The sequence below is a fragment of the Medicago sativa genome, chromosome 1, assembly GCF_051527215.1.
Source record: "Medicago sativa cultivar Bolivia chromosome 1, Bolivia_mono, whole genome shotgun sequence".
NCBI lineage: Eukaryota > Viridiplantae > Streptophyta > Magnoliopsida > Fabales > Fabaceae > Medicago > Medicago sativa.
The window spans coordinates 58,809,137-58,880,751 of NC_140749.1; the positions used below are offsets into that span (position 1 = coordinate 58,809,137).

At 34.4% G+C, this 71,615-nt stretch overlaps 7 protein-coding genes and 2 non-coding genes across 12 annotated transcripts in view; 6 read left to right on the top strand and 3 right to left on the bottom strand.

The window, feature by feature from the left end:
• Positions 1–1,790: 1,790 nt before the first annotated feature.
• Positions 1,791–3,903, top strand: LOC146955824 (protein PSK SIMULATOR 1-like). Its single transcript, XM_085724049.1, has 2 exons — positions 1,791–1,936; positions 2,059–3,903. Exon 2 carries the CDS (start codon positions 2,102–2,104, stop codon positions 3,710–3,712), a length of 1,611 nt encoding a protein of 536 aa, XP_085580175.1. The 5' UTR covers positions 1,791–1,936; positions 2,059–2,101; the 3' UTR covers positions 3,713–3,903.
• A 488-nt stretch (positions 3,904–4,391) lies between these two features.
• On the top strand, positions 4,392–11,657 carry KDTA (KDO transferase A). 3 transcript variants are annotated; one of them, XM_085724074.1, is made up of 13 exons: positions 4,392–4,785; positions 5,873–5,915; positions 6,473–6,595; positions 6,889–7,008; positions 7,089–7,167; positions 7,406–7,522; positions 7,839–7,936; positions 8,283–8,373; positions 8,730–8,849; positions 8,928–8,998; positions 9,085–9,263; positions 9,525–9,558; positions 9,660–9,974. In XM_085724074.1, exons 1-13 carry the CDS (start codon positions 4,499–4,501, stop codon positions 9,828–9,830), a joined length of 1,533 nt encoding a protein of 510 aa, XP_085580200.1. In that variant the 5' UTR covers positions 4,392–4,498; the 3' UTR covers positions 9,831–9,974. The 3 variants fall into 3 exon arrangements, with proteins under 3 accessions (XP_085580200.1, XP_085580186.1, XP_085580191.1); XM_085724060.1 differs by having other exon boundaries at positions 9,085–11,657; XM_085724065.1 differs by having other exon boundaries at positions 7,406–7,482; positions 7,871–7,936; positions 9,085–11,657.
• Positions 10,597–11,229, bottom strand: LOC146955826 (auxin-induced protein X15-like). Its single transcript, XM_085724083.1, has one exon. It carries the CDS (start codon positions 11,227–11,229, stop codon positions 10,852–10,854), a length of 378 nt encoding a protein of 125 aa, XP_085580209.1. The 3' UTR covers positions 10,597–10,851.
• An 18,477-nt stretch (positions 11,658–30,134) lies between the features above and the next one.
• On the top strand, positions 30,135–30,241 carry LOC146955827 (small nucleolar RNA R71). The gene has a single exon (XR_015025227.1). It is a non-coding gene; the product is annotated as a small nucleolar RNA R71 (small nucleolar RNA).
• An 8,622-nt stretch (positions 30,242–38,863) lies between these two features.
• LOC146955828 (aspartate/glutamate/uridylate kinase family protein) lies at positions 38,864–47,463 on the bottom strand. Of its 2 annotated transcripts, none has more exons than XM_085724100.1 (7): positions 46,647–47,463; positions 45,286–45,430; positions 45,084–45,137; positions 44,901–44,992; positions 43,787–44,022; positions 43,487–43,657; positions 38,864–42,205 (listed from the first exon to the last, which is right to left on the bottom strand). In XM_085724100.1, exons 1-7 carry the CDS (start codon positions 47,387–47,389, stop codon positions 42,099–42,101), a joined length of 1,548 nt encoding a protein of 515 aa, XP_085580226.1. In that variant the 5' UTR covers positions 47,390–47,463; the 3' UTR covers positions 38,864–42,098. The 2 variants fall into 2 exon arrangements, with proteins under 2 accessions (XP_085580226.1, XP_085580233.1); XM_085724107.1 differs by lacking the exon at positions 38,864–42,205 and adding an exon at positions 42,752–43,142.
• On the top strand, positions 39,204–42,204 carry LOC146955829 (leucine-rich repeat receptor-like protein kinase PXC1). Its single transcript, XM_085724089.1, has 2 exons — positions 39,204–40,665; positions 41,269–42,204. Exons 1-2 carry the CDS (start codon positions 39,315–39,317, stop codon positions 41,949–41,951), a joined length of 2,034 nt encoding a protein of 677 aa, XP_085580215.1. The 5' UTR covers positions 39,204–39,314; the 3' UTR covers positions 41,952–42,204.
• A 15,718-nt stretch (positions 47,464–63,181) lies between the features above and the next one.
• LOC146955830 (pyruvate kinase 1, cytosolic-like) lies at positions 63,182–69,115 on the top strand. Its single transcript, XM_085724146.1, has 16 exons — positions 63,182–63,357; positions 63,490–63,586; positions 63,682–63,779; positions 64,607–64,762; positions 65,298–65,375; positions 65,636–65,767; positions 65,877–65,957; positions 66,052–66,123; positions 66,222–66,311; positions 66,678–66,822; positions 67,050–67,138; positions 67,316–67,411; positions 67,824–67,891; positions 68,076–68,175; positions 68,366–68,425; positions 68,728–69,115. The coding sequence occupies exons 1-16, from the start codon at positions 63,289–63,291 to the stop codon at positions 68,884–68,886; spliced, it is 1,590 nt and encodes a 529-aa protein (XP_085580272.1). The 5' UTR covers positions 63,182–63,288; the 3' UTR covers positions 68,887–69,115.
• Positions 69,116–70,208: 1,093 nt separating this feature from the next.
• On the top strand, positions 70,209–70,281 carry TRNAR-UCU (transfer RNA arginine (anticodon UCU)). Its single transcript has one exon. It is a non-coding gene; the product is annotated as a tRNA-Arg (tRNA).
• A 159-nt stretch (positions 70,282–70,440) lies between these two features.
• LOC146955832 (sequence-specific DNA binding transcription factor) overlaps positions 70,441–71,615 on the bottom strand; it is a 2,155-nt gene continuing 980 nt past the window's right edge. Inside the window, exon 1 of the mRNA XM_085724157.1 lies at positions 70,441–71,615. This exon is cut by the window's right edge and continues 980 nt beyond it. Within this exon, the coding sequence (XP_085580283.1) occupies positions 70,600–71,615 (1,016 nt within the window). The 3' untranslated portion in view covers positions 70,441–70,599.

Below are 71,615 nucleotides of genomic sequence, written 5' to 3' on the forward strand. Positions count from 1 at the left end.
GTAACAATTTTGGTGGGCTAGTTTGACGGCTAATTTTTTTTTGTAGCAATATAAAATCTAAATTAAACACAAGAAACCAAAATAAAATAAAAAATAAATACAAGGGACAATTTTTTTTTTTTTGACAAAATAAGGGACAAAAACATTGAATCTATTTGAAAAAAAAATGTTTTTGTCGCGTTTGAGTTTCAAAATTTATGTGAAGAAAGGTGATTACTGAATTTTATATGAATCATATCTTGCTATATGCCATGCCATTCATTTTGACAAGACTCTTCTAGCCACATAACATCGAATATTGTTGATATATCCAACCAATTGATTTAATAACATTTTACATACCAAAATGATCCATTTCATTCAACAATTGATGTATACACTATATTACATAGGTATATGCTCCCCAACTATGGCAGGTACAATGTAACGACGGAAAATGTGACAAAGAAGAAAACGTACGCGTACCAACTACTACACAGCAATGGCTGCGGCAAACCGCAATGGACTCATATTCTTTCTTTGTCTTTCACGAATATTGTTCACTATAATCCAAATACTCAAACGGCCTAACACAAACAAAATGTCACAAAGTGATGCCATTTTTAGTATCACACGCACACATTGTCACCTACTCTTGATCTTAACACACGATCTTGCGAACAATTTGACATCTAAACCACCATCTCACATCCAGTGTTCCAACAGATTTTAGTTGAACTCAATGTTCAACTTTTTGAAAATTGAGTCTAATTTAATCATAAAAAGTTTAATTATAAAATGGGGATACCTTTTTTTCTTTTCTTTTCATAGGTTATTCGAGATAATAATTTGAATTTTTGTAGTCAAATTTGAATTTTGAATTCTCCACATTATGAAAGTTTAGAGATATTCTCCGTGTCACATTATATATCCTCTTTTTTTTTTTTCTCAGATTGTTTGTACATTTTATAACATCTGTACAATATTTACAATTTTTTTCATTAACATACCTTATTTATTGTATTTCAATTATCTATAACTATAATTAATAAGATTGTTTTAATAAAATAGGCATATTTTATCATTAAAATCAACAATATTAATCATTTTTTAATAATAGTATAAAACTCAAATATGACATCTATTACGAACCGAACCGACGAGAGTATTACTCCATCCGTCTCACAGTAATTGTCCCTTTACCATTTTTTCTTTTTCTCAAAATAATTGTCACTTTAGAATATCAATGCAACATTTATTATTTTTTTTCCATTATTATACCCTTATTTATTGAATTTTATCCAACTTAACTACTCCACTAGCTAAAATTAATAAGGGTGTTTTAATAAATGAAATTGAGTTTACCATCAAAATCAACACAATTAATCATTTTCTTAATCGTGCACAAACCTTAAACGACTATTATTTGTCATCGTGAGTTTAACTCAGTTGGTATGGATATGCATAAAAATATGCAATTCAAACCCCGACCATCACCCAAAAATAAACGACTACACCCTCCGGTCACTAATATAAGCAAAAGTTTGATTTTTAGATTCATTCATTAAAATGGCGTATATAGTCTTTATTATAGAATACATACGTCATTTAATGAATGAATCTAAAAATTAAACTTTTGCTTATATTAGTGATCGAAGACTGTATTATTTAGAGACGGAAGTATTGAATATGCGAACAAAAATGAAAATGTTTTAATATAGACTCATTGGAACAACAATCCAATTACTAAACGCAATCCACCATTATCTGCCAACAGTAAAATCCACGTTTCGAAAAAAACATCGAGACCCACATTCTTAGTACCTTGGTTTGACCGATTTTGGACTATATTTCCCTCCACATCCACGTGTGTTTCAACTTTCACCTTTAAGAAAGTTGTTCTCTTTTCTGTACCAACAAGAGTTCATACCTCAACGCCTCTTCACCTCTCTTAAGGGTATGTTTCTAATCTCTCTTTCTCTCTTGTTTATATAACTACTTGTTCTGATACCATGTTGATGGCTTTTGTGTTTTTGAGTTTCTAATTTGTGTGTTTTTTTTTTTTTGTTATGTTTGTAGTAATCAAATTAACGTGTCTATTGGATTAGTTCTTCATATATCAATGAAGGGTGAAACAGTGAACGTAACATGGCTAGGTGGTATTTGGCCAGTTTCACGCAAGAGTGGTTCAGATGAAAATAATGAAATTGGAATCATGGCATTTGAGGTTGCAGGGTTGATGTCTAAGGTTGTTAATTTATGGCATTCTTTGAGTGACAATGAATTAATGAATCTAAGAGAATGGATAGTAAGTTCTGTTGGTGTGAAAATGCTTGTGTCTGATGATGAATATTTCTTGATGGAGCTTACAAGGAATGAGATTCTTAATAACTTTCAATCTTTATCACAATCTGTGGCAAGGTTAAGCAAGAGGTGTAAGGATCCATTATATCATAGTTATGAAAATTTTGTTCATAACCCTTTTGAAAATTATGTTCAATGGTCAGGTTGGGAATATAGATTGAAAAAGATGGAGAAAAAGGTGAGGAAAATGGAAAGATTTGTTTGTTCTTTGTCACTTTTGTCTCAAGAGCTTGAGGTGTTAGCTGAGTGTGAACAAACTTTAAGGCGAATGAAGTTGGCTCGCGATGTTGTTAATAAGGCGAAATTGATCGAGTTTCAGAAGAAAGTTATGTGTCAGAGGCAACAAGTGCAAAATGTAAGAGATTTGTCTCCTTGGAGTAGAAGTTATGACTATATTGTTAGGTTGTTGGCAAGATCATTGTTCACAATTCTTGAGAGAATCATACTTGTGTTTGGAAATAGTCATTTACCAATTGAAAATCTAAAAATTGATTCCTCAGGAACAATGAATGATGCTAATAATCGTCTGGCGCGCAACCATTCCTTCCCTGCTCTCCATGTCATGCATTCTTCGGTTCATCCTTCTCCCGAGACGAATCTAAATGAATTTTGTTCAGGGCCTATTGGAAGAAAGAACAAGAACAAGAAAAAGAAGAAAGAGCAACAAGTGCTACTTCATTCACAAGATTCATCATGTGAAAAGTTTCTTCCCTCAGAAGGTAAGCAATTGAAATATATTGGATCCTTCAAAGGTTGCATATCTGTTCAAAATGATTCTCATGTAGTACAGAGTTGTATACCAACTAATGGTAGTTCTATGAGGAAAAACATTGATGTCAACACGAAATCGCTCCTCAATAAACCGTCTCTCTTCCACAGAAGTAGAGTTTATTTTAAACTATCTCTGAAGGAAAAGTTAAAACCGGTTCCATCAACTCTTGGTGATGCAGCTTTAGCTATACATTATGCAAATATAATTGTATTGATAGAGAAGATAGTGTCATCACGTCGCACAAATACAATCGATGTTCGAACGAGAGACGATCTTTACAATAAGCTACCAACATCTATAAGAACAGCTCTGAGGGGTAAGCTTAAATGGTATGCGAAAAGTAAGCTCGAAACAGATTGGAATGTGGTACTCAAACAGATATTGGAGTGGTTAGCTCCACTTGCACACAACATGGTAAAGTGGTATTCTGAGAGGAATTTTGAGAAGGAATATACTAGTTTGAAAGCAAATGTTTTACTTGTACAAACTCTTTACTTTGCAAACCAAGCAAAAACTGAAGCTGCAATAGTTGAACTCCTTGTTGGTCTTCATTATGTATGCAGAATTGATGTAGAAACTCGTTTTAGAAGGAATTAGTTGTGTGATAAATGTTTGTATATTGAAGGAATGCAAAAGTAGAATAGTACAGAACAAATAGTTAAGTCATAGGACAATATTTTGTTTTGTACATTGGTATATGCATAAGCATTACAGATACAATTTTGTGTTGTACATTGTTTGATTGATATGCATACAAACTGGAAAGAATAGTGTGAAAATTATTACAATATCCTATACGTTAGTATTGTTCATTTTGCATCATTTTTTTATATTTTCAACATCTATAAACTTTCATCACCTAATTAAAACAAGGGTTTTGCTAATTAGTGTCCGGAACAATGGTTAAAGAATTTATAAATAGAAAAAAATTCTTAAAAATATAAGCTTAAATCTAGCAACGCTTAAGTAATAATTAGACCATTATTTATTTTTGAAAGAATTAGACCATATTATTTATTGAGTTTAATGATGGTGGGTTGATGGGGCAAAACAGTTTTGCACATGCAACCAACCAAAACATTTAAAATTGCCACATCAATTAATGATTTAAATTTATGTGGGTCAATCGTGACAATTCAGAATGTTTTGATTGATTGTGTGTGCAAAACTATTTTAGAGTGTCAATCCACCACATTAATCTCTTATTTATTATAAGTGATTTAATTGGATGAATGTGTAAAAAATATTAAATATCGGTGTAAGATAAAATCTAGCTAGTTACGGTTAAACGCAATTTCGTGCAACTTTCCGCCAAAATTGAAAAACCCATAAGAGCGTGGTGGTTTTCAGCCTCGCCGGTGGAGTTAACAGTTACCGACGACGATGAAGACCGGATTCACGGTGTACAAGCTCTACAGAGCCCTAACTTACGCCGCGTCTCCTTTAATCCGTCTTCACCTGCGGTGGCGCAGATTCCGCGGCCTAGAGCACCTTCAGCGGTGGCCGGAGCGGCTAGGTCATCCCTCTCAGCCTCGGAAGCCAGGTCCACTCGTATGGTTCCACGCCGTTTCATTAGGCGAAGGGATGATTGCGATTCCAGTGATCAAACAATGTATTCGGAAAATGCCGAACTTGAATGTCCTCATCACCATCACCACTCTCTCTGCATTGTAACTCACTCTTCTCATTTTCTTCATTTCTTTGCTTTTTTTTTTTTCATTTTGTATTTTATGTTTAACTTAACCATGTACAATGCATACTTTGGATGTTTCTACTCATGTTTGTTGTATAAGCAACTTAATTAAGTGTTTATAGCATAAATGCTTATCATATAAGTGCTTTAGTATAATTTATCTTTATAACCAAAGATTAAATAAAGTCAAATTGTTTATGTATAAGCTATAAGTTGTTTTCATAAGTACTGTTCCCATAAGCTCTTCCAAATAGTCTCAAAAGTACTTGCGTTAGTAGATAAGCTGAAATAAGTCAATCCAAACAGACCCTAGTCGTATATTTTTTTAATTTTTTTATATGTATACAGTTGAAACTTGAAAATATCATAATAGTTAGATTAGATAAATTATAGTGTGTGTTTATTATGTTATGTAATTTATAACCTTTACAATATCAATTTTCTTTTTGATTTAAGATTCACATTGTCAACTTTTCATATTAGATTTTGTGTATCTAGTCTTAAGTTTTTTTGAATTTATTGTCTTTGTCTTGGTGAATTGTGTTCTTTTCATTTCATGTTTTGTGATGTTTGGTCCATACATTGTAGTTAGTAGTTTTCGACATTTGAAGCATTACAATGTGCGATTATGAGGAAGTGTGGTTTATGCATGAAGATCAGACCACTCATATCTCGATCTATATTTTAAAGTCAATTTTTTTTCCCTTTCTGTAGATGAAATGGAAAACACCACCATAAACTCACACATGCACAAAGTGGAAGATCCCGGGTTCGAACTCGGGACACCACAGAACATATCCAGCCTTACAATGTTTGCATTGCTGGCTGAGCTAGGCCTTACGGATAAGTCAATTTGTTATAGTTAGAACTTAGAATACGAGCCGGATCTTCATCTGGCGATTGCGATCTCTTGAGTGCGCGATTATCATACTTTTTCTGAGTTCTAATGCAAGTAGTGATGCGGTGCTTCTTCTTTGGAGACGAACATCCTTTCATTTGATATTTTGATAAGAGAATCTGACATTAGTGAACTTATTCTGAGATTATATTTTGGTGTAATGCAGTGAAGTATTGAGCAAAAAGATTCCAAGTGAAGTCATTTTACAGGTACTTTGTCGGGGAATGCTTATAGGGATTATGTAATTTCTTCATCCATTTGCATCTTTTCTAAAATTTAAGTTTTGATGGGTTCATGCAGTTAAGGGATTGTTGACAATTGTTAGCTTTATTGAATCTGATCGTTCATATAAGTAATAGTTGCAACTTAAAGGGTGATAGCACTGATATGTTCTTGTTTCTTGTTTATTAACTTTTTACGAACAAAGATTAGAAATAATCAGGCACTTTTTTTCTGGAATTATTTTATTTCTGAAATACAATAAACGTGGTTTGTTTTTACAAGAAAATTATGTCAAGGAAGTTTGTATCTGATTTATATGGTCTTGGGGATGTATATCTGGGTTCAGGGAGAAAGACCAAACAGACTCTTGAAATAATATTCCTGGGTTGACTTTTGTGTTATGGGTTGATTAATTTGTACTAATTTATCCGTTTGAACAAAGTTCTCAAATCATTTAAAAAAAAAACCATTTGGTTTTAATTTTCCTATTTTCAAATCAGGCTCATCACGTTCTTTTTGTCTGCTGAAAATCTCAAATTTGCAGTTTTCACCGGTTGATACGCCTTCTTCCATCCGTTCTTTCCTTCATTACTGGAAACCAAGTGCTATTGTGCTAATGGAAAGCGAGCTCTGGCCAAATCTTATCATGGATGCTTCCAAAAATGGTGTAAGCTATTCTTTCCTTTTGTTTTGTTGACACATGTCTACATCTATAAAGTACTTACTTATGAGAGAGAAATAGTTGAATGTTTAATCCATGCATCTAGAATTCAACTGATAAGCAACTACATAAAATGATAGTTAAACAGTAGTCAAGAGCAACTTCCTTATTTAATAAAAAATATAAGACCAATTAGTTTTTTGTTCACACATCCCCTTCACTTGTGTATTTTTCATGTGCATCATGTCATATAGTTTCACCAATTCTTACATATTGCAACCCATTTTTACTCTTGTCAGATAACACTGGCACTGTTGAATGCTCGGATTTCTGAAAAGTCCTTTAAACTTTGGTCAGGGCCAGTGCTTCTTCCATTGATTTCGTTGATGCTATCCAAGTTTTCCTTGATTGTTCCATTGGTATGTTCTCCTAAATAATTTTACATTCACACCAATTCATGTTTTATTATTCTGCCCATTGAACATTTTGACTACTGCAGAGTACAGAGCAGGGTATCCGGTTTCAGCTACTGCAAGCCCCTCCTTATATCATAAACTTTTCTGGTGATCTAAAGTATGGTACGTCATAAATTTCTTTAGTCAAATCAATCAAATTGAATATATACGACATCATTGTGTTCTTTTCTCTCACAGTTGCATAAGAAAGCCAGTTGCATAATTCCACTCCATTTTGTTGCTAATATGATTAATATCATAGAACATACAACTTTTCTTTTTATGTTCCTGGATTGTTGATTTTCTTTCGAAGTGATAAAATGGTCTGAACTAATCTGGTCTTATCACTCCTTTCATTCAGTAATAGAAGACTTTGGAGTCAACGAATGTGGCAGAACGAATATAGATAACCTGAGACAACAGCTTTCTCACAAGCAGGTTTGGATGGCTTCTTCAATTCATAGGGGAGAAGAAGAAAGTTAGTTCAATCTTTGTTTATTCCTCTGGCATTATGATGTACATACTTGTTTGTTCCTTAGAGTCTGTTGAAATACCTGAACATTTTGATTAACATAAAAATGAGAGTGACATTCCTGATTTGGGAAAATTGACATGACATTCACAGTTTGGTTGTCCATGGATTCGCTTTGCCTTAGTTTTGTTATAATAGCCATTATATCAAGTTGTCTGTTTACTCTGAAGGCAGGAAATATGTCAATATGTTTCTTAGATATCATCTGCCATTTCCTTTGAAAAGTTCGTTTTGTTTTACTCTCATTTTTCTTTCTCTGCAGTAATATTAGGAGTTCACAATGTTCTTATGCAGCTGCAACCTAATATAATGACTATTATTGTCCCTCGGCATCCGCAGCAAGGGCGAGAGATTGCCAAAGTCAGTTTTTTATTCCATATCCTTTCCCTTCAAAACATGTCTGTTATAACTGCTTTTATGACTTGTTCTCTCAGCCAATAGAGATGTTTCCATATATGAATTCTCAATCACTCTAATTATAACTGCTTTTATGACTTAACTATAGTCTACTTATGAAATGATAGTTTCACGTGATTATTATATTTCTGAATCATTGCGTTTGGATACACTCGTATATTCTGTAAATCTTCTCTAGGTTCATTTTCATACAACTTAGAAGATGCGCATACAAAAATCACTTCTATTTTTATGACCTGTTCTTTTATCACCTCTGAAATTCATTATGCTTTTACATGGTGTAGTGCAGAAATTGGAGAGACAAGGACATGATATAGTTTTGAGATCACAACATGAGAGGCTTAAGCCAGAAACAAATATTTATGTGGTGGACACTTTGGGTAAAAATTCTTTTCTTTTCACTGACATGAAATTGAAATGGTCTCATATAAAAAATTAACATCTGCTGAGAACATAGGCCATGTGATTTCTAAAACGGAAGAGTTTGTACCTCATTATTTGCCATAATCACCATCTTCTGTTCTGTATCACTTATTAATCCTCTGTGGTAGCCGACAACATATTTTACTCAGTCTTCTTTAAGTAGGGCTTCGTGAAGTCTGCTGAGCATATTTCTATTAGAAAACTTGAACTTTCACGCTGAACTTCATGAAATATGGAAAATGGTAGATGCAGTTGTTTGTTTTTATTAGGGATGTCATGCATGACATATACTATCATCCAACTTGTTTAACAGGCGAATTAAGACAGTTGTACACATTAACACCAATAGCTGTTATTGGGGGTTCATTCCTCCCTGGTTTGTCTGGCCATAATATCTCAGAAGCTGCTGCTGCTGGTTGTGCTATTCTGACAGGTGCATCTTGTAACCTTCTTTGTAGTTCTTAAATCTCAACACAGTATTTTAGTGTCTGTAACTCATAATTGATTTCAGGTCGTCATGTTGGCCATTTCTCCCACATGGTACTAGAAATGCAACAATTGAATCCTCTGTCGGTTCTTCAGGTTGGAAAGACATCTCATTTGCTAATCGAAAATGTTCTACACCATGAAATACATGTTCTTAAACTGTTATCTTTTGTCTCTTGTAGGTTTCTGGAAAACTGGAGCTTGAAAAATCTCTCACTGAGCTCTTCACAAATACAACACTTCTTGAAGCTCGTCGTACAGCTGCAAAGGAAGCATTTTGTATGTTGTCCAGTGATATTGTTGCAAACATATGGAGTTTGCTAAATTTTCATATTTTTAGTAGATTGTTTGCTGAGATGAAGCCTCATAATATTACAGCTAAGACTATGAGAAATGAAGCTTCATAACTCAGAGCATTTAACCTGTGATATTCCAATCCCATTTCCATGGAATGGTGGATTGTTTCTCCGTAAAATTTCTAGAGAAGTTCAATTTTGGCATCATCAAATGTTCGTGTATTTGCTTAACGGGGCTGCTTTTAGTCTATTCACTTCTCCAAAGTTTTTTACTTTCTTACTCATTATTTATTTTGTAATTGCGTTTGCAAGCTTCAAAAGTGCAGATGCCACATGCCGCATTTTCACTTTCATTCAAGAGCATTGTGATAGGGTATTATGGGGTGCCCAAGTTCCTCATTGAGTGGTATGGGATGGTCAGTGGAGTATTTAGTGTCTCGTTTTTTTTCTTCCTTTAATAGCTAGCTTTTAAGGGATGGTTTTCCAAGGGCGTGGATACTTATCAATTGGTATCAGAACTGATTGTCGTTGGCTTGGAAAGCACTGCCTGTGGAAGGACTGACTGGAAAGACCGATTAAAACAACAGAGTGTAGCCGCCAGGAATCAGCTCTTAGGGACGGGGCTGTGGTAGGGACTTGGATATTATGAGGTGCCCGAGCCCCATATTGAGTCGTTTTGAGTGAAATGCTAAGTGAAGTGTTTAACTGACCTGATTCTTTCCCCCTTAAGGGGAGGTTCTCCAAGTGCTTGGGTACTTGCTACATTGTTATTAAGTATTTACTTTGGTGCCGACTGTGGTAAGTTTGTGCTTCAAAACATCAAGTTTATGAACTGAACAACGCTCATCTCAAACTTGGGGCATTTAAACGCAAATATACTAGGATTTCTCAATGAAGACATTATGAACTATGGTATGCGATGTTTTTCTATGCAGCTTTTAATTTTTTTGTTATCTCATACCAGATAATTGCTACTTCCATAATCTGTCATATCCTAATCTTTCAGAATTGAATGTGGTTACAACCAAGTTTTGATTGAAACAGAAAATCAAATTGAACTCTGGCGTATGTAGGATTACATCTACTACGCAAGAAATTTGTGCTTCAAATGAACCTTTTGGGGTATATTCAACTGTTGATTTATTAATGATATGGTCCCATAACAATTTATGACCCTTGCTTGCTTTTGAATGTTCAATTTTTTTTTTTAATTTTTCATCGTAAAGACTTCATTCTACTGCTTCAAACCATAACTTAGCTGTATTAATGCATCATTAGAGATCATGTCATATATCATATCTGTTAAAAATAGATACATGCATCATTACATATTCAGGTACGTGGAAATTACACACACTACACACGCTCACACCAATCTATCTACAGAAGAAACTCATATCTGTTAAAAATAGATACATGCATCATTACATATTCAGGTACGTGGAAATTACACACACTACACACGCTCACACAAATCTATCTACAGAAGAAAAGGGTGCAGGTAGCAGATATTGCATCTAGACAACTTGAAGCGATATCATTTGGAAATATAACATGGTTTGTTAACTACTCTTGGACAGCAGTGAGTGTAAGAGACCAAGAAAAGTGAAGGAGAAACATTTTTCTCTTCAGGCTACCACAATAACTGTTAGCTTAATTCTTGTAGTTGTTGCTTCTTTTGCTGTCAAAGGCTTCAAGTAGTGGTACAGCGTCTTTCAAAAACCTCAAATCTAGCTTTTTTGTAAGCACAGGGGAAGACGACCGCCGTGCAACTGTTCCTCCTCCAAGGGAAAGAAGAATATCTTCAAACAGGAACTCATCACAAGGTATAGACAGAGGACCACTCTTGTTGAAGCCATATCCTTCGTATGCCTGGTCTAGCAGTTCCTGAAGAACTGGATGGTTCAGGTAGTCAGCTCTTATCACAAACCTCCTGTTTGTCTCTCCTACTGTCACGGCCAAGTGACCTCGCGGTATGTCTGACGGCAGTTTCTTCCCGCTGCAGACATTCTTACGCCACATGCATGCCATACTTCTTTTCTCAGCTGCAGTGTTAATGTTGAGGATGAAGTTCTTGGTGTTGGATTATACTCCAACTTGATACACTCCACACTCATATATTATGCTCTATTGTTCCATCTGACAAGTTGTGAAACACCTTGTGTGCTTTGGAAAACGACTGAACCAAATCCTTATGTTTTGACAAAGGTTTGGTATGGTAGTTTGGTGTAGTCCTTTCTGTCCCATGATTACATGTTATTACTATTTTCATTATTTTCTTTATCCCTCTAATGTGGGCATTAATGAAACTAAAAGGATGTAGTTGCCCTTCATATTTGTCTAAGCAGGGGTGTCCTTGTTTTGCTAATGATATTTTCATAACTAAACTAAATTTGATCAACTTTTTAGGTTTAGTTACATTTTTTTGTTTGCCTCTAATCGAGTCAACTTGGTTCCAACGTTGATATTTTGTTCATTTATTTTAGAAATGATAACTGTTGATTTATTTATTTTTACTAAAAGAAATGTATATTATTTTTGTTAATTTTTTAAAGTGGGTTATTTTATTAGGTTTTAACGAGTATTTATCTTTTTCTATAAAAAAACAGTATTTATCTTAATCATAATAGTTTTTTTTTGGATATAATCTTAATCATGATATCTACATGACATCAAGTTCAAAGAATGATATGACTCTTATAAAAAAATAACAATAAATTTTGGTCTATTCGTAATATATAAAAAAAATATCAATTTGATGAAACTTTCATTTTGATTCAGGTAAAAATAATTCTGATCCATCCCCGTGAGCTTAGCTCAGTTGTTAGGGACATTGCATAATTTATGCAGGGGCCGGGGTTCGAACCCCGGACACCCCATTTCTCCACAATTAATTGTGTGAGCTCTAGCCACCAGCCTACTAGACCAAAAAAAAAAAAAAAATTCTGATCCATATCACCATGACTCTTATCACACAAAAATTATGATTCAATTCAACAAAACTTTAATTATTTTTGGAACAAATTTGTATACGTGAAAAAGTATGAAAACTTATACAAACCACTGAAATTGCAGGCAGCAAAATTGTATATTTTTAAAATTATAAATTTCAAAATGTATAATTAAAATATATTTTATTTTTTTCTTTCAGTACGTACGTACACAAACAGTCTAGATAATCTCAATCAGGAGTCTTATAGACAAACTTTCTGCACAGATCTAACAATTTTTACACAATTTTTATTAAAAGCTCTACCTTCTAATGTTTTTTAATCGGATATCCTTTACGCAAAACTGCAGAGATTAATTCTTCAATCTGCATTGATTCAAGAGATTTAACACTAACTTAAGACCTCTAGTTTTTCTTTGTATTTTAATTTAAATTTATGTTCAAAACTCTTCTTTTCCTAAGTTTGTTGTACTTACTACTTAGGTTTGCCTAACAAAAAGTTTGTACTTGGTGTCCCACAAGCTAACTTTTTCCATAAGCGAATTCAAATAGGACTTACAGGGTGTTTAGGTTTCATAAAAAAAAAAAGGGTGTTTAGCTAAATAATTTAGTCATGTGTTCCGTAAATAAGTGTTTATCACATAAAGTTCTGTCTATAGACTATTTCTACAATCAGAGAGATAATGAGAGTAAATTCTTTGTAAAACTTAACCTTGTCAAGCTAAACTATATATATTTTTGAAAGAAACCCTATATTTTTGTTGTTGCTCATCTATGTTTTTTTTGTTCTAAGGTTCAATTATTGCTTACAAATGATTAATTAATATTTTAAAAATCATACTCAATGTGATTATGTGAAACTACTCAAATAATCGAACCATAACAATATTTATAGTTCAACCGATTAAACCGTCTATTTTAATTTCTAAAACATCCTTACTAATGACAAATTTTTCACGTATATTAGCATAAAAATAAATAGTAATTCTCAAGCATGGACAGATGCATGTTGTAGGTTGTGGGGCTACATGGATACATGGTATTTTGGAAAGAAAAAAAACTTTGTATTATATATATATACTAGTATATTCTTTTGGTTCCTGTCATTTTAATTAAGAACTTTTACTCTAAATGGTACTCTATTACTTTTTCAATGCAACATTAACTGTAACTTATTTCGATTTTTTCTCTAAAATCATTATTGTATCCACCACTTTCAAATCATTATATTTTTTTGGTTATGTTGGACACTATTCCCTCCGGTCACTATTATAAGCAAAAACCTACTTTTTAGGTTCATTGAATGAGTAATGCACATGGTCATTAATATAGACCACATACATCATTTATTCAATGAACCTAAAAAATAGTTTTTTGCTTATAATAGTGACCGGAGGGAGTATTAAAGATTTAAAATGGAAACAATTGTTAGGTTTTATATAGAAAAAAGTTGCTTTTTAAATTTTCATTGTGTTGAATACATCATTTAAAAAAAAAAATCAATTTAGACTTCATAACTAGTATTTTTAGAGTACATGTGTAGCATTTCTCATCTTTTTTTTATATAACAAGGAAAAAAATAATCAACAAAAGCTAAGGAGCATTTTGAGGGAAAGAGAATCCACTTCTACAAGGAGAGAGAGTTACTATCCATGGTGCTTACAAGCCTCAAACCATGAACAAGACTCCAAAACTTGACCATAAGTGAAATAGAGTTATCCATGAAAAAGACCCTTTCAAAGTTCAAGTCATTATATTTCTTTATACATTCATGACAATAATTAATTGAAACAATTTTGTAAAATTGTTACACTTATTCATGAGTATTATTTTTATTTAATCTATGCCAAAGAACCACAAACGACCTTATTCTCAAGGCAATGTTTTTTTTTTTTTTTGGTCTAGCTCTAGGCAATGTTTAGAAAAACAAGGATTTGCCTAAAATCTGGTAAAAGTGATACGGAAATTGAATAGGTGAATTGTATTTCCAGCGAAATGTACGTACCTTTAGTAGTGTGCTTTAGTTCAGAAATTGTGTGCCTATTTTCTCAGTTTCTCTTGTCATGTGTGTTCACGTGTTAATGATAATACGATGATACCTCCTATAATAAGACCGACACTGCATCATGTTCCGTAAATAATCACTAATCATCAATTTGCTTTATCAACTTTGGAGGCACTTCCAAGTTCTAATTAGGGATTGAAAAGAAGATGAAAACAACAAAATTTATTAATAACCAGATCTCTGCACAAGACGAACGGAGACCGGTAATACAGAAACTACATATCAAAATGCGTCGTATATAGGCGGAAAGATTATTGCTCTTCTTCCAACAAAAAACACTCATGTCCAACTTAATGGACGAAAGTACCCTCGCGTGACTTAAGTCACGCTAGGTACTTTCAGCGTGAGTTAACTCACGCATGTTATAAGCCAGCGTGACTTAACTCACGCTTCTTTGGCCGGTGGCGTGACTTAATTCACGCTGCTTTGGCCGATGGTATGAGCACATAAAACACGTTTTTTGGACGGTGGTAAGTTATTCAAACTTGATTTTACACATTTTTTACACGTTTTTTGACTGCATTTAGTGTAGTTATAACATTTGTAACCATTTCCCATATAAATACCCTTCCAACCTTCACCATCATCTCACACTCTCTCCTCCTTTTCCTTCTACAACAACAATGTTTTTCCATCGTTGGTCTTTCATAGAAGGAGGTCTCTTTGAAAATTTCAGGGATTGTATGAACGGTCAATGGAGATGGCAACGCACTGCAGAGAAGTGTGGTTTGTCTGGGTGTCATGTTGGTTTGTTTGGGTGCAAGGTTGACCATCAAGGTCTCTTTCGCGTTAGACAAGAAACATACCTTACCCCAGGCCCCACCCCCCCCCCCCCAGTCCCCCCCCGCGAACTTGCACCACTGGAGGTTTAGCTTTACTCCAGTATAGCTTTGTCCCCATCACTTCCATCTTCTTTTGAAGCAGATGCAGTTTTACCCCAATCTCTCTTCCCTAGACAAGAAACATATTTTATTGTAAATGTATCGATATAATAATAAAATGAGATTTTATGTGTATCAATTTTGTTCTTTTATTTATTTTTGTTTATATTTGCATTTATTTTATGATTTTGACATAAAAAATATATTCGAAGACTAATTAAACCTACCGCTAATCCAAATAAAGTTGCGTATTGAATAAATTCGAATAAAGTGGCACAAATACACAAAATCAATTCAAAAAATACACAATTTTATTTATTTTTATTTTCATCTACATTACATTACATTCTCCATAAATATATGTGGTATCATCATGATGTTGAATTTAAGTTTAATTTTTGAAAGTTTACTGAAAATCTTGGCATTGAAGTGTCTTATACTTAGTGTAAAGATTTGCAGCGTCCTTAGAAAACTCAAAAGAATAGTTATAACACATGTTGCATTATACCTAATGAATTGTACAAATTTTCCCATCAAATTCTTTCATATAAGATGAGTAGTGACAAACAGGAATGCATTTCGAGAGGTTGTTTTGAACTTAATCTTATTACACTGCCAACTGACAAGTTTCAATTGACACAGGAGCATGATCAAGTACAAAACAACATCTTAGAGGTGCATTCCCTTATGTCCCACTAATCTTATACGAAGGAATCTGATGAAAAAATTGATACAACCATTAGGTAGAATACAACATATGTTTTATCCATTCTTTTGACTTTTCAAAGAGGCTTGTAAATCTTTACAGTCAGTATAAGACACTTCAATACCAACATCTTCAGCAAACTAACAAGAATTAAACTTAAATTCCAACAAAATAAAGACACTGCATAATAATGATGCTACCTAAACATAATTTTCTGGCAGAATCAAACTCATGAGAATATCTTCAGGCGATCTCAGCAACGTAGCTTCCATCTCAATCCTCTGGAACATGCGTTCCTGATAATATCTGGAGAACATGCTCCTCACACAGTCATCGTCTGTCAGCATTATCTTTTCGGTCTGCAAATAATCGGAACGTGCATACTGAAGGTCCTCCACCCTCCTTGTGTCTCCGGGTTTGAGTCCTTAATTGATTTCGTTCAGTTGATCCTTCAGATCCTTTAGCGTGACATCGACCCGGACCTTGAACAAATGAGGGTTTCCACTGTTGAAACGTACTTGAGCTTTGAACAAATTGTCCATTGTTTCAGATCTACACCATAAGAAATTAAACAATCAATGAAAAACTCATTTAAACATTTCATCAAACACTTGGAGTGCAAATTGTACATAAACCCTAAAATTCATAACTACAACATAAACATGCAAACATCTAAACAATTAAGCAATATAAGTCATTTACATGTATCATTTCTTGCCAAAAAAATAAATATTTAAACAAACCCTAAAACTAAAAAAATTCTAATTTAAGAGGAAAAATCTAACATATAAACGTAAAAGTTAATGGTGTTTGATTATGAAAACTTAATTGTTATTGGAGTGTTGTTGGATTTGAACTTGAAGAAGTTAGGGATTTGGTTGATTTGAGAGAGCTTTTGGAGATTTGAGATGAGACATGAGAAAATGAATTGTTGTCTGACCTTTAAAAGGACACGCAACGTAAGTTAACTCACGTTAGGTTCAAGGTGAGTTAACGCACACAACGTGAGTTAAATGACACTGTGTTTAACACATGCGTGACTTAACTCACGTTGGAGGCATTTTCGAAAGTGTAGTTGGGAGTCAGCAAAACATGACAGGAGAAGAGCATTTTTTTCAAGAAAAAGCATACCATATACAACATAAACGCCAATACTGATACAACTCCACCAAAGGCTAACATCAACACCAATAAAAACAAACCTCCAAACCCAAAGACAACACCAACACCTAGCTCAAGGAAAACACCGTGGTTATTTGTTGATAAAATTTAATCCACCACAAGCATGAGATGAGTAATGGATATCCGTGGATAAGATAAACAAATATTTTAATTATATACTAGTTATTTAATAGATACGGATGCAGATTTAATGAGACATGTGTAGTTAAGTAAATTACTTAAATTTTCTTAGAAGAATGTGATGAAGTGTGTTTTGGTTAGAAATGAAATGCATGGATATTGTTATATTTTGCCAAAAAAAAAGAAAAAAAAGAGGAAATGAATGTGGAAAAATTTTGTTGTTAAATTTTATGTAGTTAAAATAGATTTTTTACAGTTTAGAAGTCCTAGCTCAACTGACAAATGCCGAAATTGTAAGGTCGGACGTCGTGACCTTGGTTCGAATCACAGTTGTGTGTGAGTTTATTTTCAGTGGATTACCACTTCATCTAAGACAAAAAAAAAAGATTTTTTTTTACAAAAATCCTTTTTTTTTATAAATGTTATCCATAGATATCTCTATAAATATCTGTGAGTACTTCAAAATACGTTGAATATGAGTTTATTTTCAGTGGATTACCACTTCATCTAAGACAAAAAAAAAAGATTTTTTTTTACAAAAATCCTTTTTTTTTTATAAATGTTATCCATAGATATAAATATCTGTGAGTACTTCAAAATACGTTGAATATCTGTGTGGATATGAGGCAGACCCGAGTATCATATGAATGCAATGGGATAAACATGTATTTCTACTTCCAATTTATTTAATCATTAAGTGTTTGATAAATGAAGAATTACAGGTTTGAAATTAAAATTCAATGCATCATTTAACTATATGAGTTATATTTACATGACTATGAACAATGTGTGTGCGTGCGATTATCATGTTATAAATACAAAGTTTTCATCGTTATCTAATTAACTTTGACTAATATCCTTTAGAGAATTTATTGACATATAAAGTGGGTTCTCCCTTAAAAAAATATAAAGTGGGTTCTTCCCACCGAAATAAATTTACTATTTTTTAAGACAAATTAGACAATAGACAGTCATATTCGTAAGGTGAAACTGGGATAGTTCTGATGTAGTGACTTGTGAGGCTGGCGTGGTAACAAAATACATACATGGGTTAATAGAATAAGATTTACCCGTTTTTGCAATTTAGTTCGATGAACTAAGTCAAACCAGAAGACACGATTTCACGACAATTGTGATTGATGTTAGTTAGGTAGAATTTTATGTTTTTAACATGATACAAAACAAAAATACCAAATATTTGTCACCAACGAAAATACAAACGATAGTACTAAGAGAAAATAAATACGTACTGTACATTAGTGTACGTTGATATATGATGTGCTAAGGCTTAAAGAGCTCAAAAAAAAAAAACATTATATAGAAGGAGCCCCCTTAACCATATACGGATTGGGAATTTGGACCAATTACCATGTGAATATTAATCAACCTTCAATTTTTAGACAAGGTCTTTATTGATTCAAATTAGATATACGTACAAGAAAATGTGTAATTACTAATTAGTGGCATTCACACTACTTAGTCAAGAACTGTCTATTATCCTTCTTTGTCATATGAGAAATATTATAAATTTTCAATAACTAAAGCACTTTCCACATATGTGTCTTCTTTTTCTCGTCCTAATTGTTGTTTGGTTTTGTTGGATTTTCTATAAATTCTATTTATTATGGTCTTGCAAACAAATGGACCAAAGAATGGACATTATGCTAAACAAATTAAATATGTGAACTTGGGGTTGAAGAAGATTGATTTTTTTATATCTTCCAACTTCCTGTCATCATCAAGTTTTCAACATTAGTTCCCTAAAAAAAAGGTTTTCAAAATTAATTTATATACTACTTTTGCTTCTCAAAAAAAAGTTATATACTACTTTTGTCTCTAAATATAACTCTATTTTGAGAAAGAAAAATTTATAAGCTTTTTTTTTATTTACTAGATATGTTAACCTTTTATTTACAAAATAACCTCGACCGTTTAAAAACTCAAGACATCATTGATCAAGTGAAAAATACAACTGTCCGTCAACAAAAAAAAAGTGAAAAATACAACTCCTAGCAATTGAAGAAATTTTAAAAAGTTATAACAGATTATTGACAAATTTAATATACATAACTAAATTACTTAATTTTTTTTTTTAATTCTTGGGAATTGGTTGAAAGAACAATTGTATTTGGGGGATGGAGTATTAGCAAATAACATGTGCAGCATGCTAATACAAGTGACAACTTAGTGAACAATTGCTCTCGAACTTGATCTTGATATTGCTTACTCCTTCATTCACATTGAATAATTCACATGGACTTGCACATAATTTAATGGAAATTTATGTACACTAGAAGGTGCATAAACACAAAAATAAAGAAAAAGTAACTCCAAAAGAGAAGATCCACGACACCGCAAAAGTATGATCATTCGTCACACAATCATTTTGGACGACACTAGGGAGGAGGGAGTAATTCCCCACCATGGGATTCTGGAATCGTTCCTCTTTAGAGAAGAAACGCAGACAGGCGCTAGCATCTCTAGAGTTTATGAATCATGATGTTGTCTTCGATCAAGAGTCGTGTACAATTATTTGTCGTACCTACTGATCATAAGTTAATTACGCGACAGTGGTTATGATGTTGTCTTCAATCAAGAGTCATGTAAAGTTGTTAGTCAAAAGGATGGATCCGTTCTCTTTAGTTGTGTGAGGAAAAAAATTACAAAATTAAGCTTTCATATTTAAAAAACAAGTGGTAAAATGCCTCATTTCAATGAACGAAGAGATGGAAATTGAACAAACGATTAGGACATGCCAGCTTGAGATTAATCTCAAAGCAAAACAGGTTGAATCTTCTCAAAGGTCTACCTAATCTGAAATATCAATTAGAAACTTTTTGTGAGGCTTGTAAAAACTTTGTTTAATCAAAGAACATTGGTTCTACCTCAAGACCATTAGAACTTTAGCACATTGATTTATTTGATTCAGTTCTAATTGCTTATCTGACAATGGCTATGATGCATAGGTACGAGTACGGTACCCGGTACGGGTACGAGTACCGGTACGTAATACGGCAAATTTTAAAAAAAGAAGGTACAAGTGCGTTGATATAAAACATAAAAAAAAAAATATATTCAAATGAATTACTACACTTCTATTATCATGTTGCTTCATAGTTTTACTTTTTGTGCACCCCCTCTACTATTTTCATCAAAAGCAAGAGAGAGAATTAAAATACAATATAAAAGCGAAATAATTTTGGTTATTTTTCCACCCCCGTACGTTTTTGCTGCACCAACTACGATGAAACAACTAAGTAAAAATATGTACGGTTCAGTATGTAGGTTAGGAGTACCATATGCGTACCCGGTACCGGTACTTCTCCATGCTTGGAGTGCTTCAGAGGTCAATGGTAAATGGTAGGGACTAGCTATCGTTGATGACTATTGCAGACGGACATGGGTAAAATACCTTAGAAACAAGGAAGAGTCATATGGTGTATTCTCCATCTTTTGCAAACAATTGCAAGTTGAAAAAGATTTGAAAATTACAACAGTTAGAAGTAATCATGGTGGTGAATTTAAGAATGAATTTTTTGAAAACATTTTCAAAGAAAACAATATTTCTCTCGATTTCTCCTCGTACATAAATATACAACAAATCGAATTGTAGAAAGGAAAAATATATCTCTATAAGAGATGGTGATACAAAATTAGCAAGTGTACTAATCAATATCGTAGTAATAAATAATTCGTATCCTCAGGGACTGTTTTGATTTCCACTAAACAAGAACGTCTTCGTTAAGATGTGATTAAATAATGGGGTTGCCCTAGGCAGTTGGGTTTTAAGTGCAATTTGTGATTTAAAATGGAAGATTATAAAATTGGTTCTTAAAATACTTAAAGAGATGACTAGGTCAATCGATTCATCTATACATCACCCATTAAGTAACCTGTAATCTTGAATCTACGAATTTCACAAAGTCCACGACAAATTAACAATTTAACTTAGGTCAATCCCTTGATCCTAAGTCCTCTTATCTAATTATAATTCCCTAATCCCTTAGGTGAACCTATAATCATCAAAGGCTAATCGATTCGTTAATTCAATGATCACGATCTAACAACGCTCTATCCCTAGATTGTCCGTTAGAAAGAACAACATAAATATTTCCGAGATACACGCTAGTGTCAGTAGTCATATAATCTCTTAGATCAATTATATCTGGTCAGGATCATAAAAGCAATGAGAACAAAATATGCTGAATTAACTAGATTGAAATTCATAAACGTAAGAGTTTCAGGTTACATCAAATGAGCTATTACAGAATCATCTCTTGACCTAATCACAATAGATCTAGCTACTCATGGCTAAAGCACAAATAACTAATGATAAAGAAGAATTCATTACATTCAAGTGATGACTGACTAAGAGTTTTGATGGTCTCCCACCGTTGGCTCAATGCTTCAGACTCTGGTTCCAGCTTTCTCCGTAAAAATTCCGAACCCTGTACCCAGAAAACATTCTGGCTTTTATAGGAAAAAATTAGGTCACGCCTAAATCGTACTACGATGCAGAGGATCGTAGTACGATGCTTCATTAAATGCTCATTATCATCAGACGCTCCCCCAGATCGTAGTACGATGCCTGCAGATCGTACTACGATATTTCCAGTGGCCAAAGCTCTTCAAAACTACTCCAAATCGTAGTACGATGTTGGGTATCGTAGTACGATGCATTCAGTACTCATGCACTTGAATTTAACTTCTTTGTAGCTCATAACTCATGCGAAATCACCTGAACTCGACTAAAAATTACAAATAAATCAAAGCAACAGTGATATATGACCCAGTGTCATCACAACCCCAAACTTGCATCGTTACTTGTCCTCAAGGAACTTACTTTAAAAATGAACTTTAGCAGTAAAATAGCACCTACCTCATCAATGGTAAATCAAAAGTTCATCTTCTAGTCAGCATTAGTGAGCTAACTTGCTTGCCAAAACATTCACTCCACAACTTCACGCAACATCATTGAAATGGTTCACACAGTCGACATACTAAACACTATGTTGCCAAAACTTGAAAACCTTCTAAACATCAATCAAAGTCATGTTGCCATACACACATTTAAGGACTTTCAGGTTGTAACGGGGCTAAGGTTAAAGGTGGGACAATTTGGGAAGTAGGCTTAAACATGACGCTTTGGAGTTAGACACTTCCTACTTATTTTGACAGTGATCACCCCCAACTCAACACCATATGCACAAATTTAAGGGTTAGAGAACACCATATGATTCAAATCACTACATTTACAAGAAACGTCTCAATTTATTTTACAAAAGAAATTCTTTTTTTTTGAGTTGATTTTTTTTTGTATCAACTTGATTGACATATATTTTTTTTTCATTTTTTCATTTTTTTTTGTATATATATGAGAGACATTAAATTTGAGACATCACTGATCATAAACTCATGTTCTCTGTAACCCTCACCCCAAACTTAAATTGTTGCTATCCCATGAGCAACCCCAAACTTAGAATCAAAACCACATCACAATTTGCCTAACTCCAACATAACATTGGGATAAAATCCTATGGTCTCTAGGCTTAAAAACATGGTTTGTCACCGAAACAACGGGGTCTATCCTACTGGCTCAAAATTGGCTTAAAAATGGGAAAAATTACATTCAACAGGTAGGCTTGAAAGGCTCAAGGTACAAGCACTTTGCCTTAGTGTGTAAGCAACATTAACCAATCGACATAAAGAAAATCCGCAAGTCTCAGAAATAGCATCAGTATGGAACACTCATATTTGGTGAAAATTGAAAAATAAAAGTTTTGGCTGTGGAACTTACTGGTTGAGATTTATGGAAGTTGTTTCACATTGCCGTACACCTCAACCGAGACCTTCGTGCAAGCTCTTCCTCCTTGAACTTTTGATATACCATGGATGAACAAATGCTACTAAACTGGTAAAATTCAAAAACAAAGCAAATTCGTTAATAACAAACAAACGCAGATGCAATTACAAAAGAGGGCATACAGAATTAATACACTAGCAGCAGTCACAACACACAGTTTTTTTATTGTGCAAAAACAACGAAAACAAAAATGTAAAGCTAATAAACTACTGCTCTGCGAGTCTGGAGTCAACCCTCCTCCTCATCCATCTGGTCTTGCTGATCGTCTCCAGACAAGCCGGGAGGGTCGGTACTTAACATGTTTGCAATCTCCACATTCTCTCCGTACTCAAAGTCTTCTCTAATATCTTTCTCTAGATGAACTGCCCTGTTTCTAGTAGCCTCAAAATAACCCTCCATGCGATCTTTAGAGCCACCAAACCTCTTATAAGAACCCGTCGGTTTCCTCTTGTACTGAAGTGCCATCGCAGCAAATTGTTCCGAGAACCGGGGAGGCTCAATTAGCAGCTGAGATGATGCTTCCTCCTGCCAATTTGCTGATGTGTAGATATACTCAGCCAATGCAGGGTGCATAGGTGGGTACTCAGCCTCAGGTGCGCCCTGCACTTCTGGTTGCTCTCCTTGTTCATTCTGGATACTTCCGCCTTCTCGCATCTTCTTCTCGTACCCCTCCAATGTGGTGTCCGTAATAGGGTTCTGAGACTTAACAAACACATCCAATGGCTCAGTTTGGACTCCAGCTTTTTCACATAGAAGATTTATCAAACAGCTGTGACCCAATGTAGAGCTCTTCGTTCTCACCATTTCCTTAATACTGCGAGAAATTAGCCTTCCAACATTCATCTGCTCATGTTCTGAGAGGAGAACTAACAATATAAATACTCGATTCAATATCATTTGAGCAGCAGCAGAAGTACCTTCAATCGTAGAATTGATGAAAGATGCCCACGCTCTATAGGTTGGCAACAAGTGTGCTGTGTTAATCCTTTGAGGATTGCTGGTTGGGGTCTTCCTCCTCCACCCTTGTCCTTCTTTCATTATCCCAACCAGCAGTTCATCCTATTCTTCCTGGGTCTTGGGCCAATTTGCAGTGGCAATTCTCCGTACCACATCACAGCTCACCGGAACAGGCAACCCCAAGACGGCGTTGATGTTACCTGCGTCATACACTACCTTCTTCCCCCTCACAATTGCAAAATTTCTATTCTCCTCTTCCGCATAGGCATTTGCGAAGAATTCCAAAGCAATGGACTTATTGCTTGTCTTTGTCACCATGCCATTCAAGCCTTCCCAACCTTTTTCCCTCAGTGTTGCCTCAAAAGTGGGATGTCCGGTGAGATTGATAATGTCAAATGCTCGTTCTCCAACAAACTCCCTCTCCTTAATCTCTTGGTATCTTTCCTCTGCCTTTTCCGTTTTGAAACGTTGGTAAGTGGTTGATTGTGTTGGAGGTGTTTGAGTTGGGGGTTGATTTGGTGGTGGAGGGTTTGATGAGGATGCTTTGGATTGGTTTCAGGTGCGTTTTCGTGGTTGAATGTCAGTGTTTTCGGAAGTTCTAGCCATTGGTGTGGTGTTGGGAAAAGAATTTGACTTGTATGGAAGGTGTTTGATGAAATGGGTAAGAGAGGTCTTAAAATTTTGTGGGTTGTTGAGTGGTATGTTTGGTGAATATGATGGTTTGTTGGTGGATTAATGAGAAGAGATGAAGATTTGGTGAGGATGGCTCTAGGTTCAAAGATTTACGAATTTGGGGAAAAAATTGGGTAGAGCTTCGCTAGGTTGGGATGAAACTGAACTGAGATGATGCGGTTTCAGGTTATATAGCAGAGTGATATCTTAGTACGATGGCTTATATCGTACTACGATGGATTTTGTAACTGTCAGGAACACAAAAAAAACTCAAGATCGTAGTACGATGTCCCTGTATCGTACTGCGATATTTCTAGAGACGAGCAATTTTTTTGAGGTTAAAATATCGTAGTACGATATAAACCATCGCACTACGATTTTTGTTTGCTCGTTTGACTTTCTTGACTTAATCATCGTAGTACGATTTCTGGATATCGTACTACGATTTTTCCAGAAGGAACCACTTTTGTTAGCTTCTCTCATCGTAGTACGATGTGAAATATCGTAGTACGATGCTATGCTTTGAAATTTTTTTTTCCTTGGAGCCTTTGAAGACATTTGTAGTTGTTCCTTCTGTATCACTTTGAAAACCTTTTTTTTTTTTTATTGTATATCTACACAAAAATGAAAGATTACCTGAAACATAAATCAGTGGGTTGCCTCCCACTCAGCGCTCGTTTTCCGTCATTAGCTTGACTTCTGACGACCTTTTAAAGGTCGGTGAGTACCAGGCCCACTCTTTCCTTGGGCAAGTCACCTCCATGATAGGGCTTCAACCTTTGCCCGTTCACCTTAAAGCTTCTTTCCCCATCTGGTGTCATCACCTCCACAGCTCCATTTTGGGACACGTTCTTCACAACAAACGGTTCAGACCACTTGGACTTCAACTTTCCTGGAAACAACTTTAACCTAGAATTGAACAATAACACTGGTTGCCCAGCATAAAACTCCCTAGAAACAAGGTTGCGATCATGATATTTTTTTGTTCTTTCTTTATAATTTAGCGCATTCTCATACGCTTGCAACCTCATTTCTTCCAATTCATTTAGTTTAAGAAGTCTTTCCTTACCAGCCAATGTGTGATCAAAATTTAAAAATTTAATCGCCCAATAGGCCTTGTGTTCCAACTCAACTGGTAAATGACAGGACTTCCCATAAACTAACTGAAATGGGGAAAAACCAATGGAAGTTTTAAAAGCAGTTCTATAAGCCCACAGTGCATCATCAAGTTTCTTAGACCAATCTTTCCTAGATGATGCAACTGTTTTCTCTAGGATTTGTTTCAATTGTCTATTAGACACTTCTACCTGCCCACTAGTTTGAGGATGATAGGGAGTAGCAACTTTATGCTTCACACTATATTTCGCAAGAACACTTTCTAAGTATTTATTGCAAAAGTGCTTCCCCCCATCACTGATCAAAACTCTAGGGGTCCCAAACCTAGGAAAAATGTTTTTCTTTAGAAAATTAACGACCGTATGGGCATCATTAGCTATGCAGGCAACAACTTCTACCCACTTGGTCACATAATCCACACAAACAAGGATATAGAGATTAGAGTAGGAGGACGGGAATGGACCCATGAAATCGATGCCCCAACAGTCAAATGGTTCAATCTCAAGGATTCCCTTGAGGGGCATCTCATTCCTCCTAGAAATGTTACCTGTTCTCTGACACCTATCACATTGTTTGACAAACTCGTGGCAATCCTTAAATAAGGATGGCCACCAAAACCCGCTTTGCAATATCTTGGCTGCGGTCCTTTCACCGCTGTGGTGGCCTCCATAAGCTGAGCTATGGCAGTGCCACATGATACTGTTCACCTCATCACCTGCACACATCTACGCAACAAACCATCAGCGTTAGTTCTAAATAAGTATGGGTCATCCCACACATAAAAATTTGCCTCCTTGAAGAATTTCTTCTTCTGCTGATATGTAAAATCCTCGGGAATCAAGTTCCCTGCTTTGAAATTTGCCATGTCTGCAAACCATGGTCTTTCAGCTACTACAAACAATTTCTCATCTGGGAATTCGGCCTCAATGGCCTTCTCTTTCTTAGTAACCTCTTCATTCTCCAACCGGGAGAGGTGGTCAGCCACCACATTTTCTACTCCCTTCTTGTCTCTGATTTCCACATCAAACTCTTGCAGCAAAAGTATCCATCTCAGCAATCGGGGTTTGGAGTCCCCTTTAGTAAGCAAAAATTTTAGGGCTGCATGATCTGTGAAAATAACAACCTTGGATCCGATGAGATACGAGCGAAACTTTTCCAAAGAAAATATTATTGCAAGCAACTCTTTTTCAGTAGTTGCATAGTTAACCTGGTTTTTGTTTAAAACCTTGCTTGCATAATAGATGGCATGGAAAAATTTCTCATGGCGTTGGCCAAGCACTGCTCCAACCGCGTAATCGCTTGCATCACACATTAGTTCAAATGGGAGATCCCAATTTGGTGCAATGATTACCGGCGCAGTGACCAACTTCTTCTTAATTATAGAAAACGATTCTAAACATTCAGCATCAAAAACAAAATCATTTTCTTTAACAAGGAGGTTACAGAGGGGCTTAGCAATTTTTGAAAAATCTTTTATAAATCGCCTATAAAAACCAGCATGCCCCAAGAAACTCCTCACCCCCTTCACATTGATGGGAGGAGGAAGTTTCTCTATAACCTCAATTTTGGTTTGATCAACTTGGATGCCTTTCCCAGAGATTTTATGGCCCAAAACTATACCTTCAGTCACCATAAAGTGACATTTTTCCCAGTTTAAAACAAGGTTAGTTTCGATGCATCTCTTAAGAACAACATCCAAGTGATGTAAACAATCATCAAAGGACTTACCGAAAACAGAAAAGTCATCCATAAAAACCTCTATGTTCTTCTCCAGCAAGTCGGCGAAGATAGCAAGCATGCACCTTTGGAAAGTGGCTGGTGCATTGCACAATCCAAAGGGCATTCTTCGGTAAGCAAACACACCGAACGGGCATGTGAATGCTGTCTTCTCCTGATCTTCCGGAGACACCGCAATTTGGTTGTATCCCGAATATCCATCCAAGAAACAGTAGAAAGTCTGTCCAGCCAACCTCTCCAACATCTGGTCCATGAAAGGTAATGGGAAGTGGTCCTTCCTAGTAGCCTGATTCAACCTCCGGTAGTCGATACACATCCTCCAACCGGTTACCATTCGAGTGGGAATCAACTCGTTCTTTTCGTTTGCCACCACAGTCATCCCTCCTTTCTTTGGTACCACATGCACAGGACTCACCCATGCACTATCTGAAATTGGGTAGATCATGCCTGCATCCAACAACTTGAGGACTTCCTTCTTGACAACTTCTTTCATTGTGGGATTAAGGCGCCTTTGGGGTTGCACTACTGGTTTGTATTCAGCCTCCAAATGAATTTTATGCATACAATAGGCTGGACTAATCCCCTTTAGATCTGATATGCTCCACCCCAAAGCTGCCTTGTTTTCTCTAAGAACTCTCATCAGTTTTTCTTCTTCCAGAGAAGATAAGGTACTACTTATTATAGCTGGATGGCTGGCATCTTCACTTAGAAACACATACTTCAAATGGGATGGAAGTTCTTTCAATTCTGGTACAGCTGGTTTCTCCTCACTTTTTGCTTCTAAAACTTCAAATTTTCTGCTTGAGGGTTCAATTTTTAACGCCTTCAATTGCTGCACACACTCATCAACATCATCATTAGTGTCTTTTTCACCATCTTCAATTGAATTTGCCATCACTCTTTCTAAAGGTTGCACAGGATTTTCTTCTTGATTGGTTTCATCAACCAGACTATCAACAACATCAACCCTATAGCACTGAGGATGATCATTCCTATGCTTCATGGCTTCAAATATATTAAAGACAACTTGCTCATTCTGAAACCTAAGGATCAATTCACCCATCTCAACATCAATTAAAGCTCTTCCTGTTGCTAAGAAAGGTCTTCCCAACAACAAGGGTGTTTCTTCATCTTCCTCCATGTCTAATATCACAAAGTCAGCAGGAAACATCAGATCATTTACCCTTACCAATACATCTTCCAACACCCCATAAGGATGAGAAACAGAAAGATCGGCAAGTGTGAGAGTCATCTTTGTTGGTTTGGGCTCCCCGCATCCTAGCTTCTTCATCATAGAGAGCGGCATTAGATTAATGCTAGCCCCCAAGTCACATAGTGCTCTTCCAACATTCACCTTCCCAATCGTGCACGGAATGGTGAATGCGCCTGGGTCTTTCAATTTAGGAGGTAATTTTTTCTGAAGGATGGCACTGCAATTTTCAGATAATGCAATGTTTTCGCCATCTCTAGGTTTCCTTCTTCCGGTTAGAAGGTCCTTCATAAATTTTGCATACAACGGCATCTGCTCAATGGCCTCACTAAAGGGAATGTTCACTTGTAGTTGAGACAATAACTCCATAAACTTTTTGAATTGACCAGCCTCCTTCTCTTTTTTCTTCGCCAAATGCGGATACGGTAATTTCACATAAGACGGAACACTTTGTTTCTCTCCTCCTTCTTCAAGGAGTTGGCTCTTCGTCTTCCTCAACATAGACCCCTCATCAATCAACTTCTCACTTTTTTCTCCCTCTTTATTTTTTTCTCCCTCTGAATTTTTTTCTTCATGTTCATTTTCAACTACGCCCTTATTCTTTTCAACTACTTCCTGTTCATCCTCCTCCACCACAATTGTTTCATTCTTTTTAATCACCTTCGGAGGTAAAGGTGGCAACACCTTCTTACTTCTCAACTCAATCGCCTTGCAACTCTCATTGTTCTTTGGATTGTCTTGAGTGTTGCCTGAGAATCCTCCCTTAGTGTGCTCAGCCATCTGTTTCGCCATCTGCCCAATTTGAGTTTCAAACATTTTTCGGGCTGCCTCATTATTTTTCCTTTCAGCTTCCTGACTTGCTTTCATCTCCTCCAAGTTGGTTTGAGTCATTTGCATGAATTTGGCCATGGCCTCTTCCCAAGCTGCTGGGGGTCTTTGTTGTTGCTGCGGTTGTTGGCGTTGAGGGTTAGGAAGAAGAGGGTTAAGGGTATTTGTGTTGGAGTAACTCAGGTTAGGATGTTTGGCATATCCAGGATTGTAAGTGTTAGAGTAGGGATTATTTTTTTGATAATTGCCCATGTAATTAGCTTCTTCACTGGATCCCTCTAAAGTACACTCACCATTTGGATGATCTCCTTGGCAAAAATCACACCTTTGTTGCACTTGTTGTACTTGGGCATGTTGAGCTTGTGTTTGTCCCAAGGTTATGGCTTGAACTTGTTTAGACAAGGTTTCAAGGTGTTTGTTCATGGCTGCTTGATTTGCCAAGATAGCAGTGTTGTCACTCACCTCAAACATTCCCCTCTTCTTTTTCTCAGCATCAGCTCGATGCTCGTTTTGGGTCATGTTATCTATCAGGTCTCGGACTTCGTGATCAGTTTTGGTTCTCATACTTCCACCTGAAGATGCATCTAAGAACATTCTATGGTTAGCGGTTAGCCCTTCGGTAAAGACTTGGAGATAAGATTTTTCATCTAGGCCATGTGAAGGACATCTCTTAAGCAACAGGTTAAAACGCTCCCAAGCATCATACAAGGTCTCACCCTCCCCTTGTTTAAAATTGGTGATCTCATGTTTCTTCTCCCAGTATTTGGACATAGGGAAAAACCTCTTAAGGAATTTAAGCTCCAGTTCATCCCAAGTTTGAATGGTTCCACTAGGTATGGACAGCAACCAATCTTTGGCTCTACCGGTTAGAGTGAAAGGGAATAATCTAAGCTTCTTTTGGCTCTCGGTGATATGAGCGGGGGGCACACATAACTGACAAGTTTCATGGAAATGGCTCAGGTGCTCATGAGGGCTTTTGTCATCACGCCCATCATATTGATTCTCCTTAAGGTTTTGTTGGACAGAACTCTTAATGTCAAAAGCTACCGGGTTGGCTGGTTGGAAGACATGAGTTAGATGACCACGGTTGGCATCCAATCCATAATCCCCCATCATAGGTCTTTGTGGTGGTGGCGGTGGTGGTGGTTCTTCCATAATTATGGTGTCCGGTTCAGGTTCAATGTCCTGAATTTCAGCTGATGAAGAACCTTGGCTTGTATTCTCAGCTAGTCTTGCTAGCTGAACTGCTCTTCGATTAGCTCTTGCGGCCTTTTCGATCTTCGGATTGAACTGCAAGTCCTCAGGTTGAACTCTACCTCGCATACACAGCAAAAGAATACCTTAGTAGCACTGCACCACAAACAATCAATAGATATTTTTAAATACAGACAAAAATTTAAATGACAGAAATCTTAACAATTAACGTTGTTGCCTTGTTGAAATTAATCAACAGTCCCCGACAACGGCGCCAAAAACTTGATACAAAATTAGCAAGTGTACTAATCAATATCGTAGTAATAAATAATTCGTATCCTCAGGGACTGTTTTGATTTCCACTAAACAAGAACGTCTTCGTTAAGATGTGATTAAATAATGGGAATTGGTTGAAAGAACAATTGTATTTGGGAATTGGTATCCTCAGGGACTGTTTTAATAATTCGTATCCTCAGGGACTGTTTTAATATACATAACTAAATTACTTAATTTTTTTTTTTAATTCTTGGGAATTGGTTGAAAGAACAATTGTATTTGGGGGATGGAGTATTAGCAAATAACATGTGCAGCATGCTAATACAAGTGACAACTTAGTGAACAATTGCTCTCGAACTTGATCTTGATATTGCTTACTCCTTCATTCACATTGAATAATTCACATGGACTTGCACATAATTTAATGGAAATTTATGTACACTAGAAGGTGCATAAACACAAAAATAAAGAAAAAGTAACTCCAAAAGAGAAGATCCACGACACCGCAAAAGTATGATCATTCGTCACACAATCATTTTGGACGACACTAGGGAGGAGGGAGTAATTCCCCACCATGGGATTCTGGAATCGTTCCTCTTTAGAGAAGAAACGCAGACAGGCGCTAGCATCTCTAGAGTTTATGAATCATGATGTTGTCTTCGATCAAGAGTCGTGTACAATTATTTGTCGTACCTACTGATCATAAGTTAATTACGCGACAGTGGTTATGATGTTGTCTTCAATCAAGAGTCATGTAAAGTTGTTAGTCAAAAGGATGGATCCGTTCTCTTTAGTTGTGTGAGGAAAAAAATTACAAAATTAAGCTTTCATATTTAAAAAACAAGTGGTAAAATGCCTCATTTCAATGAACGAAGAGATGGAAATTGAACAAACGATTAGGACATGCCAGCTTGAGATTAATCTCAAAGCAAAACAGGTTGAATCTTCTCAAAGGTCTACCTAATCTGAAATATCAATTAGAAACTTTTTGTGAGGCTTGTAAAAACTTTGTTTAATCAAAGAACATTGGTTCTACCTCAAGACCATTAGAACTTTAGCACATTGATTTATTTGATTCAGTTCTAATTGCTTATCTGACAATGGCTATGATGCATAGGTACGAGTACGGTACCCGGTACGGGTACGAGTACCGGTACGTAATACGGCAAATTTTAAAAAAAGAAGGTACAAGTGCGTTGATATAAAACATAAAAAAAAAAATATATTCAAATGAATTACTACACTTCTATTATCATGTTGCTTCATAGTTTTACTTTTTGTGCACCCCCTCTACTATTTTCATCAAAAGCAAGAGAGAGAATTAAAATACAATATAAAAGCGAAATAATTTTGGTTATTTTTCCACCCCCGTACGTTTTTGCTGCACCAACTACGATGAAACAACTAAGTAAAAATATGTACGGTTCAGTATGTAGGTTAGGAGTACCATATGCGTACCCGGTACCGGTACTTCTCCATGCTTGGAGTGCTTCAGAGGTCAATGGTAAATGGTAGGGACTAGCTATCGTTGATGACTATTGCAGACGGACATGGGTAAAATACCTTAGAAACAAGGAAGAGTCATATGGTGTATTCTCCATCTTTTGCAAACAATTGCAAGTTGAAAAAGATTTGAAAATTACAACAGTTAGAAGTAATCATGGTGGTGAATTTAAGAATGAATTTTTTGAAAACATTTTCAAAGAAAACAATATTTCTCTCGATTTCTCCTCGTACATAAATATACAACAAATCGAATTGTAGAAAGGAAAAATATATCTCTATAAGAGATGGTGATACAAAATTAGCAAGTGTACTAATCAATATCGTAGTAATAAATAATTCGTATCCTCAGGGACTGTTTTGATTTCCACTAAACAAGAACGTCTTCGTTAAGATGTGATTAAATAATGGGGTTGCCCTAGGCAGTTGGGTTTTAAGTGCAATTTGTGATTTAAAATGGAAGATTATAAAATTGGTTCTTAAAATACTTAAAGAGATGACTAGGTCAATCGATTCATCTATACATCACCCATTAAGTAACCTGTAATCTTGAATCTACGAATTTCACAAAGTCCACGACAAATTAACAATTTAACTTAGGTCAATCCCTTGATCCTAAGTCCTCTTATCTAATTATAATTCCCTAATCCCTTAGGTGAACCTATAATCATCAAAGGCTAATCGATTCGTTAATTCAATGATCACGATCTAACAACGCTCTATCCCTAGATTGTCCGTTAGAAAGAACAACATAAATATTTCCGAGATACACGCTAGTGTCAGTAGTCATATAATCTCTTAGATCAATTATATCTGGTCAGGATCATAAAAGCAATGAGAACAAAATATGCTGAATTAACTAGATTGAAATTCATAAACGTAAGAGTTTCAGGTTACATCAAATGAGCTATTACAGAATCATCTCTTGACCTAATCACAATAGATCTAGCTACTCATGGCTAAAGCACAAATAACTAATGATAAAGAAGAATTCATTACATTCAAGTGATGACTGACTAAGAGTTTTGATGGTCTCCCACCGTTGGCTCAATGCTTCAGACTCTGGTTCCAGCTTTCTCCGTAAAAATTCCGAACCCTGTACCCAGAAAACATTCTGGCTTTTATAGGAAAAAATTAGGTCACGCCTAAATCGTACTACGATGCAGAGGATCGTAGTACGATGCTTCATTAAATGCTCATTATCATCAGACGCTCCCCCAGATCGTAGTACGATGCCTGCAGATCGTACTACGATATTTCCAGTGGCCAAAGCTCTTCAAAACTACTCCAAATCGTAGTATGATGTTGGGTATCGTAGTACGATGCATTCAGTACTCATGCACTTGAATTTAACTTCTTTGTAGCTCATAACTCATGCGAAATCACCTGAACTCGACTAAAAATTACAAATAAATCAAAGCAACAGTGATATATGACCCAGTGTCATCAGATGGCTTGAACCATGATCAATGAGAAAAAATGTTGCAAGGCATTTTTGGGCAAAAGCCGTGAATATTGTATGTTATATTTAAAATAGAATTTATACAAGACCTCTTATAAACTATGGAAAGGTAGAAAATTTCACATTTCTTATTTTCATCAATTTAGTTGTATGTGCTATATTTTAAACACTAAGGAATACTTAAATAGTCCTTAAAAAAAAAAAACGGAATACTTAAATAGTTTTGATTCTAAAGCACAAATGTGTAGCTTTTTAGGATACTCTGAATTGTAGAGCATACAGAGTATGTAACAAAAACAGCTAAATTGTAGAAGAATCAATTCATGTAAGGTTTTATAAAAAATATGTATATATATATAAATAAAATAAAATAAAAGAGGGGGTAAGGGGGCACTCTGGATGTTGTAGAAGAATCAATTCATGTAAGGTGGTTTTATGGGGGGGCGGGCTTGGAAATGAAAAATCCATTGGTGTTCGTCGGTTTGAGTAAAACTAAACCAAAATTTGAATCAATTTGGCCAAATTTCTTAATGGGGAGTAAACTGAAACAAACCGTTCAAACCCGTTCATGTTCTTGACGCAATACGGAAGTAAGGGTTAGCAAGCGTTAAACCTAGATTGAAAGGAACAAGTTTGCAAGCGACGAACTTGTGAAAATAGGGTTCTGGAATCCACCAGAAATTGAGAAAAACTCTCTAAAATATAATGATTGAATAAAAGTTATAAGTTGCCTCTTAGGTTACAACTGTTAAGCTTAAATAGGGAAATAACAAACCGGGCCTAAAAATAACAAACTGAAAACAAAATAGAAAGTTCTAGAAAATTAGGCTAAAATAAAAATACTAATAAAATTACTAAGGAAACCCTCCTACATCAGTTCTGTTTGGGAAAGGGATTTCAAACAACAAAAGAAAAGAGAAATGGAAAATTTTGAAGGCTCAAGCAAAACTGACACTTCACACAACAAGAGTTTAATTTCAAGAAGGTTGGTATGAAAGATGTGTAGTGTTATTATTGTCAGTTTGATCGTTGAGCTAGAGATTGCTACTTTAACAAAGACTCAAATGGTGGTGATAAAGAACACATTTTGCTCATGTGGATAACATTAATTTGAATTATGTTTGAACAACATTAGGGTTGAATGATGAACCTCTATGAAATTGTTTGAACCATGTAATCTATGAAATCCTCTTTTAATGTAATTTGAATTATGTTTATTTAATAAATCTTGTTTTTAATGTTTTTCAATTTCTGATCAACTTTGAATCGATTCTAAGTTATAACCTTGTCTATATATATTGTTTGCTAAGGTAATTGGCCTAGACAAGAAAAAACTATTTAGCATGTCATAGTTTAACGATCTTGAATGCTTTTGATAATATGAGTTTCTCCTAAGACATTAGGGATCTATTTCAAATAAATAGTGTCTCGTATAGTTACTAGGAACTAGTATTACCAAAAGAGTACATATGTGTGATTCAAGAAACCATAATCGCTTTATCATTCTGGATTTATTCTATTTCACTTTCAATTGCAACCAATTTTTGAAAACCCCCCAATTTACTGCTTTTAATATAGTATATTTAATTGTCGAGTAGAAAACAATGATCCATTTCGAGACGATTTAAATTATCACTTTATTACGATTTGGTACACTTGTCAACAGGGAATTTATGTTTTACTTACTGCAATTTATTTTCTTTATTTTTCTTATATTTACTTTTCCATCAATGCAATATAAAAATACCAAAATTATTTACCTTTTGTTCTTTTTTGTTATTTTTCGTGCAGTTCTACCGAAAGGTTTTTGAGTTTTGTTTATGCGAGGTGAAAGTTTAGGTCTCTTACTATTTGACTCAGAAATCGAAAGAACTGCAAGAGCTCTCCGAAAAGCTACCTGGTTATCTATGGAGAAAGAATAAGCAAAGAAAGTAGTCGATATCCCACTTCCACCAAAGAGCCATTTTTTCGTCGAAAATATGGGTAACATACAACGTGTTAATTTTGGCGACTATGAAAGGCTCGACCAACTTAGAGGAGATCTCTACTAGGTTTCAACTGGTGAATCCAGTGACAATTGACATTAAGAACTCAATTCTCACTTCTATGATGGACAACCAGTTCTCCACTCGAGAATATGTAGACTAAAATATGCATCTGACACATTTCTTGGAAGCCCGTGGTGCAACAAATCCTCCAAGTGTTTCTGAATCAAACAAGAGACTGAGGCTATTTGGGTATTCTCTAATGGGACTAGCGAGGATTGATTATTATTGCTATTTGGGACGAATTGAAGAAGAGGTTTCTTGAACGCGACTTTAAACGATTTCCAAATTATGCGGAACAAAGTGAAAAAACAGTCGCTTATTCCAAATTATGCGGAACAAAGTGAAAAAACAGTCGCTTATTCGAATAGGGCCTGTATGTGGTTCGAACTTGTACTCATAATTTTGAGGAAAGGGACCAAAAAATTCATATTTGTATGAACTAAAATTCTATCGATGTTATTTCTAAATCATTTCTTCTATTCTTTAGTGCACGATCGATCTACCACATTTTTCTGTCTTTGTTTAAACAGATTTTTGTTGTAGTGTCGTTTTCCAATAAGATGATGATACTTGATGAAAGCAATTAAAATAAAGAAACACATATTTTGATTCCCTACTGCATGCAGCAGCAGGTACTATATCGTGCTTTTTTTTCATGTCTTGCTGATTTTGGAACGCCAATCTCGCCTTCAATCTCTGTTAACTTTATTCTTCTCTTTTACTTTTGTATGCTCATTGTTGGGCCAAAAAGCATATGCATGGTCTCATTGTATTCTAATGCCAACAACTAACCAAAAATAAATAAAAGCTGACATGCATGTATTACCACATATATACTAACTGGCAGATAGTCTATAGAAGGGTGGAAAATTAGAAGTAAATATATTAGATTTGACTCATGAAATTGTAGGAATATGCAGTAATATAGTCTCATATATACTAACAATATTTTAAAATCATCACTGAAATTATATAATGTTATTCAAATTCGTCCCTTTGGATATGCATTAAGTTAGTAATGTGGAAGATGCATTTGAAGCTAAACGAACTCTCTATTTTTATAGGGACATGTTAGACAAATTTCGCAATATTTTTTCATAGTTTTTATAAATGAAAATAATCTATTTCAATAAGTATTTGATTAAGTTTTTGACTTGTATGCACCTGAAATATGCACATCTATTTTTCTTGATGAAACAAAAATGAAAAAAGAAAAGAGTTCCGTATTTGGCACCACTCTGAAATGCTTTATCCATACTTTTGGGGCAATTTCTAATGCCATTAGTTTTTTTATTATACAGTTTTAAACTCATCTAGTTAAAAATGTTCAATCTAGTTCCTTGTATATTCTTGAATTCAATCGCTTCATGGTTGGTGTTAGAAAAGCATTGCTTGCTCGTGACTTAAAGTGGAGTCCTCTTTTTTCTTCCAAGACGCAGAAAAAGAAAAGTAGAAAATCAAATAATGGAACCACTCTCTTGTTGAAAGCCTCAAAAGTTTGCCCAACAAGATAAATTATTCTGCTTAAGTATATACTATGATCATTGAAATTAAGTGCGTAAATGAATTGCATCAACACAGTCAATGGCTAGGTGGTTCACACATTAATACATAAAGGATTGTTATATTTTCTTGTTCATCTCACCACAAATGAGTTTTAATAACTAGGGTCTCCTAACTAGTACCCCTCAGACACTAGTTAAGAATGTTAAAAGTAGAATAACTAGTGTTCTAGAGACATTAGTTAGCATTTCCCATTTATTTAAACCTTATTAAAGGTTTAGTAAAAAAAAAAAAAAACTTATTAAAGTTTTCTCCATGAGTCTAGTGAAAATCTCCGGTATTCAAACTTTGACTGCATTCAAAAAAGACAAATGAGTGGTTGGTACTCCACCACGGAAAATTTTCACTTCAAAGAATATGTTTTCTATCAAAGCAACACTTCAAGCACTCAATAATTAATAAGAACCAAGGACTAATTTGTACACACAATTCACATCCAAAAGAAGATCATGGGAATGTATTATAGAGCTGACTTTGGTAACGACCTCAGATTGTATTTAATTTATTCAAACAACATATGCAATCAACAGTAATACTGGAAAAGACCCCAAATTATTGTAAGTAGATAATCTCTACAAGTAAAACACTGACTTTTCAGTTTTCATAAAGCTTGAGTTTCAACAGTATGCTACATTCCTTCAAAAAAAAAAAAAAAAACAGTATGCTACATATTACAGTCAATAATCAGGTTGGGAAAAGCTGAGTTGCTTGATATTATTGGTGTATAATAATCAAATTAAAATACTCTAATTGCCATTTAACTATTTCTTTTATAATGTATATCAGCTTCTTTAATGTTGAGAGTTCATATTCAAAAGTCCTAACGTATTAAGTGGTATACTCATGAGGAAATCCTACTGTGGACAGCGTTTAAGACGAGATAGCATCAGTCTCTCTAAGCTTAATCAGATGTCTTGTATTTAAATTAAAACTTTTGAGAGAGAATTTTATCATCTATTATGCTTCTATCTGAATCGATGATTAGTTTATGTATTTACATGTAGAGAATTTCTGATTTAAAAAACAAAATAGTACTATCTATCTATAGCTTATTTATACACTTTATTTTGCGCATGATGTTGGCTCGTTTATATAATAATTTGATGTAAAAGTCAAAAGTGGGAATATGATTTGGGATCTCTAAATAATGAAGTAAATAAAGGTGGGAGCCAATGCACGTAATTCTGTCGGATAGAACACATCTGTAGCCCTCCTTTGCACACTAAAGGAGTTCAAGCTCTTTAAGCTAGCTAAGCTCAACAATTTCACCACATTATACTTCACATTATTAATGCATCTATCATTTTTGTATAACCAAATTCAAAGATAAATAGGGTAGAGAGAGCTAGAGCTTAGTTCCTTTATTAAAAAATACAAGTAACAAGGTAAGAAGAAACATAACTAACATTTTCTTCTTTTCCCCCATTGCAGAGTAAAGAAAAAGAAAAAGCAAAATGTTGTTGGTGACATTTCTTTCTCTTTTACATAAAGGAGAGTGGACAACAGCAATCATTCACACAACAACCAACATACTAGACAGCAACCACCTTTAATCAACATATATTCCCTTTTCTCTTAATTAATCACCACTCTCCCTAATCATGCATGCATGCCACATGATAAATAAAATATTCCTCCCAAATTTCAAATTACTATCTCATATACAAAAAGCATGAGACCACGCATGACTTTCACTTCCTTTATTAATCATTTTTAAAACATCAACAACATTAGTAACATTCTTTGTTTCCACTTCCCGCCATAACAACTTCATCTTCATCCAATGATGAACTATGTCATCATGTTCTTCTTCTTCCTCTTCCTAAGCATCTACATTGTACCATGTCTAGCACATAATGACACACAAGCACTTACTCTCTTTCGCCAACAAACTGACACACACGGTCAACTCCTTACCAACTGGACCGGACCTGAGGCCTGCTCGGCCTCATGGCACGGTGTCACTTGCACGCCAAACAACCGCGTCACAACCCTCGTACTTCCTTCCCTCAATCTCCGAGGACCCATCGACGCTCTTTCTCCCCTTACCCATCTCCGCCTCCTTGATCTCCATAACAACCGCCTGAATGGCACTGTTTCAGCATCTCTCCTCTCCAACTGCACAAACCTCAAACTCCTCTACCTTGCCGGAAACGACTTTTCCGGCCAAATCCCACCAGAAATCTCCTCCCTAAACAACCTCCTCCGTCTTGACCTCTCCGACAACAACCTCGCCGGAGATATTCCTAACGAAATCTCGCATTTAACTAACCTTCTCACATTAAGGCTTCACAACAACGCATTCTCTGGTAACATCCCTGACCTCTCTTCCGCTATGCCGAATCTCACAGAGCTCAACATGACAAACAATGAATTCTACGGCAAAGTACCGATTACAATGCTCAACAAATTCGGAGATGAAAGCTTCTCCGGCAATGAAGGCTTATGCGGTTCAAAACCGTTCCAAGCTTGTTCCTTAACAGAGAACAGTCCTCCTTCCTCTGAACCGGTTCAGACTGTTCCTTCAAACCCGAGTTCTTTCCCTGAAACAAGCGTGATCGCAAGACCAAGAAGCCACCACCGTAAAGGGTTAAGCCCTGGTGCAATTGTAGCAATTGTGGTGGCAATTTGTGTTGCATTGTTAGTGGTAACATCGTTTGTTGTTGCTCACTGTTGTGCCAGAGGGAGAGGTGTTAATAGTAATTCCTTAGCAGGTAGTGAGGCTGGGAAGAGGAAGAGTTATGGTAGTGAGAAGAAGGTGTATAATTCAAATGGTGGGGGTGGTGATAGTAGTGATGGGACTAGTGGAACTGATATGAGTAAGCTTGTGTTTTTTGATAGGAGGAATGGGTTTGAGTTGGAGGATTTGTTGCGTGCATCTGCTGAGATGCTTGGGAAGGGTAGTCTGGGAACTGTTTATAGGGCAGTGCTTGATGATGGTAGTACAGTTGCTGTCAAGAGGTTAAAAGATGCAAATCCTTGTGCTAGGCATGAGTTTGAACAGTATATGGATGTGATTGGGAAGCTTAAACACCCTAATATTGTTAAACTTAGAGCTTATTATTATGCCAAGGAAGAAAAGCTTCTAGTCTATGATTATCTCTCCAATGGGAGCTTGCATGCTCTTCTTCATGGTTAGTCTTCAACTCTGAATTGGTCTATGATTATTAGGTTTCATATTTGGCTATATTTCCTTTCATATCAAAACACTAATTTCAAGAAGCACTAGTAGAGCAAGAATAGTTAACTTGTTTCATCTGAGTGAGCATGTAATTGAGTTCAAATATCATGTAAGAACAATTCATGATTAAGAATTTACTTATCTTCGGGTCGATGATAGATTAGTCTAGGGGTCTGTACCTTGGGATACTATATTGATGAAGAATCAAAAAACTAATAATCTCTCTTGTGATTTGGTTTAATTTTAGGGAGTAAATCAGCATTTTAGTCCTTAAAATTTCAACGGTCAGTCAATTTAGTTCATCAAACTTATGAAATGGCAATTTATCCTTTTACATTGTCAATCAATTTAGTCTTTTTTCAAATTTAGCCCTATAATTTTAAAAGTTATATTTTTGTCTTGATATAACTAAAGAGATATTTTGGTAAATGGACTAAATTGACTGATATTCTTTAATTTACTATTTTTGTATACTCGACCATTATAATTCCGAGGACCGAAATGCTGATTTACTCTATTTTGGGTCTGTCTTATATTTAATTTATTATATTGACAGGGAACCGTGGACCAGGGAGGATTCCATTGGATTGGACAACAAGAATAAGCTTGGTATTGGGAGCAGCAAGAGGGCTTGCTAGGATCCATACAGAGTACAGTGCAGCAAAAGTGCCACATGGGAACGTGAAATCATCCAATGTACTACTTGACAAGAACGGTGTTGCTTGCATATCTGACTTTGGGTTGTCACTACTGTTAAACCCTGTTCATGCAATTGCACGATTGGGTGGGTACAGAGCACCTGAACAGACAGAACAAAAGAGACTGTCTCAGCAGGCAGATGTCTACAGTTTTGGAGTGTTGCTGTTGGAAGTTCTCACAGGGAAAGCTCCTTCATTACAGTATCCTTCCCCGGCGAATCGCCCTCGTAAGGTCGAAGAGGAAGAAACTGTGGTGGATCTTCCTAAATGGGTTCGATCCGTTGTGAGAGAAGAGTGGACTGGAGAGGTTTTTGATCAAGAACTTCTGCGATACAAGAACATTGAGGAAGAGCTTGTGTCAATGCTGCATGTTGGGTTGGCTTGTGTGGTGCAGCAGCCAGAGAAGAGGCCAACTATGGTAGATGTTGTTAAAATGATTGAGGATATTAGAGTCGAGCAATCTCCTCTGTGTGAGGACTATGATGAATCACGCAATTCACTTTCACCTTCCATTCCCACTACTGAAGATGGTCTTGCTTAGGAAATTATAGTACAATATTGTTTTCTGTTATATATGTATGTATGTCATACTAGCTCATGAGGGAGGAGTATTATTTAACTTATCTTTGCTTCTTTGCCAGTTACATTGTGTTGCTGCAAATTAGCTAGCTCTTCAATCATGTTAAGTTCATTGTAAGATTTGTTGGCTTGGTGTAATTCCATTGTTGAATGTAGCAGAAATCTGAGAATCTTCAGCTTGAGTTTGGAATAAAGTCTTGTCTGCTTGAATTTTATCTGCACTGTGAATCCGCAATCATGAGTCTGTTATATCTACGAAACTTTACTCAAAAAAATCCGCCACACTTCTTTATTGAAAGTGGCTTAATTAAATTTCTATCTTTTATTTAAAATTGTAATTTGAATGCATAAAAGTACATTCGAGTGCATGTGTGCATAGAAGTACATTCGAATGCATGTGACGCATGATTTCCATAGAAGATCATTATGAATTATATTACATTTCATAAACAACTAACAAGTTGCAACCAATGAATAATACCTTCAAATTATTCAGCATGCAAATTCTAAACCTTGCACAAAAGATGTCATGTTCCACACTGATATGATAATTAAGGAAGGAGCTTATAACCCAATCAAAACTTCAACACATACAACAGTTTGCAAATTCAAACCTCCACCCAGTCGCAATGCAGCTCACTAAAAGAAATAATAACTTTTTTTAAATCTATTTCCTTTATATTTTTCATCTATTGACTTCCCTTTTATTTCCTCTACTGAATTCACAAGATGAAACGGACTTGATTGAAGTGATTATCAGTATACTAGCAAGAATAGACAGTTATATTACTCCATATCTGTTCGCATTTTACCGACAAAGGAAGGCTACTGCTAATACATTAGCATTCTACAACTCATCTGTGAATAATTTACAGAGGTTTTTTTTTTTACATTTTACAGAAATATAATAAAGGTACAACCACCACGTAAACAACATAAGCATACGAAAACGGAATTTGGGACTTCAGCTCTACAATTTCCCAGTGGTGGCAAGTATCCAACTTAATGGTTCTAATTTCCTAACAATAATTGAATTTGTTGAATTAATTGTTATGTTAGCTTATAGCTCCAGTTTGGTCAATAAGTGTGCCAACTTGTTCTCCACACAAAGCTTTTGAAATGTTCCCGGGTGCCAATAGATTAAAAACTACAACTGCACAAAGAAATGGTGGAAAAACGCATCAAATAGATTGTTATGAATAGTCTGCTTCATTGGTTACTTCAACGAGTATCATCATCAGTTTATGAAAATAACCTTGGGTTACAAAAACTTCCATATAAAAGAAAATACTAGCACCATGAGAACAACAGCTAAGCACTACAAAAATTTATGGCATAGATGTGCCTAGATATTTAAATATGCGACAGGACTTATTTGAAATCCACTGCAAGGAACATGGAGAATGACAATGCATTGTATTGTGTATTGAACAATATCTAAAGCAGCACAACCTGAAACACCCCCATAAAAAGACCAGATGCAATAGTATTGCTTACCAGGAATGGCATTTTCCTCGCAGAATGTCAGGGCTGACATATCCATAGAGGTGACACCTCTAGACACTAGCTCCCTGAAGGATATGTGCTCGAAAGTGAAATTGTTGTCTCGTGAGTTGCAGTCATATACGCCATCTACGTTGGTACCTTTGAGGACAGCCTGAGCATTAACTGCAGAGCAGATAACATGCGCTAATTATGCTTGCCAAAAATATCCATGTGGTTGATGTGGGGGAAAGAGTAATAGATGATGCGGAGGGAAGAGTATTAGAAAATTATATAGAAAGGACAGAAGCATACCCTCTGAAGCCCGAAGAGCAGCAGATATGTCGGTTGAGAAAAGTGGATTACCAGCACCAAAACCAATGCCACCAAATATAACAACTCTTCCTTTCTCAAGATGCCTGATGGCCCGTTGCCTATTGTACGGTTCAGCAAACGCCTGCATTGAAACTGAAGTTTGTACACGAGTCTGAACACCCATCTTCTCTAAAGTTGATTGAAGCAGTAAGGAGTTCATCACAGTTGCCATCATGCTGACAAATTTAAGAACTCAGGTCAATATTTTAAAATGTAGAAAGAAAGAAAAAAACAAATCACTTTAGAAGATATATTAACCATAAAGATTAAAAAGATCTTATGGCAGCATAAGTGCAACATCTAATCTAATGAACTAGAAGCCATGAAAACACTGATCTCATATTACCCATGTGCAATACATGAAGATGGGATGCCAATAAAGTTCAAGCATCAAAAATTCATTTAGGCTTTTGATGAAAACGAAAAAAAATATAACAAAAGTTGACAAGTAAAACTGTCCAAAAATAAATCATTGTCGTAAGTATTTCAATATAAACTTATTCATCATAAAATCAAAACTGCACAAATTTCAATATGCTGCAAAACAAAGGTCAGAAGTGCAACTCTAGGAAGGATGTGATGAAGCTTATGCAAACCATCAGCAAAGCACATCCAGTTGGAAAAGAAATAATATAGACAAAGCACAGTGCCAATTTAACCTCCTGGTAGTTCTGACCTCACTCCACATGTACAGCCCTACCTAAAAGTTCAAATTTCCAATTTTCTTTTTTAAAATGAGATGAGTCATAGTCCTCTTTGCACTCCAATGATCCAGAGGAGGCAGTTGCTATCTAATTGGCACTACCAATCCCATACAAGTCAAAGTTCACTCCCCAGCTGTGGCCTTCCCTGGCCTGTCACCAAGATGCTCTCTTTCCCACATCCCAACTTCAACTAGCAGTTCTATGTTTTCCTTGGATCATCCATTTGTAATCAGGATATTCATGGTTATCTAAATATATTTTTTTTCATGTATTTTCTTTTTGATGGATTTCTAGTAAAATTGCAAGACCATAAATAGAATAAACATTGAACTTTTAGTGATTAACCTTACCCAACTTGGTATGCAGTACATCTTTCTAAACCAGTTGCAGTTACCCATGCATCTCCACAGAAGAAATTACGACCTCCAACAACAATTGCTACCTGAAGTATCACAAAGAAAGAAGCAAGCTTCAGCTAAACTGAATAGGATAGCAAAATACAAGACCCTAGAGGAAAATCATGAGAACTGTACCTCCACACCAAGACGGGAAGCTATTGCAACTTCATTTGAAACTAACATGGCCACCTGACAATAAATTTAAGCAAGCAAATGGAGTAAGCTTTGTCATAACAATTAGACTTCTTACTATAGACTATGATCATGAGTCAACTTTCCACATATATAATATAACCAGACTGCAACTATATTTCATTTTAGGTACATTCCCACAAACCTTAGGGTCAATATTGCAGGTATCGGATCCAGTAAGTGCCGATCCACTAATTTTTAGAACAACTCTCCGCCATCTAAGGTTTGACAATGCTTTGGACTTCAGGCTGTTTACTTGACCTCCACTGCTGGACGTAGCCACTCCATATCTAAAAATAAAGGAGGGGAAGGCTCAATATTCACAATATTACAAGAATAAGAACAGGGAAAACACTGCATGATGAATGACATTCAAACTATAATGGTCCAAACAATGACAACACAATCAATATGCCACTCCATCCAAGTAAAACTACTTCGCATTGCAAATTGGAATTAAGAGCTTAGGTTCCCATGTAATTTGTGAACTTTAAATATGGTCTTGAAGATATCATGATATAGATTGCAACAATACAATTGAAGAAAACTTCCATATAGTTTCAAATCCTAGTGTGTTCAGTTTTACGGAGGAAACCATCTGAATCGATAGTCGCTATAAAATGCGATATTAGTAAAAATACGGATGTTCAGTTCCTGTTATACAAAGTTGATTTTGCATCCAAGCTTTGTTTAAGTAGAAGTGAGAGTGGTTTTTGCATTCAATTGAAAAATTTACACCAAGCTTGCTTTCAAAGTAAACAAACCCAAACATCAATCACTCACTTCAAACTGAATTTTAACCAAATCAAGTTCAAAATAAAGTTTATCAACCACTCGCCCAAACACTCAACATACAACTATACTGCCCAAACTTGCTAACATATCAAAAAACCTATGCCATGCAATGCTAAGATTCTACAAAATATACCACCTTAAACATGTCAAGTAAAAAGTAATTTTACAAAGTTTTCTTTATTCAAGTTGTAAGCATCTAATTGTAATAATGAACAAGGTACTCAAATGAAAAACAAAATGTGTGTATATTTCTTCTCTGTGGTTATAGAGCACAGTCAAACACAAGATTTGAAAACACCATAATTAATAAAGTAAACACATAAGTCCTGGGTTCAAACCCGGAAAAGAAGTAAGGGAGCATTTGATCTGCTAAAAGGTGAGTACTCAACAAAACAACACACGACAAACACGGTACATCTAACGTTGTCCGGTCCCTTGTTTTTTTAGCACATCAATCGCGTAAATATTTAGTCTAACTACTAGCATTTGCCAATTAAAACAAAAACAGCAAATGCAACACACCTAAACAAAACTTAAAATTTTCAGATTCGGTCAAACTCAAAGATCGTCTATTTATTCCAAAAAACCTACCCTAAAATAAAATCTAAACATATCGAAGAAGTAATGTCATAAAGTTTTGAATTTTCACATAAATACTATACCAATCCACAAGCATACAAATAAATCAAGCATTTATGAAACAGATTAAACCTCTTAGATTGCCTAGGTGAAATGGAAGCAGGAACAATAGCTTTATCATCATCAGCAAACTTGGCCGGAAGCGAATTCCCAACAATATGTTCCATCTGCTTAAACCAAGGCCAATGACTAGCAGAAATGCAACCATTATTCATTCTATGTCTCTCTAGCTTATACCTTTTCTTCAAATTATCAACCTTGTTCTTACACTGTTCCACACTCTTCGATTGATTCTCACATCTTTCACTCACCATTGAAGCTACTTCTTCCCAATCTCTTCCTCTTAGATTCCCTCGATTCAGCTGCGTAAATTTCTCTGTATAAGCTTCGAGTAAACACACTATCGCTGTATCACTCCATTCTTCTCGATCCTTTCTATACTCTGCTCCTACTCCGGCGCTTCCTCCACCGTTACCGCTTGAAACCGGTTTTGACCGTTTGTTGTTGAATCCATACGACGTCGTTGCATCACAGATCTCATCGCGATCTCGATCTTTACGTTTCTCGCTACCAGCGTCATCGTCGAATGGATTACCGTAGTCATCGGTGTCGTCTCCGTCGTCGTCGGCGACGGCGGCGGAGACGGAGGTGGTGATGTGTTTGGATTGGACTGAAGCAGTGGAGAAGTGGTGGTGAGAGTGGTGGTTGTGGTGGTGGTGAGGTGCGAAGGTTTGGTGGAGGTGGTGGTGGTGAGAGTGGTGGTTGTTATCGTCGTGGAGGAGAGAGAAATCGTCGTCGTCGTCGCAAGAAGCCATGAGATTAACGGCGGAGAAGACGGTGAAAGGGTTTGAAGGAACGGCGTTAGGGAAAGAGAGAAGAAGGTGAAGATGTATGATAACGTTGTGGTAACGTTAACGTTAAGTGATAAGTGCGAGTGAAGTGTACGCGCTTTTTGCTTTATTTATTACCACGTAGGAGAGATGGAGGACCCCAGGACATGTTTATTTGGGCCAACCTTCTTTCGGCCTGTTTGGTTTGGCTTCTGAGAAGCAATTCTAGCCCAAAATCAATTCTCTACAGTGCCAAAAGCAATTCTAGCCAAAAACAACGTGTTTGGTTCAGCTTTTCAGAATTGCTTTTATCCTCCAAAAGCAATTCTCCATGAAGCTACAAATCCTAGCTTCTAGCTTTTCTAGAATCAATTCTCCTTGAACAACGCGTATAAGTTTGTATATTTTATTATTACAACATGTTATTTTACTTTATTGCCCTTTATCAATTCTCATTCTTTATCAATTCTCCTTTAGCTATGTCTATTTTAGTAATTATACATTCAAAAGCAATTCTACATAATTGCATCCAAACATAATCATTTTGTTTAATCAATTCTACATAATTGTATCCAAACATAAATCAATTCTCTCAGAATCAATTCTGTCAGAATCAATTCTATCAGAATCAATTCTCTCAGAATCAATTATATTCAAAGCTGAACCAAACGGGCACTTTGTGTTTGCCTGTTTTGCTTTTAAAAGAAACTAATATTTTACTATGTTTGCTTTTGTTTTTAAATTCAAAATAGAATTTTGTGACTCGCTCCTTAAAAAGAAAAAAATTATATATAAAGTGAAAACTCATTTTCATTTCTAACAATTTTCTTCTTTCTTAATTTAATATCTAATAAAAAATAATATCTAGTTAGTTTTTGTCATATATCTTGAGGGTGAGAAAAAGTTAAATATGTTTTTTGGTCTTTATAAATATGTCAACTTTTTGATTTAGTCCCTTTAAAAAATTTCTTCAACTTTTAGTCTCTCAAAAAAATTTCATCTTCACTTTTGGTCCCTCCTTTAAAGTAAACTCATATGTATAATTCATATTTTTGAATAAAAAATTTTAGAAAAATTTATAATATTATAAGAATCTCTCCCAAAAAGATTTAGAATTTTTTAACAAAACATGAATTTAATATGAATTTTTATATGTTTTAAGGTTAAAAATTCATATTTAATTTGTGTTTTGTTAAAACAAATCTACTTTTTTTTTGAATTTTTTATAATATTTTACACATTTCTGCACAATTTCATTAAAAATAAATAAATTAAATTTAAAATAGGGACCAAAAGTAGTGATTGAAAATTTAATAGGGACTAAAAGTTGAAGGAAAATTTTAGAGGGACTAAAACGAAAAGTTTGTATATTTATAAGGACCAAGAACATATTTAACCCAAACATAAAAAAAAACTTTTATAAGTGTTTATGTGCGAATCTGATGGGATCAGAGTCTAATAGCAGCCGATAAATCAAGCATAAATATATATATATATATATATATATATATATATATATATATATAGAGAGAGAGAGAGAGAGAGAGAGAGAAACACGACACAAAGCAATTTATACTGGTTCCTCTCACAAACTATGAGTAGTCAAGTCCCCTTGCACTTTCAAGGAATTTCACTGTAATCGCAACTGATTACAATTGCTCAAGGATACAACCAAGAGACTTCCAAATGCTCAAGCATACAAGCAAGAGACTTATAATGCTCGATCACAGCTGAAAGAGACTTCCAAATGTCCAATCAGAACTGAAAGAGACTTCAAGAGTTTACATGTAAATAGATTTGTTCTTACACTTGATATACAATCAGAGGTGTAAACAATACATAACATAATAGACTCAAATGCTTAGAATTTCTAAGATACAAACTTTGATAAGAAATTCTTAAGTGTTTTATGCAATTTTTGATTTGGCAAAGTAGTGGCACATTTAAAATACCAGAGTCTTGTTGTTCTTCAAATCTTCAACTCCTTATATATGCAAGGATTTGAGAGACGTTACGTTGGAGAAAAGTGTAAGCGCATTAAGAGTCGTTGAGAAACTTTAAATCAAGGACACTGGACCATTGCCTGATATAGATAATGTCGTTAATTAGACATTTGAAATTCCTTTGGTGAAACTGGAATTATCTATTCATTATCTTTGTCCTTGCAGTTTTTTGTTTTTTTCTACACGTGATTAGAATAAGACAAATTGTACTACCAGAGTCTTGATAGTGAAGATAAATAATATCGCAAAAAAAGGGGGTTGAATTGTGATGTAATAAAATTTTCCTATTAAAAATTCTCAATAAATACGTTAGTAATTAATTAAGAATTAAAACAGTGATTGTGAATGTGTGTGAATAATAAATATAAAAGAGTTAAGGAAGAAAGATCACACAAAAGAGTTATTCTGGTTCCCCCAACGTGGGTTAGTCCAGTCCCCACAATACTTGTGAGATTTTCCACTAGGTAGTTGAGTTATGACTTAATCTCAACTCCTTCTTTCTTTTAGATCTTCTTAATCTTTACAACAACTTGGTCAAGTAACTTGATTTTACGAGCAAAAAATTTACAACATTTGTGCTTTCTGCACAATTTCAATTTCTTTTACAAAAGTAAGTGGATTTGAAAAGTATTAATCTTTTTTAAAGACCTAATACAAGAAAAGAGCAGCTTGCTCAAACTAAGATATAATTCTTGAGTGATTTGCAATTGATATGAAAGAGGTTCTTGATGAGTATTGATATTTTGTTCTTTTGCTCAAAATTTATCTTTTCCTCTTGATGTAGTCTTCTATTTTTAGGAGAGGAACTCATGATAGCTTCTTTCCAACTTGCAGCATAAGACTCAAGTGAGTCTTTGAGATGAAACTGATTCCTTAAAGTTGAGATCGATCTCTCAGGTTGTTGAAGCTTTCCTTTGTACTTTGTTCCTTGCTACGTGAGGCATGAGCTTTGTACAACTCATTGATTTATCATTCTTGTTGTAGCTTTCAATCTTGAGCCCAAAGAAAATGATTATCTTGTACTAGGTAGCTTTCCTTGTCATGTTGTGAGGTGACCATAAAGAGAATCCAAAGGATCATAGTATTGCATTTGTCATACATTATTGATGTGTTGTCATGTTTGCATTGGCATTTCTCATACTAAGCTTTTTGCATATTATATTAAATATTTTCTTTTTGTGCGTATGTATATTTGTAGTAAGCTCTTATGATTAAAAATCTTTGTCATGACATATTCTATGCTTCAAATATCAATTGCTTCCTTAAATGTGACATTCTTAACACTTACATTGCCTTGTGCGTGTTTTGAACTAAGTCCACATTTGAGACCAATGTTTAAGATCAATCTCTTCATCATAACTTTGTGTTTTCCTTGATAATCATATAGTGTTTTTATACCTTTAGCTTTAAAAGAAACACTCAAGAGTACAAGTTAAATGACAATTAAAATCAGAATTAATAAAATTTAATTTAATATGTCTGTTATCTTTAAAACTTAAAATAGGGATTTGGATTTTATATCAACAAATTGGAATGGCTACATAAGAGGACAAATCTGACGTAGCTTATGGGTCCCTTGGGATCTTCATACTAAGGATTCCAATGTATCATGAAGGGGATTTGCAGAATATCCATTTGCATCTGATTGGCATAAATTGGTGGGGGCGAGCTAAACCTAAAGTTTAGTGTGTTCACACACGCTTTGGAATTATTTTTTCAACCATTGTCATGTTCGTCTTTATCATCTTCTTCTTATTCAAGATATGTAGTAGTCCCCTAACACAAAATTTTTGCAATCATTAAGTTTGATTTATGATTTATTTGTGATTAACTAATGGCTGCAACATTGACGCTGATAGTGGCGGAACCAAAATAAAAAAATAGATGGGCCACTAAAATAAATTTAAACTATATTATATAAATCTAAAATTTTAAGTTGTAATAAACATTAAACACAGAGCTTTTTTACAACGAACGAAAAAATCTATAAAAAAAATTATAGCGATTAAACATAAATCTTATTAACAAAAAAATAAAATATATGCCTTAAAGTAATTCTACGAGTAACTTGAAATCAATAAAAAACATGGAACAATTCACCGCATAAAAAGGTATGTATTTATAATCATGTAAATAAATTTTAATTTAATAAAAAGTATAATATTTATAAAATTAAATATTTGTATGATACAATATTGTTAAAGGATATTTTAACATATAATAGATTTATTTTATAAAAAAAATAACATAATAGAAGGTATGTTATGTTATGTATACTAACAAGAGAATGATTCAACAATTAAAAAAAACAGAGAGAATGATTGTACTTATTTAAAAAAAAAATCAACAAAAAAGAAAAAAGAAGTTGTGTTTCTTTCCCACAAAACGTAGAATATACGTATATAGCAATAAAAAGCATGACATTTAGCATAGTGGTTAAATAATTTTTTTGAGATTTCCATATTAAAAAATTTTAATTTAAAAAGAAATGAATAAAGATGCAAAAAACTCTTGACCAAAAAAAATGCAAAAATCCAGCTTGAAGGGATTAACCAACATTAAAAAATTAGAATCATTAACCACCCGGACGCACCTTTAAATATATTTCATAAGCGTAAAACACATTATACATACATACATACATGCATATATATATATATATATATATATATATATATATATATATAATATAAATTTAAACTTTAATATTTGTAAATTTCTATTAAAAAATATTTTTTTGGGTTTGGGTGGGTCATGACTCACCTATGCCCATGAGAAGATCCGTCACTGAACACTAAGATAACCACTCACATTAATATTTTTTACATGAAGGAAAACATTGTCACATTTGATTTCGGATAACAAAAATGTTCTTAAAACACATACCAACATCTACAATTTTGTAAGTGACTTTTTACAACAAAATAAAGTGCAACACCTTTCTAGTTAACAAATATGTAAAAACTTGCAAATAATCTTAACAATGACAAAAACATCATTACGTGAATAAAAAAGCATATTCTATGATTAATGTTCCCATTTTAATGTAAACTTTTAGTTATGAAAATTTTATTCTTGTAACACGTCGTAATAAAATGAATGCAGCTAATGTGATAAATGCAATTCTGATTGCCACAACAAAAAACTTATTTGCAATTATTGAAAGTTGTAAAAAACATATTGCTTATAATGAGAGTGTTAATAACTAAAAATATAGTTATTTTCTTTTTTCTCCAATCACGTCTTTCTTTCCCAAGTTCCTGATGGTTCTTGGAGAATACTAACTCCAAGATCTTCATGCTTGAATTTTGAGCTTCCTTAAGTTTTGAATGCAGTATGTTATGAATCTTCTTAAACCATTGAAACTCTCATCACATTTTAACAACTCTATTCAATTTATGATCACTAGAATAAGAATGACTTGGTTCTACGATCAAGTGACATAAGTTATTTTCATACATATCAATTGTAGTAAAAAAAATCTATCATCAATCTCATATATGGGATCAAAGACTTCTCTTTGGCGATTAAGAATTTAGTGTGCAAATATTCCTCTTTTATTTATATTAATGACATAGTTTTTCCCACTAACTCTTTAAATTCTAATGTTCCATTTTTGAATGCTTTTAACACAACATTAGTAGTTAATAACCTGAACTGCAAGATACAAAATTTTTCAACACCGAACAATTGTATTGGAAATTTAGTAACTGCAGCATCCGCATTAGATTTTAACAACTCACATTCTACCGCTACAACAATTGAATGCTCTCTTCACAATGAGATTTGATGTTAATGAGTTTTCCATCGATGTCTATTTGCATTGGTACAACCAAAACTTTTTAAACAATTAGTTTAAATATATTAAGTTGTATTATAGTGATAAACACAATGAACTTGCAAGTTAATTCATATATGAGTTTCTTATATGAATGAAAACCACTTGTAAGAGTCAGTTGTGAATTGTCTCTCTTGAAAAATAAAAGATTGTACTGAATAAGGCGGCAACAACATCAACAATATTAAATTAGAATTGATTATCTCATTTAATTTAAATTTGAATTGATTCTATGTTTTGGGTTTTGTGCAATATGTTATTAAATTAGAATTGATTATCTCATTTAATTTTTGCTTAACTTGAAAATAATTTGAATACGTTTTAAATTGTTGTATATTGACAAATATTTATGTACAAAAGTTATAAAAAAATAATGTTGATTTTAGTTTACTGTTTATTATTCTTTTTCTATTATTTGAATTAATCATAGAACATTTTTAAATGTTAAAATTAAATTTCATATGTGAAATTTATGTTAGTTATGCTATGAAAATGTTTATTTTAATAGAATATAAATAAATTTTAAAGTGTTTGATTTAAAGTTGGTTATACAAGTATTTTATGATCTCTTGTCAAAAAAATAAATATTTTATGATCATTTTTGTTATAGTCATTAATATTTAATGTGTTTAGTGTAAATTATTTTTGATATATCTTAATGTGAGTTAGCGAAAATACTCTCGAAAGACCCAAATATACAAAATGAGCGTCCCTTGTCACAATTTGAATTCAATCACATGTTGGACGAGGAAGTCTGTAAAATGATAGTCACTTCTACCAATGGACATATCAAACAAATGGAGTTTTGAGAACCTTCTTACCGCTGCTGGGATAAAGTTCATCCAAAGAGACTATTATCACCTGAAACGGTTGTCGTAAAGCGTGTTCTTGAAGACAAAATATATTTTGAAGAGAAATTGAGGGAAGCAACTAAGAAATGTAAGTAGGCTTGTGCTCTGGTTAGATAATGATCCTGAAGGTGAGAGTATTGCATCTGAGGTTCGTGATATTTGTGTGGAAGAAAAACCTGAGATCATAATTAAAAGGGCACGATTTTCTTCACTGAATACTACTGAAGTAGACGCAGCTATGAAAAGTCTGGTGACCTGAATCCAACCGTTTTAGATGTTGTGGATTACAGATAAGAAGTGGATCTCAAGATAGGGATGATCATTACTAGTTTTCAATCTTTGCTGGCTAGGCACCTATTTTCCAGAGCACCTAGGAAATTGAAGTTAAACTATGGATTATGTCAGTCCCCAGTTCTTGGAATTATAGTCGAAAGATACAAACAAATTAAAGAGCATCAATCAACACATAAATATAAACTCAGTTTCAATCACAAACTCTACCGAAAAACTGTGAGATTCAATTCACTTGTGTACGATGATGTTCACAATAGAGCTTCAAAGAAATACGAATCATGCATGTTTGAAAAAGCAACCTTCATTGAGTTATATAAGGATTGTACTTATAAGTTTCATAGTCAACCAGTTCCATTGACGACAATGGAACTCCAGAAACGTGCGTCAAAATATTTCGCATGAGTCCAAAAAGAACAACGGATACCGCTGAGGAATTATATCCACATGGATTTATCAGTTATCCTCGTACAGAAACTGATGGATTTTCTTTACACACTAAGGAGCTCAGATCTACAGTGGCAGAACACAAAATGCATGAGAATATAGGGATTGTATGCAGGAGCCTTGCTAGAGAGTGCCAAAGGCCTTTAGAGAGATCCTAGGGCTTGTGAACACAATGATCATTAACATCCTCTCATACACCCCATAAAGTTTTATAACGGAGAATCCGGTTTTTTCTTTCTTTATCATTTAAAAAGTGTAACAAAACTAAATGAATATATTTATACTTAATTTTTTATTGTCTCAATTATACCCTTAAACAACATTTTCTACAATAAAAATTGTTGTTGGTGTTATTGAAATAAATAATCATGTTTAATTTGGTTTGTTATAACTAGAAAGCAACAAACATTTATATTTTTAGTTTTAATCAAAATCAAAATTTCATAAAAAAAAAACATAGTTCATAATTTACAAATTTTAGCGCAGTAAAAAGTGCGAAAAGACGACCACGTGAGTGTCCATCTTTATGCTAGCATATATGAATAAAACTACCCCTTTCAGCACTTTTGGGTTGAATTTTTCTTTCCAAAAATGCCCTCAATTTTCTATACAAATAACACATGTAACAAATAGATAAGAATAAATTTAAATATTAAAAAAATATAACAAACATGATATGAATATATATATGCCTGATTTTTTTTTCTTTATCATTTAAAAATTATAACAAACTAAAAGTGTATATTTATACTTAACTTTTTTATTATCCCAATTATAACCTTAAACAACTTTTTCTATAATAAAAATTGTTGTTGGTGTTATTGAAATAGATAATCATGTTTAATTTGGTTTGTTATAACTAGAAATCAATAAACACGAGCGAATAATGGAAGTTATGGGAAGTTACTTCATTCCCAGGAACCTTTATACCCATAAATATTTTTTCTCAACCTAGTAACAAACATGAGTATTATCATTCCCTAGCCGTGTATTCCCGGAAATGTCATTCTTAACCTTGAAACAGACACCCCCTTACAAAAAGTTATACCAAAAACATAAATTTTATGAGTTTAATTAGAATACTCCGACAGTGTAAAATAATTATACACTATCAACAATTAAAATAATTCAATTTGACACATCAGATTATGTGTTAAAAATAGAGAAAATCAAATCAAATCTTTTATAATAAATACTTTATTTCTGCATTTCTAATTTTACCCTTCTACCGTATCAATATGTTCTCTCTCATCCAGTTGCACGAAAAGTGCTTTTTTCTTTGCTCCTTCTTCCTTATGTTTTCACTCTTGTCCCTCGTTCTTTCTCATCTCTTTCTCTTTTCACTCTATATGAACCCAATAACTCTTCTTTTCAATTTGTTTCTCTTTTTATGATTAAATGCTAACACTATTTAGCATGTTAGTAAACCAGAAGTTGAGCTAGTAAAGAGAGAAATAAAGGATATTGCACAAATAATGTCAAAAAAATTAACTACTACAATTCAAAATCCTATAAAGATGTAATATTTATTCAGATTGATTTTATTTACCTACCATTGTTTGTTAAAATCTAGGCCACATTGTGTTCATAGCCACCATTGAATGAATTGGAGCCATACAAAATTAAGGCACATTATTTGACAAATAATTCTCATGATGTTTCTTCACAAATAACTCTTAATTTAAAAAAAGAAAAGTCATAAATCAGAGAAAATTTATTTGATCCCATGTTGAGGGAAATTGACGGGTTACTGTTTTGTCTCTTCGCTGATTTTGGGGTAATGGACACTTAGTGGACTGTTTTAACCAGGCAATTAGTATTTCACTTTTATGTTTCTATATATCTGTAATTGTCTCTTGTGATAACTCTGAGAGCAATTATGACAGATGTAATGTTACCAAATTTAACGTATAAAGAAAGAATTTCAATAATTATGTTTTTCAATGATTGGTTTCTCACCACGTTATTGATGAGCTAAGATATAGTTCACCTATACTTTTGTTTTTATTGTTTTGTTACAAATTTCATTCCCACTCGCCTTTTCTTTCTAGAGGTTATAACCCGCGTTTTTATTTATTTAAGATCAGGATGAAAGGTACCTAAATTCTTTTTATGGGTTATATGATATGGTTTATATGTTAAAATTAATATGTGGTGTGAGATTCATGTATGCATGTTGTTGGAACACTAGTTGAATATAGTGAGAAAATTGGATAGAAAAACACAATGTAAGAACTAGTGTGTGTGACTTAAAAATATCCCACATTGATGAGACACACCAACTAGCAAGTGTTTATATAAGGGTAGAGTGACCTCCAAGGGTGTGCCCTTGGGGTACCCATTTTTGTGAACGGGTGAACGCTTACAAAAACATATATATATACCCAGTAATTCCTTTGGTAATAGTTCTGAATTTTTAAACACGAAAACAACACATGCTTATAAAAAAAAAGATTCATATAAGTATTATTTAAAAACTTCGAGCATGTTAATTTTGATAATTAAAATATTTGATTCATGATATATGTTCATTGAAGGCAAATTATAAGCAATCTATGTTGTTTGGTTGAAGCATTATGTCACCACTCGATTATTTTCCAAAATCAGGTCTAAAAAGATAACAACATAAACAAAATGCGGCATTTTTTCTATAGTATACTCTAACCAATTTTCAATTTCATTAAACCAAGAGGGACAAAACCATCTCATTAAATTTTCGATGCTTCTTTGAGCAAAAAAGTGTTGAGTATGTTGGTATGGTTCTCTTTGTAAATATGTTATGCGTATTATCTCTTGACCATTAGAATGATATGATAACATTTTAGGCCGCTTTCCAGAATCTGATGGCAACTCATCCAAATTACATGGAACATGTTGTCGTTGTCGTTGAGAACTAGATCCTTGCTCAATTGATGATAATCTACTCTTAAAAAATTCTCCATAAACTCCTACAACAATAATCCATTTTATGCACAATCTTTAAACATTTACTTGTTAAGCAAATAAACAATTTAATTTTACGCAATTTCAACAACTTTTTACAACTCAATGTTATGCAATGAACTAATACATGATTATTAACTCGTAAATCAATGTTGATGGTTGCTGCTAGAACATAATCCATGATTATCATTAAAAACAATTGCTAAACCTCAACAAGAAAAACCAAACCACAAAAAATCCCGAAAACTTAACTCATCCTAAACCTCCAGAATCACGCAAGCAGTAACAAGTACAACAAGTCCCAATTTTAAGAATTGTTAAGCAATGAACTATTTTATTTCTTTTTCATGTATTCTCTTTTAAGCTTTACCACTCCATTCCTCTCACAATTTAATCGCCACAACCAACAAGTAATTTGATTTTAATTCACAATTTTAAGCAAATAAACAAATCAAATAAAAAATCAATCAACAAGTAGTAACAACAAGTCACAATTTTAAAGAATATAACAAAAACCCCCAAATTAAGAAACCCAAAAATTTCAAAATTCCCAAATCACAAATTTTCCGAATCATTACATTTTGTGTTGTTGTGTATATGTTATTGGAGGTCGGAGAAAGATAGTGTCGTGGTGGAAGAAGGCATATGACGGCCGACACGGAGAGAGTTATTTGTCGTAGTTGAGAAGCGATACTCCATAGAGAGAAAATAGTGTGCGAGAGAGAGAGAGAGAGAGAGAGAGAGAGAGAGAGAGAGAGAGAGAGGAAAGGTTGATGTGGCTTGGTCTTTGGTGGTGCCGAGGAGGCCACCGTCGACAGATTGAAATCTCAAGGAAAGAAGGAACGAGAGGAGAGAGTTTAGAGAGAGGAAATTTTAAGAAAATGAGTCTGAGGTATGAGTGTGAGACTGTGTTGGGTCAAGGTGCAAAAAATTAATTCCAAGGGGTTCAAAGTGCAAATAACATGGCGGTATATGTGTAAATTTATTAGGTTCAGGGGGTTCAGTTGCACCCCCTCATTACTATGAGCTCCGCCCATGACTAAAACAACATCCCTACCAAGATCTTCAAGAGAAGGTTCTTCTTCCCCTGATGACAACCGACAGCCTAATGATCAAGCCAACACAATCAATTATGTATGAAATAACATCTATTTTAAAGTTTTTAAGTGCAATTTTCTGCCAACATTCATCAACATCGGAGTTCTAGAAATTCACTTTTTTTAAGGTAGCGGCGTGTTCGGGGTTCGAATCCCGATCACCGTACATATTATACAATGTCTCTAAACGTTTTAAATTATAGTAAATTGAAAAAGGTTCACGTAGAAAAGTTATAGAAAATATTATTGATTTTGTTTCATTGTTTATTATTCTTTTGTGATTATTTGGATTAAGCATAAAATAATTTTAAACGTGAAACTTTAATTTAACACGCGTAATTTACAATGCATGTGTTAGTTATGTTACAAAAATGTTTATTAGAATAGATTATAAATAAATTCTCAAGTGTTTTATTAAATTTTATGTGGAATATACGACTTACATGTTTAGTCTCACCTTCTTAAAAAAAATGTTTAGTCTCTCCTTGTTAAATTAAAATTGATTGTGCAAATAATTAATAATGTTTTTGCTAGTGCTATATATATTAAATGCATTTAATGTAAGATATCTCGGATATATAAGAGAGAAGTAGAAATTCAGATTGAAATGCATGGAAATTGTTAATACCAAAGGCATAATGTTATAAAAGTTTGTATATTGTTACAATATACTTGATTGACAAAATGTAATTGTTTGATGATAGTTGGTGAATCCTGTCATATTTCATGAGTATATTAGTTAATTTATAAGCATAACTACGAGAATTCAAAAGTTTATGTGATTGAGTGAACATTCAAAGTTAAAAGTTAAAAGAAAATATTGCAATTATTTGAAGAATTAATTGACAATGATATGATGCTATCGATACGATGTTAAACACACTCACAACATCATTGGATGGTTTGATTGTAATACTTTCTTAGAATTTTATTGAAACTCTGAGTGGTTGAAATCTCTAGGTGCTTTGATTCCAATACTTTCTTCAAACTTTATCCCTTTTTGAGTCGTTGATGGAGCAAGTACCTTTTATTGCTATCATTAGTGTCCTTGACTTGAACAACCCATTCATTGAACCTTTCAATAAAGTCTTGTAGAGGTTCGTACTTTTTTTTGTTTGGATGACCCTTAGACTCTCCATGGACTTGCACTGCCTTCAAGAAGCTATGCAATGGAGCGTGAAACATATGCACAATTATATCCACGAGTCAATGAATTTAGGCCTTAAGCCTTTAAACGAGGCCATCACGCATTCTCTCAGGTTTAAGATGAATAACTTGCATTTCATTGGACCTCTAGCCTAAAAAAGTGTCGACCTTTTGAACATGGTCACCCTGAGTTTCGTCGTAAGAATGTAACGCCAATAGTTTATGGAAAAATTTGGGAACTAGATAACGATTGATTGTGGTTATGAAAACATTTCAACGATGTAAATCGTATTCATACCAAGATTTGTTTGTCGACTTGGATCGATGCCACGATGTCGAGATCGTGAGTCGTTGTCATACAATTGACCTCTTTGCCTCATAGGCAGCAAGGGCCATCCCCCGCGTCCTCCATCGCGGTCACCCCTTTCATCATATCTTATTAGTGATCTCTTTGAGGGTGGGATATGATCTTGTCCATCGTGCCTCTCTGACCCATGCCTTGACACTGCATACGGGGCCTTTGATGATGCAAATATATGGGATTCCAAACCTTTAAGGTACAGAGAAAGTTGATTCCTCTTGCTAGATCAAGGCATTACAATGAACGTCAAGGACTCTGGGAACTAACTAGAGTCCTAACAGTTTGGTGTTCAATGGGAGACCTAGTTGTCAATTCTTCACATGAACTAGGTGTTTGATTTGTGCTACGATTATCTTTGATTGATGTGAAATGCCAACTAGAAGGTGTTGGAGAAAGCTTTTCATCTCATATCCGCCGTTGAAGTTGGAACTCCTGGGTCTTCAAGTTTTATACTAGAACATCTTGGCTGCGAAAAGGTTGAGGAAATGCCAAGTTGTTATTTTGTGGATGGATTTATCGTAGATGACACCACTAATCCTTTCGAACATAATCTTTAACCTGGGTGGGAGATGATGGACTGAGAGTGGTGGACATTGAATAATAAGTTCTCCAAAAGTTGTACTTTCTTTTAAGAAAATGGAGTTGTACTAGCAAATACTTCGACTGTTAAGCAAGAATGCGCTAAACGTGTGAGGTTTCCGAAGCAAAAAAAGTGCGAACCTTAGTCGAGGTTATGAACTAACCTTCATAGCGGTGAAATTATAGTTTATGACCCCGAAACCATATCCATGACAACTGTCCATAAGGACACCTGTAGACAAATTAAGATTATGTCATAGGATCTGGAATGGACATTTCATATTCATTTAAACAACCCTAATTCAGTGTTTTTAAGGTGAGTCCATGAGATGATCTATGCATTAGCTAGTGACTGCCTGCTTGAGGATCAAGATAGGGAGACAAAATATGATAATTATCATATCTTACTATAATCTTTTGTTTGATACACCAATGAAATATGATAAATTATTCCTTTCTTTAATCCTATATGTTTGCTCTTTTGGAATTTACATCCTAGATTTAAGCTGGGTTAAAATTAACCTATCAGGTTAAGCAAATAAAATTCCTTTTTTGCCCTGACTACATATAAACATATCTATCGCTCTTCTTGCTCTCTATTCGACTCAAGCATGATAACATTTCCTTGCACATGAACACTAAAAAGCAGGAAACAAAAAACTAGAAACCATCAAAGATTAAAGCCCAAAAACAACCGTCAAACCACACCAATAAAGTAAAGAATAAGAAAAAACAAAAAGCAAAACCAAAAAATTGTGATGGACATGGAAAACCATCCAGCAACACAAAAGCCACATGTTGTGATGGCTATATTATGTTTAGATTGATTTAGGAAGAAGATGGATTAAAACAAATTCTTATTAAAGTAGGTTGGGTAGAATTTATTGAATGACACATGAAGAAGGAAGAAAGAAGATGAATTTAGGAATTAGCTTGAATCTTAATTTTGGATATTGAAATGGGTCAAACAATTTTTTTTAATAAGTGATTTATTTAAGGGTTAATTATGTTTCTAGTCCCTATAAAATAGCGACCTTGTAAGTTTAGTCCTTACTTAATTTTAATAGCATTTTTAGTCCCTAATTTTGTTTTTTTGCCCTGAGTATTAGTCCCTACTCAATTCAAATTTGTTTAATTTATGCTTAAACTCTTAAATTTTTGAACAATTTTTTGCAGACATGTTTAGAACATTACTAAAAGTTCCTCCGCAAAAAATTATCGCAAAATTTGATTTCTACATCCAGATTTTATTACTTTTTATCTTTAACTTTTGTCGTTTTAAAAAATTCATATTTAATTCATTTCATGTCTGAAAATTCTAAATTTTAGTAAACGAACCTTTCATAGTGTTCTAATCTTGTCTCAAAAAAATCGTTCAAAAATTTAAGAGTTTAAGGATAATTAATCAAACTTTGTTTTAGCAGGGACTAAAATTATAAGTAAATTTTTTTTTTATAGGGACTAAAAATGCTATTAAAATTAAGTAAGGACTAAACTTACAAGGTCGCTATTTTATAGGGACTAGAAACATAATTAACCCTTTATTTAATTGATTAAAAGGGTAAATTATGATATGTATGTTATCAAGTTTTATGATATCAAAAATTTATAAATTGTTAAAAAAAAAATAGAAAACCTTTCCTTCCAATACCGCATGCTCAACCGTTCACTTCACGGTCAGCCTCATTCGTACAGCACACCATATTCCCACCATGCCTCACATGCTTTCCTCGCCATATTTCTTTTTTCTTCCAACTCACCTACTCCACCATTGTCACGTGCTTTTCTAACTTCTTCTAAAATAAACCACGTGCGTCACCATTCCTTCCTTCCTTCCACACACGCTATCACAAAGCGCGTGCACCACCACCTTCCCCCTTCACCACGAAACAATAAAGAATCAATCACACACTAATATCTTTTTTTCCATAAATGAAAAAAAAACTTAGACCGTAGTCACCGTAGTACTTTTCTTTTTTGTTCCATCAGAAACAAAAAAACACAAACCACAAAACATGTTCATTAATCCAACAGCCACAATTTCGCCACGTAATAACATGTTCTAAATCTTAACAAAAACAACCAAACCAGAAATTCCACACCAATTACCTAAGACAGTATCACTGTGAAACAATTCACGAAAGTTGAAAACAAAACACTGAACAAAAACGATATATATATATATATAAAGAATCAAAAGCATATACTGTTTTTTTTTTTCAATTCAAAGGGTTTTCAAGTTGCGTTTGTTTGGTCTCTTCTTCACGCACCGCACCACTACTCTTCTACTTAATCGATTCTGTGTTTTGATTAACAAACAAACCAAACATGCCTTCCAGTCACTTGCTTCTCGAGGAACCAATTAGGATGGCTTCCATCCTAGAACCATCCAAAGCCGTTAGTTTCTATTACTTTTTCTTGCTGTTCTTAGTTTTTCAATTATAGATCTTGTTTTTGTGATTTTTTCATTGATTTTGTAATAATTGATTTAATTGAAATTGTTGTTGTTGTTGTTGATGGTTTTTGTAGAGTTTTTTTTCTGCAATGACAAAGATTGTTGGAACATTGGGATCTAAATCACGATCTGTTGAGACTATTTCTGGATGTCTTAAAGCTGGCATGTCTGGTATGTTTTTGTCTTAAATTGTGTTAATGAGTTTTAAATCATGAATTAGTGGATAGTTAATGATTTTATGTGGTTTTTATTGTTGTTTTATGCAGTTGCTCGTTTTGATTTTTCATGGTGTGATCCTGAGTATCATCAGGAAACTTTGGAGAATTTGAAGACTGCTATTAAGGGTACTAAGAAGCTATGTGCTGTGAGTTTCCTTCCTTATTTGCTGCTTCACTTTTTTTCAATTTTTTGCTACTTATGGAATTGAGACTAGTTTGTTTTATGCTGAAAGAAGGCCAACATAACAAAATTTCTTTCCTATTTTTAGCGTTTTAACGTTGTTTGCATTGATTATAAGTAGTGTTGTCAATTGCTGACCGCGGAAAATAGCTGTTTGATAAAATATGCAGCACATCAGTGCTATAGCTCTGCTATTTGACAATATTGTGTTAAACAGTGTATCGCAGAACAATAATTATTTGTTTTGATTCCGCTACTTTATTTAACAACACTTGTTATAAGTAAACAAAATAAATTAAAATAAAGGTTGTGTCACAAACCAAGCACACCATAAAAACTTCATTTGAAAGCACACATATGTTATTATGTCTAACATGATCCCTCATTCATGGGCCTTTGTTTGGGGCTTGAAGCGTGGACAATACACGAGCCCTGAAGCCCGTGCTCCCTTATCTGAAGTTTTACATTTTTGTTTAGAAGAACGTGCAACAAGGATCAAACTCTTGACCACATGGTTTGATTCACAGAGTATGTGATATTATGTCACAAACCAACTATTCCAAAATCGTATGCAGTTGGTGTTAAGCGAAAGCATATGAACGGTTTTTATGTATAATAAACCGTTGTTTTTGTATGTTTACTGTCAATTTTCTCAAGGCAGAGCTCTTTTAGCAGTTATTTCAAAAATATCCAATTTCTATATTCTCACTTTTCTGCTTGACAAAGGTTTTATGTTGAGGATCAATAATGGGAAAGGAGCTGAAAGTTTGTTACTCTGATTGCCTTTGACAGGTTATGCTGGATACGGTGGGTGCAGAGATGCAGGTTGTTAACAAAAGCGAGACAACTATCTCACTTGAGATAGATGCTCAGGTTGTTCTAACCCCCAACCAGGGACAAGAAGCTTCTTCAGAGATATTGCCAATCAACTTTGATGGACTGGCCCAGGTTCCTTGACACTTTTCACCTTGTCATCATTATATGATGTGACTTTCTTGCTTGTACATTGCTTCCACTATATATATTTGGAATCGGAAAAATTTATTAATAAATATCAATACAAGCACAAGATGTGCAAGTACCGACACAGTGAATACAAAGTTACAAATTTTACACAATCTCAAAACTAGCCATCATAAATTGGTCACCACAACAGCTACACAAAAAAACTACCCTTGCATAGTTTGCTTCCACCAAATATTAACATGAATGAAGGATTTCAATTTTGTTGCCTATGGAGTGCATGCTCTGACTCAATTTTTCTTTCCTCTCAAGGTTGTATGGTTCAAAGTATCTATAAATTGTGTATATATATGCAATTTATTTATTGCTTATGATGTTAGAAGCAGTTAATGTAAATGTTTAGTTGAATCCCACGCGAAATTTGTTCTTCATGATTTTGAGATATATCTTTAGATATCTTCTGCTTGCTTGCAATGTAATTGTTGCTTTGCCTAATTTTCAAATTCTTTATTGTTTACAGGCAGTGAAGACGGGAGACACTATTTTTATTGGTCAATACTTGTTCACAGGAAGTGAAACTACTTCTGTATGGCTTGAGGTAAAATAAGTTGCAAAGTTTATTCCAATAGGTCATTTTTTTTTGCGTTCTTCGGTATCTTTCTCACATAATTTGTTATATCCTTTCAACTTGGGTTATGAATTTGCATTTTTTTGTGCAATAACTGTTTATTTTAAGTTTATACTTTTATTTCTTGTAGTTGAAATGAAAAACATAAGTAGGTCCAAAAGCGTAATTAAAATAATATTTGATTCTCTTACATGCATGATGACTGATGAGCTCTACCTGATGTTGTGCAGGTATCTGAAGTCAAAGGGAATGATGTTGTATGTATTATAAAGAATTCAGCTACATTGACCGGGTCATTGTTCACTTTGCATGCCTCTCAAATTCACATTGATTTACCTACCCTTACGGAGAAAGACAAGGAGGTAAGTTCCAATTTTCATTCGGATGTGTGAATTATAAACATTTCACGACACATGTGTTTGCTGTGTCTAGAAGTTTTGGGGTTATTATATTTATTTACTATTTTTTCAGGTTATAAGCACCTGGGGAGTTAAAAACAAAATTGATTTTTTGTCATTGTCATATACTAGGCATGCTAAAGATGTCCGCGAGGTAATTTGAGCTCCAGATTGTTTACTTGAATTGGTTATCTCATACTCAATTTATATTAAGTATTAATAGGCCTTCATATGATATTTTAATGCAGGCTCGGGACTTCCTTTCAAAGTTAGGCGATCTTAGCCAGACACAAATTTTTGCGAAGATTGAAAATGTTGAGGTGAGTTACATATCTTCATTTTGGTTTAAGTTATATTCTTATTGGCTAGGCTTAGTCAATTGCATATAAATACATTTTACATATGTTTTATTTCTTAGGGATTGACCCATTTTGATGAGATTCTGCAAGAAGCTGATGGTATTATCCTTTCCCGTGGAAACTTGGGCATTGATCTTCCACCAGAGAAGGTCAGTTTTCTTGATGAAATTCTTTTCGTAGTTTGACGTGCTTGTTGTCTTGCATTCCCATAACAATAAATAAGTTTATTTTGGTCTAACTAGTACTCCACATTTAAAAAATACATTCCAGACATCTATGGTAGGGATCTAGAGGTATAGACCCAAAAGCTCACAAAAAAAAAGAAGAGATTTTTCTCTATCTATGCTGCATACTTATATATTGTAACGGAATAGATTGTTTATTTGAGTCAAATCGCTAAAAAATTGCTACCTATGAAATTGCCCTTCATGATAACTATATTCTAGAGACTGTCTCCTTCATTTGGTGGATGCTGAAAAGGTATAAGACCATCTAACATCCATTTGTATTTGTAGGTTTTTCTATTTCAAAAATCTGCCCTACACAAGTGTAATATGGCTGGGAAACCTGCTGTGCTTACACGTGTTGTGGACAGCATGACTGATAACTTAAGACCAACTCGTGCTGAAGCCACTGATGTTGCCAATGCTGTTTTAGATGGTAAGTTACTGGTTATCTGATGCAGCTTTTTCGGTTGGTGAATACTAGGCAATCTGGTTGATATTTGGTTTGTCTGTTAATTTATACGACCTTCTCTAAGCGATGAAAACAAGCTATTTGCGCTTCTCGGCATTCTTTTTTTGTTGCTTCTTTTGCCAATGTGTGTGTACTGTGTTTTAGTTGGAACCACTTGATGTATGTTTGTCTAACTGTTAATAAATAAACAGGAAGTGATGCAATTCTTCTGGGTGCCGAGACTTTACGTGGATTGTACCCTGTTGAGACTATTTCTACTGTTGGTAGAATTTGTTCAGAGGTAAGTTCATTAGCTTATTAATTTTGTTTAACATGTTGAATTTGTACTACTGATTTCTTTATTCCGATTTTATGGTTTCTGATCACGTACTTTCTTTTTTATGTTGCTCTCTGGGCTCTGTTGCGTGAATGTATCTTGTTGACTAATATTTCTGCCTTCCATTTCATGTCCTTGTAGGCTGAGAAAGTTTTCAATCAAGACCTTTATTTTAAGAGGACAGTCAAAAATGTTGGAGAACCTATGACCCACTTGGAATCTATTGCATCCTCTGCGGTACTTTCATCTGAACATTTCCTTATTTTTTTTTTTTACTATTTTCTTATGTGTACCTCTATTTTCTTATGCCTATTGATTTTTTGTCATGTGCTTGACGGATGATTCTGGTCCTGTTCAGATAAACAGCTTAGTTGTTTATAGTATAAGCTCTTATCATATAAGTGCTTATCCATAAGCTATTTCTTAAAAAAGTCAATTTTTTTATTTTTTTATATAAATTACAAGTTTTATAAGATATTCTAGAGAGCTTATGGAAATAAGCTGGACACAACTCATGGAATTGTCATAAACTTTTTCCGTAAGCTCTCCCAATCAGTCTTACTAGTGCTTCACTTCAAAATAAGGCAATCCAAACTGGCTTTTATATCTTTGAAAGCAAGCTTCTTACATGCAAATCTTTACTTGTTAGGTACGGGCTGCTATTAAGGTGAAGGCTTCTATTATAATTTGCTTCACTTCATCTGGAAGGGCTGCAAGGTAATATCTTTAAGTAATAATTTTTTAACGTGTTCATATTTAGTTTATTGTGAATCAATCGTTCTCAATATGGGCAAACAAATGCTATTCTTCAGTTACGAGACCCATACTAATCTTTTTTGACCTGCATCACCACTTATGTCCTTGAGACTTTCTATCTAAACATGTCATGTGCACCTGTTAGATTGATTGCAAAGTATAGGCCGACAATGCCTGTTCTCTCTGTGGTGATCCCCCGACTTAAGACAAATCAGCTAAAGTGGAGCTTCAGTGGAGCTTTTGAGGTTGGATTTTAATTTTTGAGATTGATTCATTTTTCTATCTGTTAATTATCCCTAGCTGTTGTTTACATCCTTAATAGTAAATTCCACCTAATGAACAGAAAATATATTGACAAGGATGTCGGTTTTGGTTTACATTGTACCACCTTTCTTTCTGTATCAAACTAATAAAGAAATTAAACTTGTGACACAGGCAAGGCAATCACTTATTGTAAGAGGTCTCTTTCCCATGCTTGCTGATCCTCGTCATCCTGTAAGTTTCTTTTTCCACAATTCACAGTTTTAGTTCTTTCCTCAGTTAATCGCCAGTGTTCTGTTGAGAATGTTCTTTGGATGTAGAAATATTTGTAATCTCTGAAAAAAGTATTATCACTCTATCATGATTCATGGCTCTCTCTTATAATACTAAATTCAGGAACACTGTTAGTACATAATCTTTATTCTGTATGACCACTTTGTGCTATCGTTCATATAAATGAATGCTACTTTACACGCACCGCATCACATAATTATTGCAGATTTACTAGATGTTAATGTCATATATTGTGTCTGCAGGCTGAGTCTCAGACAACAACTGCATCAAATGAATCTATTCTTAAGGTTGCCCTCGATCATGGAAAAGCATTGGGAGTTATAAAGTCACATGACCGAGTTGTTGTTTGTCAGAAACTTGGCGATGCATCAGTGGTTAAGATTATTGAGCTTGAAGATTAAAGTGCATTAATCCAACAGTTCTAGTTCTAGTATATTTTTTTTTTTGGGTTAGATTATTTCCCAAGTTTTTGAAAGTTGCAGATAATTCTGCGACGAGTCAAGGTTATCTTGATTTTGATCACTGAATTATTACTGGTTGTCACACATAAAATCAAGGGAACCCCCTTGATACCAATTTTTTCCAATATTTTCGGTTTAATATTTATATATAAGAACACAACTTGACAAACTAATGATTGCTAATAGCTTATATTTTCAATTGCCAACTATGCATATATGTCCCATTATATTTTCCATTTTTTGTGATCATGAACATGAAGTATGCTTGATGCTGGAAAACGTGGTGGGATCAATATGAGTTGCTAAAGTGCTAATTTACCATGATTCATTCTTGTTTGGGAATAGTATAGTATAGTTTTAATTAGTTGGGGTAAATTTTGGTGTTGTAGTAGAGCCGTTGAAATTGACTCGTCACCCATGTACTTATTACATGCAAGACTAAATTCCCTTTTCAGATGATTTTTCTAAACACATGTTATCCAACCCTCCTGCTTTAGAATGTTGAAATTATTAATTTTTAATTATGCACTACTCCTTTATGACTCATTCGTGTACGTGTTGAAATAAAACCTAACTTTGACCAAAATGTTGAAATAAAATTTGATTAGCAGTGTTTGATAAAATTGATATGCTATATCTATATAGTATTTGGTGTTGCATTATATAATACTATAATATATAACACTACATTACAGAAATGAGTTATTGTCTTTGAAATGCACAGCATAACGCTTCATAGGATGAAAGTAATGTTATTCAAAAAAATATATTTGGAAGTATATATTTTACATCATGACACAGTAATGGTTGGATCAATCATAACCTCTAAAGCTTAGGAAAAGGTATTGGACAAATATTCATTTTATTTTCAAACGCAAATATTTTTAAGATATACAAGTCTTTTTTTTTTTTTACTAAAATGATGTAAAACTATTTTAGTTTAATCAAAGTTAAAACTATAAAATTCTTACCAAGAGTTTGTTGTCTATTTAATTTCTACAAGACTTGAGCAATAGTCTTTGTATATAAGTTTAACAAAAATGTTAATCATGCCGTCAACACTCTAGAGGGCAATTGTGCATGCCACTCAATGTTATACAATTGACTTGCTCATAATGAAAAGGAATCATTTAGTACAAAAAAGAAATCACATTTTTTCCCGTAATGAAATTAAATATGTAACTGGACTGTGGGGTGAAGGTTCATTTGTATCAATTAAAACAATAAATAAATAAAGTTTAACTACAAACAACAAACAAGAAGCACCCGTGGCCTAATGGATAAGGCGTTTGACTTCTAATCAAGCGATTGTGGGTTCGAGTCCCACCGGGTGTGCTTTCATTTTTTTTTAACAGTACTTTTTTTTATCTATTTCCTTGACAGATTTTATTTTATTTTATTAATGTAATGTGAACTGAATGATTCAAATGTTCCAAGTTTCGATAATCCAAATTGAAGGAGGAAGTTTAAACCAAACTGAATCAAAGAGTGTGAATCTAAATGGTTGCTTCACATTGCAGACATACTATACTATTTATTTTATATAAATATTCAATAAGAAACAAGTTGAAGAATAATTAACCTTAAAAATTGAACAGCCACAAAAATTTCACCTAATTTGTTCTAATCTAAATTCTAACTACCAAATTTCATCTAGGTGGAAGAGTGTTGCTGCTGCTGCTGCTGTTGTTGTTGAATATGCATCAACTCAATCTCCTTCTTCCTAATAAGCAAAACCATTCTCTCATTTTCTAATCTTCTCCTTTCATTCTCAAGTTTAGCTCTTTCCATTTCCCTCTCTTTCTTGCTACTATACCTTGCCCATTTCAACCTTTGCTTTTCAAGCTGAAATGCTTGTGACTCATATCCTATTTTCTGTTCCTCCAACTGCATTATCCTGTTCCTTATCCATTGCTTTTTCTCCCAAGGACTCTTCCCTCCATCTTGAAACACACCACTTATTTCATTGTTCATTTGATTCACCAATTGTGTTGATGAGGATGACCTTGAAAATGAAAATCCTCCTTTTCTTGCTCTTTTCCTTGATGATTTTCCATCATTCTCTTCTTCATCTTGATCATTTATATGACCAATTTGACCCTTTGAACAACCTTCTCCAGATTCATCTTCATCCTCATCAGAAAAATCCTCTGACTCATCCTCTTCATCTTCATCATCCTCTTCTTCAACATCTCCACTTCCAATTTTCAACATTCTCAATCCCTCTCCTCTTGAAACACCTAAACTCCCTACACCATTCTCTGATGAATGAAAACAATGTTGTTGCTGCTGATGCTGCTGCTGCTGTTGATGCTGCTGTTGAGGTTGATTCTGAGGTGGTGTTGTTCCACTTCCACCCTCTACTTGGTGTTGAACATTAGAACCACCACCAGCACCATGACCACAACTATTATGATAAGCACACATTTCCCTAAAGAAAAGATGCTTAGAATTAAGCAATTTCCTAACTTCATCTTTCATCTTAGGTGACAAATCCATTGAATCCAACAAACCTTGATTCTCAACAACTCTACAAGCTGTTCCTTTACCAAGTATATCATTCACTCTCTTATACCTTTTATTCAAATCATTAAACTTATCTTCACATTGTTGAGGTGACACATAAAACCCTTTTTCCATCATAGCCCTTGAAACAGATTTCCACTTTC

Excerpts from the sequence above, each read along its gene's own strand:
- LOC146955829 (XM_085724089.1), top strand. The coding sequence starts at position 39,315 with ATGATGAACTATGTCATCATGTTCTTCTTCTTCCTCTTCCTAAGCATC. Across the intron at positions 40,666-41,268 it reads CTTGCATGCTCTTCTTCATG|GGAACCGTGGACCAGGGAGG; the intron begins GTTAGTCTTCAA and ends TTATATTGACAG.
- LOC146955824 (XM_085724049.1), top strand. The coding sequence starts at position 2,102 with ATGAAGGGTGAAACAGTGAACGTAACATGGCTAGGTGGTATTTGGCCA.
- KDTA (XM_085724074.1), top strand. The coding sequence starts at position 4,499 with ATGAAGACCGGATTCACGGTGTACAAGCTCTACAGAGCCCTAACTTAC. Across the intron at positions 5,916-6,472 it reads CAAGTGAAGTCATTTTACAG|TTTTCACCGGTTGATACGCC; the intron begins GTACTTTGTCGG and ends TCAAATTTGCAG. Across the intron at positions 6,596-6,888 it reads TGGATGCTTCCAAAAATGGT|ATAACACTGGCACTGTTGAA; the intron begins GTAAGCTATTCT and ends TACTCTTGTCAG.
- LOC146955830 (XM_085724146.1), top strand. The coding sequence starts at position 63,289 with ATGCCTTCCAGTCACTTGCTTCTCGAGGAACCAATTAGGATGGCTTCC. Across the intron at positions 63,358-63,489 it reads TCCTAGAACCATCCAAAGCC|AGTTTTTTTTCTGCAATGAC; the intron begins GTTAGTTTCTAT and ends TGGTTTTTGTAG. Across the intron at positions 67,412-67,823 it reads AATCTATTGCATCCTCTGCG|GTACGGGCTGCTATTAAGGT; the intron begins GTACTTTCATCT and ends TTTACTTGTTAG.
- LOC146955828 (XM_085724100.1), bottom strand. The coding sequence starts at position 47,389 with ATGGCTTCTTGCGACGACGACGACGATTTCTCTCTCCTCCACGACGAT. Across the intron at positions 43,658-43,786 it reads TGCTCTTCGGGCTTCAGAGG|TTAATGCTCAGGCTGTCCTC; the intron begins GTATGCTTCTGT and ends TCTGCTCTGCAG. Across the intron at positions 42,206-43,486 it reads CGAGGAAAATGCCATTCCTG|ATAAAATTCAAGCAGACAAG; the intron begins GTAAGCAATACT and ends TTCACAGTGCAG.
- LOC146955826 (XM_085724083.1), bottom strand. The coding sequence starts at position 11,229 with ATGGCATGCATGTGGCGTAAGAATGTCTGCAGCGGGAAGAAACTGCCG.